General features: G+C 44.4%; 2 protein-coding genes across 8 annotated transcripts; one reads left to right on the top strand and one right to left on the bottom strand.

The window, feature by feature from the left end:
• The first annotated feature begins 29,974 nt into the window (after window positions 1–29,974).
• Window positions 29,975–40,124, top strand: ZNF114 (zinc finger protein 114). 4 transcript variants are annotated; one of them, XM_019752648.2, is made up of 4 exons: window positions 29,975–30,187; window positions 30,286–30,390; window positions 35,294–35,420; window positions 37,340–40,124. In XM_019752648.2, exons 1-4 carry the CDS (start codon window positions 29,996–29,998, stop codon window positions 38,488–38,490), a joined length of 1,575 nt encoding a protein of 524 aa, XP_019608207.2. In that variant the 5' UTR covers window positions 29,975–29,995; the 3' UTR covers window positions 38,491–40,124. The 4 variants fall into 4 exon arrangements, with proteins under 4 accessions (XP_019608207.2, XP_019608209.2, XP_074172268.1 ...); XM_019752650.2 differs by having other exon boundaries at window positions 30,307–30,390; window positions 37,340–39,809; XM_074316167.1 differs by adding an exon at window positions 31,063–31,195 and having other exon boundaries at window positions 29,975–30,390; window positions 37,340–39,809.
• Window positions 40,125–40,303: 179 nt separating this feature from the next.
• ODAD1 (outer dynein arm docking complex subunit 1) lies at window positions 40,304–71,290 on the bottom strand. Of its 4 annotated transcripts, none has more exons than XM_019752644.2 (15): window positions 70,920–71,285; window positions 70,486–70,577; window positions 69,175–69,274; window positions 68,827–69,016; window positions 56,849–56,971; window positions 56,388–56,501; window positions 53,106–53,173; window positions 49,893–50,080; window positions 49,471–49,605; window positions 48,675–48,757; window positions 48,403–48,574; window positions 46,294–46,457; window positions 46,096–46,199; window positions 45,734–45,812; window positions 40,304–45,651 (listed from the first exon to the last, which is right to left on the bottom strand). In XM_019752644.2, the coding sequence occupies exons 2-15, from the start codon at window positions 70,553–70,555 to the stop codon at window positions 45,112–45,114; spliced, it is 2,130 nt and encodes a 709-aa protein (XP_019608203.2). In that variant the 5' UTR covers window positions 70,556–70,577; window positions 70,920–71,285; the 3' UTR covers window positions 40,304–45,111. The 4 variants fall into 4 exon arrangements, with proteins under 4 accessions (XP_019608203.2, XP_019608205.2, XP_019608204.2 ...); XM_019752645.2 differs by having other exon boundaries at window positions 40,305–45,651; window positions 48,403–48,571; window positions 70,920–71,283; XM_074316166.1 differs by having other exon boundaries at window positions 45,364–45,812; window positions 70,920–71,290.
• Window positions 71,291–71,555: the final 265 nt, after the last annotated feature.

The following is a 71,555-nucleotide window of genomic DNA, read 5'->3' as shown; positions in this document are numbered from 1 at the left end:
TTTTCAGAGCATCCATCTTATAGGGACCCTGGTGGAATTTATGTTTAAAAACCATGATTTCCTCTCAAGTTCATTTTGAGCAAAATGAACTAATCTGATCAAAAGTAATTTAGAATATCAAAGGCCATTGTGGTGAATCTTTGAGGTCCCCAAACATACTTTTCTTAAAACTGAACTGGCGGGGCGGCTGGATGGCTCAGCTGGTTAGAGTACAAGCTCTCAACAAAGTTGCTGGTTCAATTCCCGCATGGGATGATGGGCTGTATCCCCTGCAACTAAAGGTTGAAAACTGCAACTGGACCTGGAGCTGAGCTGCGCCCTCAACAACAAGATTGAAGGACAATGACTTGGAGCTGATGGGCCCTGGAGAAACACACTGTTCCCCAATATTCTCCAATTTTTTTTTTTAATGCAATGGGCTGGTCCGTGGCTCAGGTGGTTGGAGTGCTGTGCTCCTAACGCCGAGGTCGCGGATTCAATTCCCACATGGGCCAGTGAGCTGCGCCCTCTACAGCTAAGATTGTGAACAATGGCTCTCCCTAGAGCTGGGCTGCCATGAGCAGCCATGGGCTACCATGTGCTGCCAGGTCCGACCGGTGGCCAGTGTGACTGGCTGGCAGCCAGCGTGTGCGGCAGGCAGCCAGCGAGAGCTGCTGTGACTGGCCAACTGACAACCTGCGACCGACTGCTTCAGCCAGGGGAGCACAAGGCTCATAATACCAGCAGGGGCCAGGGAGCTGTGTCCTACACAACTAGACTGAGAAACAACAGCTGGAACTGGAGTGTAGGGGGGAGGTGGAATGAAGGGGAGAAAAATGCAATGTAAAAATTATACCATTTAAATAGCATAAAATAGGTTGAATTTAGGAATTAATGTATGATATAAAATTTGTAAAACCTCTAAGAGGAAACAATGTTATAAATTAATCTACAGGTTAATTTAGGCATTTTTAATGAAATGATGCATGCTCATTTGAGATAAAGGGAATTATCTAGAAAAATAGAGTGATGCTGGGACAAACAAAAGTGAGCATAACAAAAGATTAGAAAAGGGGGTGATGAAATTAATCTGCAGGCAAATTATAAATAAATTTATATAAATAAAAGTCAAAATACAATGAAGAAATTGTGATATAGTTTTAAAATGAAACAAAACTGAAGACAATGGAAGAGTATTGCAGAGATGAAAGAGGTATTAAAGAATAAAATGCATGACAAAATGAAGAAAGTAAAAGCAACACATATGGAAGTAAAGAGAAAGGAGGGGCTGACTAGTGATAAAAGTGCACTAGCATCTGAAGATGCTTAACCACAAAGCTGGGAGGACTATGGTGAAGCTCGGCCCCTTGTTCTTGACTTCCTGTTGAACTTTGTGGTAACTTCCGGAGGAGGGATGCAAATAAAGAGGGAAGCCATGTTGGTCTCAGGACTTTTTCCACGTGGGTGGCCAGTTAGGATACTCCTTGGTGGCTTTGTTTCTTTTTTCCTTTTTAGAAATAAGCCGTTCTTTTGGTGGATTTTCTGGAGAATTATTTTTTTGCCAGTCAACACTAGACTTAGAGCAGTCTTCACAGATAACTGAGTATCAGAGAAGGATTTGAAGGAGTAGGATTTTGATATTCAAAACAAAATGATGACACCAGACCAAAAGGAAGAGAGGGGGAAAGAGATGTCATGATTGACAGGGCGTGGTGACCAGGATAAAGATTTGACTCAAAATGTGGGCTTGGAGCAGCTTCTGAAGGGTCTTGTAGACTGAGCTAAAGTTTCAATTTTATCCTTCAGACAACAGGTAGTAGATATGTCTTGCTCACGAGCCCTGTATATTAGGAAGTGCAGAGACCTTTTTGTTGGTTTTGTACAGTCATCACCCACAGAAAATTTCTTCAAATTTTGTTTGTGAAATCATCTTTACTTGATTCTTAACCAAGAGCTGTAGTTGAGTTTGAACCCAATTGCAACTCCAGGTGTAGGGCATGATTTTTTTAGCTAGCCTGCCTCTCTGGACTTCCAATAACACAAGGTGGGCAGGAAATGGTTTGTTAACATTTCAAGCCAACGTGACACACTGAGAGGCTTCTCTTCATTGGAAGGGATCCACGATGCTCTCTTTCTTCTCCTGGGTGGTCTGTTTTGAGATGTGAGGCTTGTCACTTTCACTGAGTGGAGACTGGCAGTTGAAGCCAACAGTATGGTCCCTTGAGGTAAACTTAAAGGTTTTCCTGAGTAGCCAGTAGAGTTTTATTTTGGCTAAGTTGTTCCATTTTATTTAGAAGGCACAACAGGAGGGACCAAAATGCTTATACATATAACTAACTAGAGTTCCCAAGAAAGGAATTTTAGAGGGTGAAGGTCCCAGGGTAAAAATAAATTCCCTTGAAAGCTTTCACAGCCAAACAAAAAGACAAAAGAAATGTTAAGGGTATCTTGGGATCATTTGATTTCTTACAGGCCTCTAAATACCAATTTGAAAAATGTTTACTCAGCTTGTTTAACATTTCTAAGATTCTCTAATAGTGATGGAAAGAGAACAGATTCTGGGTGGTGAACACACAATGTGATATATAGATGATGTATTACAGAATTGTACACCTGAAATCTATGTAACTTTGCTAACAATTGTCACCCCAATAAACTTTAATTTAAAAAAAATGAAAATACAACATCATATGATTTTTCACACACAAAAAAGTGCACATAAATATACTAATTTCAGAATCTCAAAAGATCCCCAGAGTGGCCACTGTAATTCCAGATTGTCTTTCATATCAGAGGTCCATCCAGACAAATATTTAGCAGGGGATGGACCATAAACCCAGCTGGCGCCCCACAATGGGATTGTCCTATAGCAGTTTTAGATAGAGGACACCCCATTACAAAAACTGGCATCAGAGGACCCAAGACTAAAAGCTCTTAATCACGACCAAGTGAGGGAGGTTTGGAACCAAGAGAACTTACCACTGGAATCCCAGAACTGCTGGTGAGACAACAGAGCACAAAATGCTCAAGCAGATACCTTGCTTGAATCCACCAGTGGATTCGATATCTGATCATTTGGGCTACTTGTTTGTCTTTTCTTCCCAATCTTTAAATTCCCACTTTTATGTCTTAAACTCACCAATAAAGAGTGAGCTCAAGTAACCCTAGGCCCCTATCCTCAACCCCAATAAAAGAATCCCAGGTATGTTCTCTCTCTCTCTCTCTCTCTCTCTCTCTCTCTCCCCCCCCCTCCCCTCTTTCTCCCCATGACCTTGCTGTGTGGCCCCAGGTGTGCTGTGTAATTTCCAGGTCTTTCAAGTACTAAACCTGTATCTTTACAGAGTTTCCTGATGGTTATTGCTGAAAGAGCATCATGCATTCATAACAAGAACCCCAAGGGCTGGTCCAGCCCCAATACTGGTGGTTAATAGGCTGAGACCAACATAAAACAATGTCTTCACAAGCATCTATAATACTGTGCTCTTTCACCCATACCAGCCAGGGTATATGGATTCATACACATGCCATAGAAATGGGAGCAGCCTCTTTCAATAATACACTTTTTATCCCATTTCAGGGATTTTTGCTTCTCATCTCCACCACCTTAGGCTTTAGCTGGTTTGTCGACTCACCACCACCACCACGACCACCCCCCACCATCAAGGGAAGAACACTTCTACCATGGAACACAGTAATGTTCCACTAAATTGGATGCTTACTGCCCCTTGCCATTTTGTGATCCTAATGCCACTAAAATGACAGAGAGAGATTACTGGTTAGCACAATGAATCCTGACTCCCAAGAGGAACTTGGCTAGCTGTTACCAGCGGGAGCACAGAGTATTATGTTGTTTGGGGGCTAGCAGTTCAATGGGGTACCCCTGTTATTTCTATACTCAATGATAATCAACAGTCATGTTATTGTTGGTGCTCTAGCTAAAGTGTCTACCTTTCAATGAGCAGCGGGGAAAACCCAAGAAATAAAATCACATTCCAGCTAAATCAGTCTTCTCTATAAGGAATATAGTATATATAGTATTTGCCATTTGTCATAATCTAATTACATTACCATCCCTCTTTAAGAAAGACTGGGAAAAGTCCGTTTTCTCAGCCTGGCATAGCGCTAAATACAACCACCTCCAAAATTTCAGGGTTCACTGAGTAAGGCCAAAGGAGAAAATAGATGTTGACTAAACAACCAACAGGCAGAATCTTTGTTTTCCTGAGGCAATCAATGATCCCATATTGCTTAGACGTCATCATTGCTTCAGCGTAATAGCTTGAAGCGCTATGGACAACAAGAATTAGTCATAGTTTGATTCGCCTATGTCACATGATGGGATGTGGCTGCAAGAATATTGATAGTAATTTCCTTCTTGCATAGATGACCAAGAGGAAACTAGGTATTGAAAACACAACTCAAAAACATTATCAATGAGAGTATATAAGTGACATGTCTGTGGAAGTACAAGTTCATAGCCCCGAGCAGAAAAATCAGTTTTCTCACACGAGGTGGTTTCAACATCTCAAAGCCACAACCTCATATCATTACTAATTACTTCATAAAGCTTACAGTTGTTCACAGCACAGGTTCTGTGACCTCAGGGTGACTGGGGTTTTCTGAGGCACAGCTTATTTCTGACTTAAGCATCTCATATGCACCCTCCACCACTACCTCAGAGCTCTCACCCCCAATTTCGCGGTTCGTGTTCAGAGACACAGGAATATTTTTTTGTTGAATCTAAAGTTTTTCCCAGATTCTAGGCTTTGATTTCAAACTGTAATACAAAATGATACCAGAAAGTAATTTTTAAAACACAGATTTAGACATATTTCTCTACAGTTTAAAGTCACCTGCACTTGACATAATAAACACCTTTATGTGGTTAATTGCCCAATATGATGTGGCCTCATATTTTGAATGGTACCCCCTTTCACATACAGAACCATTACTAATCACGTCATCATTTTAACAAGGATAATTTTTGTTCATTCTTTCAAACCAATTTTAGTGCTTGCTACTTTGTGAAACACTCATTTCCCTCTTGGAAATGATTGATATTTCTTTCACAGTATCGAAATATGTGTCTTGAAGAACACTGGTCAGATTTTCACTGCTATTATTATGTGTTCAACTATGTGCTTCTCCTATTCAACTACAAACTTGTGTATAGGTAAGATCTAATACAGTGCCTGGTAAATATTGGTAAAATGTAATTCGTGTCAGCAGGAAAAAAAGAAATATATATACATATATACATATATGTATATATGTATATATATACATATATATATGATGTATGTATTATATTTGTATCCATAATACATATTATAATAAATATTATATGTATATATTGTCTTATGTACATGTATATAAACAATTGTTTCTTTAACGGCAAAATAGAAATAGACTTACTCTTCCATCATATAGATTTACGATGTGGGCTAAAACCCATGCAATCCACCTGATTTTCTGTTTATAACAGAGGAAAGAGTTCCTATTACTCAAATAAAACTTAAAATGGAGGCATAAATTATTTAAATGTAAGAATCATTGTGTGTACTTAATATCTTTGACTCAAATGAACCAAAGAGAATTTGGCCTTTGAAACAAAAAAATTCTAGCTTGTGAAATGATTAATCATAAGTTGATTTACGATTATGGTGTTTAATCCAAGGTATCCAACGTTATTTTCCTGAATTCTCCAACCATAAATCTACTGAATGCACCAGTAAGAGCTGTCCTATTGACTATCAGGAGGTTTGGCTGGTAGACAATTAGAGCTAAAATGACTCCCTTGAGCATTAATTATAGAATTGTGCTACATGTGGCCTTTGCTATGCAATCACAAAAATGAAGACCAATGATGTGTTTTTAGGAAGAAAGAATAATGTTGTGTTTGGTCCTGAAAAATACTAATTGTGCCAAATAGAAAACAAAGGGTGCAGAAAGTTCCATAAATAGCTATAGTAAGACTTTCTTTCATATCTTTTATTTTCTTTACCAAAAAGTTTCCAAAGCTTAACATAGAAACTTGCCGGAGTGATGTCAAGATAACCTTATTTATATTAGATATGACCCAAAGGCACACTTTAGTGGACACACACTGGGCAATTAAGGCAGAAGTATAAAGACCAAATAGTTTAAAATAATATATATATAATTATATATAATTAATTTTTATATATAATTTATAGAATATATATATATATATATATATATATATATATATATATATAATTACAAGCAGGTAAGAACAAATATATATATATATATATTCCAAACTAAAGGAACACAGGTATGCTTTACTACATTCTTTATGTTGTTTTTCCAAATATTAAATGTTGAAGAGAACTGAAAACCATCATCATCCTTAAAATTGCATTTATTTATTTAGTTATTTAGTTAGTTAGTTTTATTGGGGAATATTGGGGAACAGTGTGCTTTTCCAGCTCCATGTCAAGTCGTTGTTTTTCAATCTAGTTGTGGGGTGGGCGCAGCTCACTGGTCCATGTGGGAATCAAAGCCGTGACCTTGGTGTTATGAGCACCACGCTCCAACCACTGGCTGCCCTAAAATTGCATTTATTAATTGGTGAGTGTTGTGTGGGGTGGCCTGCTGGGCCTCTGGTCCCGCTCCCCACATATGAACGCAGGAAATGGCTAGGCCAAAAAGGAACACCCACAGAACCATAGATAGGGGAGTCATACCACTATATTCTCTCTGGCGGCCTGGCAAGACACACACAGTAATAGCCACATAATCTGCAGTCCGCCATTCACTTCTCTGCCTGCCAACCAACCAACCAATCAACACAGCCCCACAGTTATATCAGTAGCCAATCGGTAACCCGTTATAGCTGATGGCCAACCAATCACAGTTGATGGTCATTCACTACCAGAGCCAGCACCTCCCCACGTGAGGCTGAGAGCCTGGAAACTGCTCTCTGGGACTCTGTCCCCACACTCCACCCCTCCAGTGTCTCGCCTCACAATTTACCTGACAAGCATCAACATAATGAAACAAAGCCACAGGGGACAAGTGATCCCACTGTGCCAAATCCTGGGCTACGAGCCCATGGCAGATAGTGGGGCTGTGCAAGTATCCTTGCGGAAGGACTTGAAAAGTCCACTGTTGCCCGTCCCAAGTAAAAGCAAACTGCTCTTGACACTCGGGTGCAATGTCAATGGAGAAAAAAGCATTGGCCAAGTCCACTACATAGTGATACGTTCCCAGGTGGACAGTCAGACGATCCATCAAATCGTGTACTAAAGGTACTGCCACGTGCAAAGGTGGCATCATCTTATTTAACTCCCTATAGTCCACAGTCATTCGCCAGGTCCCATCTGGCTTCTTGACAGGCCATACTGGGGAGTTAAAGGGACTGTGCATTGGCCTCACAATATGTGCCTTCTCCAATTCCAATATTGTACGACCAATCTCCTCCTGTCCTCCTGGCAGGCAGTACTGTAGCACTGTAACCACGTGCCAGGGCTGTGGGAACACTTGAGGAGTGTGGTGAGCATGCCCGCGGGTCACTGCTTTCACCACCCGGATCCGGAGATGGAACTCTCCTACCGACGTCTGTAAGCTGAGGCCATGTAGCACGTCCACCCCTAGAATATACTCTGGAACAGGGGAGACATACACCTTGTAGGTACGAGGGGGAAGCCTTCCTATACCCAGGGGTAAGGAAAGAGCTTTTACAGTCACAGTCTTTCACCCATAGCCATCAATGCAGACTGCTGGTCCAGGGAACAGTTCTGGGTTCCCATAAACAAGACTGCAGTCTGTGCCAGTGTCCACTAGGGCTAAAACCCTCTGCAGTTTAGAAGGGGACCAATGTATGGACAGTTCCACGTGGGGCCTCCGATCCCTGCTCGTCCCCTCTGACCAGATAGCGTGGCCCCACCCCTAACCAAGCTGAAAGGAGTCGGCCTCAAGTGGCCACATGAAGTCCTGCAGGGACACGGGTCGCGCTTTCCCAGACTTCTCCTTTAGGCTTCTCCGGAATTGTTGTTCCGGACACAACTGTTTCCAAAGTTCCAGCAGGAGTCCATTGGGTTGTTGGTCTATTTTTTCCCCCGATCGACCCCTGCTGCCACGAGATCACGCTACATCTGTGTGCGTGTTACTCTCTGAGGCCCGCGACCTCATCCCTTTACTTTTGATTTGGGCTTCCAGGTCTCAACTGCGTGGACCTCCTATCTTAACTTCCTTCGCCTCCAGCTTTCAACATCTCCTAGGGTGGCCATGGCAGTTGTAACTTCATGGATCCGCCGCCCCACATAGGGCATCGGAATGGCAACCAAGGGTCCAAAAGCACTCGCAGGTGCAGTATCCAAAACCAGATCTCTCACGCTGGCTGTAAAAAGCTCGTCATCCGGCCCCTGCATATTCGGGTTGAAAATAGCATGTCTCATACCCATTTCACAGATGATTTGAGCAAGTTCCATATATGACTGCCATTGACTCACAGTGTCTGGCAGCTCACCAGCCTGTCCCCATACTGTGCGTACCGCAGCAGTGAGCCACTCCATTAGAGAGTGGTTGCCCTGGTCTTGGGCCAACCTATGGCAGTTCTGTAACCTTTGTTGCAGGGATGGATGCACTGTCCCCAAAAGCTAGCTTTTCCATCTCGCCTGGGGAGCAGAGAATGTTGTCTGCTCCCTCATCCCATAAACGTAATAGCCAAGCCGAGACTGGCTCTCCAGGGCTCTGTCCATCTGCCTCCCCAGCTCCTGCAACTCAGTGGGAATGTAAGGGGTGTAGGCTGTGAACTCAGTCACAGCTGGGTTGCCAGCAGCAACGCCCCTGGGACTGAAATGTTGCTCACAGTTTACCCTTTGCTTCAAGATTGGCCGGGATTGGCCGGGCTTGGAGGTTGGGAGCTACATTGTCTCCACTTGCTGCCTCCGCCTCCGCCTCCGCCTCCGCCTCAGAGTCTCCACCTTCGGGTCCCTCTTCAAACAGACGGACCCGAGCTTCCAGTGCCTCCAACCAGGACACCTGGTCCAGCACCTGGGCTATTTCATTAGGCGCATTTTCCGTGTTGAGACTCAAGGCCATGAAGAACATCCAGCCCACGTGGCTGGCTGTAGCCTTCGCCTCCTCCGGCAACCGCTCAGCCAGAGCCTGCAGGGCCCTCTCCACACTGGCCGGAGAGCCATCCATGTCCTCCCACCCCTCCTTGGGGGTCCAACTCCTGAGAACAGTGGCAACCGGGCACCACCCACTGTGTGGGGGCCACACGTTCTTCTGCCCAGAGTCAGACTCCATTCCTACCTGGTCGGAATTTTGCTCGCCGTGCCAGGCATCTGATTGGGTGGAGGCCTCAGGGCAAGGTGTCCGCAACCCTCAGAGCCTACAGCAGCAGCACATTACTAAAAGGAAGGTGACGCTTTCTATGGCCAGGAGGGAGGTATGCCATCTGGAGGCTCGAGTCTCCCAGGCAGACCGCGCCTCCTATTCCCGGTGCAACTCCTCTTGAACCTTCTGAAACTGAACTTTTACATGCACAAACTGCTCCACCATGCTGCGGTAGGTTTTGGCCGGCACCATACCCTGCTTACTGCACCATTTGTTGTGCGGGGTGGGCTGCAGGGCCTCTGGTCCCGCTTCCCACATAAGAATGCAGGATATGGTGAAGCCATAAAGGAACACCCACGGAGCCATAGATAGGGGAGTCATACCACTATATTCTCGCTGGCGGAGACACACGAAGTAGGATCCACACGATCCGCAATCCGCCGTCCACTTCTCTGCCTGCCAACCAACCAACCAATCAACGCAGCCCAGCAGTTACATCAGTAGCCAATTGGCTAACCAGTTACAGCTGACGGCCAACCAATCACAGTTGATGGTCATTCACTACCCAAGCCAGCACCTCTCCACGCTAGGCCGAGAGCCTGGAAACTGCTCTCTGGGACTCTGTCCCCACAGTGAGCATTGTCTGCTTAAAGATACACTACCAAAACTTGACCCATTTCTAGAATGCCACTTTAAAGTTCACAGCTGCCAACCCAGAAACTGTGTACAAAGGTTCCCGTTTCTGCACATCCTCACCAATCCTTGTTATCTCTTGTCTATTTGATAATAGCCATCTGTCATGCGGGAGACCCTGCTCGCTGTGCCATTTGTTGTGCGCGGAGGCCTGCTCGCCACGCCATTTTTCAGGCGGGGCAGCCTGCGGGGTCTCTGCTCCCGCTCCCCACACAAGAACGCAGGATATGGTGAAGCCAAAAAGGAACACCCACGGAGCCATAGGTAGGGGAGCCATACCACCACGGTCTCACTGGAGGCTGGGCCCACTGTACGCGCGACCCACCATCGGCCTTTCCGCCAACTGACCGACCAACGACTCTCCTCCACTCTCTCGACTCTGTTCCTCTCCTCTCTTCCGCTCTCCTCGGCTCCTAGGCAATCCTCGGCAGTCCTCAGCTCTCCTCCGTAGCCGCAGCAGTTATACCAGCGGCCAATCGGCCAACCAGCCACAGCCTACGGCCAATCAGTCACAGCCGAGCCAGCACCTTTCCACATGAGGCCGAGAGCCTTTCAACTACTTTCTGGGGCTCTGTCCCCACACTATCCCAGGTGTGAGGTGATATCTTGTTGTGGTTTCGATTTGCATTTCCCTGATGATTAGTGATGTTGAGCACTTTTTCATGTACCATTTGTATGTCTCCTTTGGAGAAATATTTGTTCAGGTCCTTTGCCCATTTTTAAATTTGGTTATTTGTTTATTTGTAAGATTAATTACAAGCAGGTAAGAACACGTAATATGCCACATCAACACACAACTCCTATAAAAACAAGCCAATGACTGAGGTTCTCTTACCAACTAGCAATAAATTCACGGATGCTGAAGAAAAGTGAGGAATAACCTACATCAGGATGAAAGTTCTAATTTTGACGCTTGTATTAGTCATGACCTATATTGCCCCCAATTTGCTTGATTTGGGAGATGAAATGGATTTGGATGACGCAGTGTGGAATTTTAGTTCAGTACTGTTTAAGTATTTGTGATGCTGTGTGTGTGTGTGTGTGTGTGTGTGTGTGGTTCTGGGTATAGAATTCAGAGTTTTACTTTGACTTGCCTCTATGGCAAAAATCAAAGCACCAGGATTGTGAATGAGACCATCACAGTAAGTGGTGTCCAAGTTTAAATTCTAGGTCCTTAACCCACAAGTTTCAATCTTATGGAAATGTTGCTGAATTTCATGATTCTTGGTGTATTTTTAGTTTTGCCCCTGAGAAGGGCAATGACAATTTTTTTTCATAAATAAGCATGCACGGAGCAAAAGTTTCCCTGATATGACTCATAAGAATGTTCTTTTTAGTAGATCAAAAAAACGGAAAACCATTTACTTGGCGGCCAACAATGATAAAAAAGATAAGTGAAAATGGATTACTAAGAATTTACTTCGGTGTTATTGAAGAATTAAACAATGGTGACCTCAGGGGCCGGCCCTGTGGCTCAGGCGGTTAGAGGTCCATGCTCCTAACTCCGAACACTGCCGGTTCGATTCCCACATGGGCCAGTGGGCTCTCAACCACAAGGTTGCCAGTTCAATTCCTCGAGTCCCCCAAGGAATGGTGGGCAGCGTCCCCTGCAACTAAAATTGAACACAGCAAGGGATTTAGCTACCATCACCTGCATTTAGCAGAGATTCCAAGGCAGGCAGAGTGGGAAAGCTTTAGAGGGGAGGAGGAGGAGGAGGAGGAGGAGGAGGAGGAGGAGGAGGAGGAGGAGGAGGAGGAGGAGGAGTCGACGGCATCAAGTGTGCCCTGATTGGAGGCTGTTGGCATGGGGAACCTAGAACAGATAGGCAGGTTAACTAGAATAGAGCACCCTATGCTTAGGGATGCATATTTAGCTATCTCCAGTTGGTACTAAGTTGGAAGTGGGGGCAGAATCCAATGAATCTGGCAGTTATTAATCCAATCCTGGCAGTTTGGGGCCAATTGTTAGATGGGGTTTTATTTGCTTCCTGGATTGGTTACCAGGGAGAGTGGTCTGACTTCCTATAAGTCTGACTTGTAGAGATAGTAGGTTGGCTTCCTGGACTGTTTGCTGCAGATTTTGAATCAGACTTGTATCTTACATATGTATAGTCTGTCCACTGTCCTTGTGTGTGTTCATTCTCTCAACAATAAGGTATGAGATCACCCCAAAGTTCCTCTGCATGGCTGGAAGACAGAGTACGGACAGGGAAGATTTGGAAGCGTGGTTTCCCCTCCATATAAGATGCCAAGTGTCTGGACTTGCACCATGGCAGTGGTTGGAGAGACAAGAACAATTGTGAGATGTATTTAGAAAGAAGACTAGTCATGAAAAGAGACAAATGTGCTTTCGTGGAAATCACACTAGAATGATTATCTCATTCTAGTCTGTCATTGTCCTTGAGCTATTCAATAACTGTGAATTGGAGGTGGCTGATAGTGACGCGAAATAATTCTTGTCCAAAGACAGGTAAATTCCGTTCTGTCTTGCAGAGGTTCATTTGGCTTCTCCTCCTCCACTGTGGAAGAAGTTCGTTTTGCCTCCATTTGCCTATTCATGCCAACATTCCTTTATTCCACATACATTTGTGTGTTTTTTACTTCTCTTTGAACCAGTTGTACCATTAATCTGGTTCCCTCATTGATTCATGAATTAAGTAAAATCTCTAACATGTATTCATTTTTCCATCTGTATGAGAGAGATGATTTTGCCTTTTTATGAAAATTAATTCTTAACAGTTAAGACTAGAGGGATAGAGAGAATGAATATTCTAAATGTGCAGATGATTTTCACCAGAAAGCATTTGCTGAGGGTTTGGGCTTCATATGGGAGTCGACAGACTTAGACTGAAGACTTGGATGTGACAGAGTGAAATCTACTGTCATCTCAAGATGCTAAGGAGATGAAGTTCCACTAGAGCTTCCAAATAAAGCTGTGGAGATGGAAGGTAAACTCAGAGATCAGCTTAGAACCTTTGAAGGGGGAAAAGTGCATCTCCCAAAGTAATTCAACATTGAGGAGAGAGAACCCTGCCAACTTCCCCATCAAAAGCCAAGGCAGGTCAGGCCTAAGGGAAGCTGATAAATAAGAGGCATATTCAGATATTACTTAAACTGCAGCCCAGCCCTGACGCAGCTCATCCCACATTCTATCTGCTAATTGATGAAAGCAGAAATCTGTTCTGCAGCCAGATATCATCTGGTCCATCTATAGTTATTTTACCTACAATGCCTAATAAATATTAGGTTGGTGCAAAAGTAATTGCAGTTTGGGCAATTATTTTTAGCCTTTTAAACTGCAATTATTTTTGCACCAACCTAATAAAAACTTAATAGACAGAAAAGTGTGCTAAATAATCATTAAAAAACTGATGATGGTAAAGTACAGCATAGATAATATAGTCAATAATGTTGCAACAACTATGTATTCGGTACTGGACTAAATGGGGAGAATCACTGTGTAAATTATGTAAATGTCTAACCACTATACTGTACACCTGAAACTAACATAAAATATTGAATGACAACTATAACTGAAAAAAAAATATTTTTTTAAAAGCCTAATGATGGAAACAAATCAATACATTACCCAGATTGGAGCGAGCAGGCAACACTTCAAATTAACAATGGTTCATATGTTAAAGAAAATAAAGGACAAGATAAAAACAATAGATGAAATAATGACAAATTTCAACAGAGAACTGGAATCTGTAAGACAGAATCAAATCAAGATCTGGCAAATGCAAAATCTGAACTTAAACTTAATTGGATAGGTTTAACAGCATAGTAAGTCCAGAAGAAGATGGGATTAATAAACACAATGACACATTAATAGGAAATAACCAAATGGAAGCATAAAGAACAGATTATTTTTTTTTAATTAAAGTTTATTGGGGTGACAATTGTTAATAAAGTTACAAAGATTTCAGGTGTACAATCCTGTGATACATCATCTATAAATCACATTGTGTATTCACCACCCAGAGTCAGTTCTCTTTCCATCACCATATATTGGAAGAACAGATGAATTTTTAAAAAGAAAGAAGAAAAGAGAATAAAAGTTATAAGGAACACACTTAAGAAGCCATATGTACATATAACTGGAGTACTAAAATAAGAGCTAAAAGGACATTGAGGGAGAAGTAAAATCTGAAGTGATAGCGGCTAAGAATTTTCAAGAAACTCAGCAAAATCCAAACAGAAAATATACAAAAACAAAACAAAACAACAACAACAAAAAAAACCCATGCACACACACCTGGGCACATTAAAGTCAAACTACTGAAAATCAAAGCAAAGACTAAATTGCTGAAGAAGCCAGAGGACATTTATGTTGTTTCTATGTCTTCACTATTATAAATAATGCTACAGTGAACACGGAATGCAGATATCTCTTGAGGATCCTGATTTCATTTCCTTTGGATAAATATCCAGATGTGGGATTGCGGGATCATATGGTACTTCTATTTTTAATTTTTTGAGGAACTTCCACAGTGTTCTCCATTATGGCTGTACCAACTGACATTTCCACCAACAGTGCACAAGGGTTACCTTTTTTCTCCACATCTGGTTTTGATTTGCATTTCCCTGATAACTAGTTATGTTGACCATCTTTTCATATACCTGTTCACCATTTGTGTGTCTTCTTTGGGGGAAAAAAGTCTGTTCAGGTCCTTTGCCTATTTTTTAATCTGCTTTTTTTTCTGAGTTGTGTGAGTTCCTTATATATTTTGGAAATGAATATACATACAGAAAAATTAATCTGGCTATTCACATGGTCCACTTTAATGTATGTCTGCTACACCTCAGTCAAAATAAGAAAATAAAATAAACCTGTGCTAGCCCACTGCATGTAACCTTGGCCAATCTCTTCTTTGTTCTGAATGGTATTTTCTTCATAGACATTTTTCTCATAGATCAAAGACTTCTTAGGAAGTATAACAAAATAAGAGTTATACTCTTCCTGTCCTGGGAAGAGTACCAATTGTAAATGTTCATTAAGTATTTGTTTTAACTAATGAATTCAATTATTTTTCACTAATTTAAAATCATTTCATTTTCAAGGGTTAATTGTACATGGCAACACATACAACTGAGGATTGTACAGGGAAGGGAAAGGAAGGGAAGGGAACAAAAACTGAGGATATCTGTGACAAAAGCGAAATGGCACTTTAAGAAAACCAACCAGGGAGTTGGGAGCTCTATGGATGGAGCTGGGCTTCCTGTTACTCTCTAGTCCTGACTTCCTATTAAATTTTATGGTTCTAACTTCCTGTGGGAGGAGACATATAAAGGAGCAATCTTGGGAGATTCCTCTCTTTGGCATGTAGGCAGCTGGCCAGAAGGTGCATGTTCCCACACTACTGTGGTGGTTTTCTTTTTCTTTCCCCAAATAAACCCTCTTATTGATGAACTATCTATCTTATATTAATTTTTGCTCCAAAAGATGCATTAGAGCTGATTGTCCGGCTAGGTCTTATTTTGGGGGAAACATGGTAGTAACTGTTTGGGTCCCATGACCTCCCACACCCATCAATTATGGAGCCCTTGTGAGGCAGTCAGCTAGAAGCAGGAATTGGACCTCCGACATGTCCGGACATGCCAGGTAACCTTCCTGCACATTTGACATGGCCTATGGGGAGCAACCACCCAGATCTCCCCTTCACGTCCAAACCTTTCCCTATCTACCATAAACATCAACCACTATGAGGAAGATAAAGGACACCAAATACCTGACTAGATTATGCCGGTCACTTGCACCTGCGCAGTAAGGATTGCAACGACCTTCATTCCACTTTAGCCTCATTGTAATATCATACATATGCCTAGAAGTTCATTAATATTATTATAACAGACTGAATTCTGGGAAGGAACATGCACAGTCTGAAAAGATGACGTAATAGTCTCCTGTCAATTCTAAGTGCCCACACCCAGAGAGGAGTAGCCCATTCTAGAAGAGAAGGAAATGAAAACTCCAAGTCCTTGCCAATCGGGACCTCTTGGGCCACTCTGTTGCTTGGGCCCGTGCCTATCCCTTTGGGGTGTACTTTCACTTCTAATAAACTGCTCTTTCACCACGCCTTTTGGTGTCCTGCTTAATTCCACTCAATTCTTTGTTCGGGATACCAAGAACCTGGATACCATACTGAGGGGAGTCCACACTCCGGTGACACGTCCACTTCCTCTGAATACCTCAGGCTGGTATTGGCTGCCAGAGCTAGAGGATCTTGAAGACACATAGATATTTAACTTCTGGAGCTGACCTGGAGAAAGACCATCTGGAATGGAGAAAGAAATATGGGTAATAAGTCATTTCTGAATACCTCCTGGCCATCAATATTCAAATGAACAATTCCTAAAATGAGCCCTATCATGCAGGGTGGCATGAGGGGTCTCTGGTCCCGCTCCCCACGTAAGAACGCAGGACATGATGAGTCCAAAAAGGAACACCCACGGAGCCATAGATAGGGGAGTCATACCACTATATTCTTGCTGGCAGCATCTGCCTCTCTGTAATCTGCAATTCACAATCCTCCCTTGCTAGCCCCCATTTGCTGCTAGCGTAGCCACAGCAGTTATATTAGTGACCAATGGCTCGCTGGTTACAGTTCACAGCCAACCAGCCACAGCTGATGGCCATCCAATCACAGTTGATGGCCATTTACTACCTGAGTGAGCACCTTTCCATGTGAGGCCGAGAGCCTGGAAACTGCACTCCCGGCTCTGTCCCCACAGCCCTGACACAAAGTCTCATCAGAAAAGAATGTTCAAGCAGTTACCTTCCCCCGAGTTTGTGTAGAGAGAATTACCCACGATAATACTCAAATGCTTTTCCTCACATTCTTTTTGCCTTTAGCTACTCCTCCCTGTTCTCCTGTCTCTGTTGGTTTTTCCCTCTGTGAAGTCAGGTAAATGCTTTCTGCATTGGAAGATACACACGTCTAGATGCATTATGTACTTGATATATATTATTACCGGAGACCAGGTCCTTCTCAAAGCGATGTCCAGGCTTGGTTTCCACACCAGGGGTCGAACCCAGTGGTGTCCAAGCTAGAGTCCCAGACCAGGGGTTGAACCCGACCTTTCGAGCAAAACTGGGAATCTTAGCCACTCCAGCTGCCGGAGGATGGGCCCTCCTCGGTGCAGTGTCCAGCCTCTTGGCATCTTGAGCAAAGAATTGAACAAGACACAGAAATAAAGTGGTGAAAGAGGAGTTTATTAGAAGAAAAAGTACACTTTAAAGAGGTAGAAATGGGCCCGAGCAGAAGGCAATGGCTCAAGGGCCATTATTAGAAGAGAAAGTTGTGGGGACAGAGCAGTTTCCAGGCTCTCGACCTCGCGTGAAAAGGTGCTGGTTCGGTTATTAGATGGCCATCAGCTGTAATCAGATGGCCATCAGTTGTGGTTGGGTGACCATCAGCTGTTACCAGTTAGCCATTAGCCACTAATATAACTGCCTTGGTACGCTAGGGGGTTGGTTAGTTGGTTGGTTGGTTGGATGGTTGGTTGGTTGGTTGGTTGGTTGGTTGTTTGGTTGGTTGGTTGGCAGAGAAGCAAATGGCAGATTGCACATCGTGTGGAGCCTGCTTCCTGTGTCTCCAACCCAGCCGCCAGCGAGAATATAGTGGTATGACTCCCCTATCTATGGCTCCGTGGGTGTTCCTTTTTGGCCTCAGCATGTCCTGCATTCTTGTGCGGGGAGCAGGAGCTTAGACCCCGCATTACAATCACCAATAAACCCTGCTTGCATATTAATCAGCTTGCTGACCTTTGATTCTTCACTGCCGCAAGAAGACCCGAGACTGGGGGGGCCAGTTGGCTCAGTGGTTAGAGTGTGGTGCTCATAACGCCAAGGTCGCTGGTTAGAGTCCCATATGGGCCAGTGAGCTGTGCCCTCCACAACTAGATTGAAAAACAACGACTTGACATCCTGAAAAAGAACCGAGACTCCCATAACAATATTGACCCATTGGTGCCAGTAGGTGAGGCTGCAATATGCAGCAAGGCAGAAAACCCCCCAACCAGTAAAGGGCTCTGGTTGCAAGCTTGCTCTGGTTGCTTGTGGTTGGCAACATTGTTTCCCAGGAAGCGGAGTCTATCTCGTTTCGGCCTTTGGGTGGTCTGAAGGCCACATCTGGTTTCTGGTGTTAGCTCACTGGCCAATTGTCTGATGGTTAACGGACCATGTATATGGAGTACGATGACATCGCATCCAAATCTGGCACCTAGCTAGGGCTAGTTTATCTGGTGTTCGGATCCGAATCTGGTTTTTCTGGTTTTTATCTGTGTTGAAAGTAAACTGACACCTTGGGATGCTTAACCATGGAGATGGGAGGACTGTGGGTGGAGTTGGGCCCCTTGCTGACTCTCTGGTTTTGACTTCCTGTTGAACTCTGTGGTAACCGCCCCGGGGAGGGAGGTCAATATAGGAGCAAGCCATGTTGGGCTCAGCCCTCTTTTTTTTCCTGGCCACAGAGGGCTGCCCTCCGTGTGTGCAGGCGTGCATGCCCTCTCTTGGCGGTTCAGTTTTCTTTTTTTTCCCCAATAAACTCTTTTTCTTTTGGTGGATTATCTGGAGAATTATTTTGGCAGACAACATTTGTCTGATACAGGGAATACTTGGTTCTGTCTGTGTGTTTAAGTCTGTGTTAAATGTGGCCACATTTGTTCCAGCTCAATAATGGGATCTAAGTTTTCGATCCTGGCTGGGAACCTGTTGGGCAAAATATTAGGCCACTGGCAAAACTATGGCTACGAGCCATTTCCATGGCAATGAGACACATAAACCTTAGCCCGGCAGATGTAGGAGGTCTCTCTTCCGCTAGCGATTACATTAGAAATCCACACGCCGTCTGTGGGGTGGCCTTTTCTTACTCTCTGCTAAATAAATGTACTTTCACTTTAAACTTTGTGTGGGCTGGCATTTAAATTCTCTCCTACTTGAAGCCAAGTGCCTTCTTGGCCCAGGACTTGAGACCCCACTTTGGAGGATTCGTCTCTCCAATATCAGTAATGTGTTAAGTTATAAGCGCCTAATTTTTAAAAATAATACTCAGCCATTATGCATAAAGTAATATCAGTTAATTTAACTATAAAAAGAGCAAAAGCTTTGGAATATCAGCCTGAAGGAGGAAATACTAAACTGCCATGGGGAACTTGCTTCTTTTATTTTGTGTTTTTTTTCCACTTTTTTTTATTATTATTAATTTCAGGTGCACAAAACAAAGTAAAACTTAGACGTTTCTCATATTTTGTGTTTTAAAGTGGATCAGGTTCAAATCAAGGAATAGGACAATGTGATAATACAGTTATTTTCCATTTCTTAAACAACACTCAGTCATTACATAACAGAATTACAGAATTTGTTCTGTTTATGATTTCTTGCACCATTTCCCACGTTGAAGAGGAAAAAACTTTTTCTCTGCCTCTTAGGTTCAGTGTCTGAACAAAAGTCAGATTAACAGGAGAAAGGCATACAATTTTTATTAATAGTTATGTTACCGTGCAAAAGGTCCGGCGGCTTGCCGCACGAAAGCCACAACTCGAGAGGCGAGGTTGGTGGAAAGAAAAGTAGATTTTATTCCAAAATGCCAGCATTAAGGGAAGACAAGGGACTCCCTGTCACAAAGACTGCCTTCCTGTCTCAATATTGTCAAAAGGTTTTTTATGAAAGGAGGGGCGAAACAAAGGAAGGAGAAGTTGGCCAGGCAACTTCAGGAACAGGCACTTCCTAGAGGCTGGTCTGCCCCAGGCTCAGGAGTGAATCTGGTACAGAGGCAAAAAAACCCTCCCAAATTACCAGGTCAGATGGGCACACTCATCCAGAGTAAACAGAGCCATTGCAACTGGTATGCATGGTAAATGCCCAGTAAACAGTCATCAAGGTTTGTGAGAGGAAGGAAGCAAAGAAAGGAAAAAAATATTTTCAAAAAGTCCCAAGCCAAACCACTGTCAAATTGAATTACATCAGAGGTTTAAATTTCAAAAATATAAGATACAGGGTCACCATTACAGTTACATGCTGGGGAGTTCACAGAAAAGAAGTAAAACTCAAACAAGCAGACATGGGGGGCTTATAAACCCTTTTAACAAAGGAAAGAGGGTTTGGGCTTCAAGGAGCAATAAACAGTGAGGGAGGAGACTAGGAAATATATGGGGGAAATGAGTGAAAGATGCAGACTAGTTTAGTAAGGTCTGAACATGCAAATTCTTGGTTGTTGTGGTTGTTCGTGGGTTGTGAAAGAATTCATGAGGCACACAGAAATACAGAAGGTTTATTAAAGTAAAATAGGAGGGAGAGTTGGCTGGGCAGAATCTAGAGTAGAAAGCTGCGGTGGGTTTCTGTTTAGCTGGGGATTTATATTTTTCTATGCAGGATGTAGGGTGCTTGTCAGCTTGCAGGGGGTTGCCATTACAATTGGCTTCTCTTGAGAACCATTCTGTTCCCACAGCTAGCAGGGGGATTCAGAGCCCAACGGTTAATTTTTAAGCTCATTCCTGTTAACTCCTGTCTCATCATTGGTGTCAACTCCCCATCTTCAGTAATAAGAGTTACTTTTCCTTCCCAGGTACAAGGTTAGGGAAGGGCACCTTTTTCGTAGAGAAATATATGCCCTGATTTCTGGCAGATAAGTTGAGGCCAGCAAACTTCCTGTGTCTCAGTTCTCAATTGCCTTCAGCGCAAAATAATCCTTATGCAAAGTGGTATATTTGGGGATGGCATATACTTTTTTCTCCCCAGCTTTGAGATATTATTGGCGTATAACATATGTAAGTTTAGGGTGTACAATGTGATCATTTGATACACATATATATTGCAAAATTATTTATGGGGTGGCATTATTCTGATCTACTTTATCCACTAGCCAGCCGACGTTAGGTCTTACTGTAGATGAGAGATAGGACTAGCTCTAATTTCAACCCATACCAGCAATCACTAATGGCATAGGTCTTACCTTGAGAGAGAGAAATAATGGAGCTTTGTCATAATGGAGGCACAATATGAATACTGTTTGCCCAAAGATCTCTAAAACCGGGACAAACAGGTGCGTATTGGGACAGAAGAGTCTTCATTCCATTGATTACTGATGGAGCCAGGAAAGTACCCAGGTTCTGTGGACATTAAATCTAAATTGGTCGCTGTCTCACTGCATTGTTTTGTGGAACAGAGGTTGGGGTGTTAAGCAAAAATGCCACCTCAGTATGGAGCCTGCAGAACAATGCAGTTCCTGGAGATCTGCCTCCTGGGACACAGACCAAGGGCCAGAAAGTCAGAGAGTAAAATTAGAAGGCTGAGTGGAGACTACAGAGAAGACACATGTAATGCTCTCCTTAGCATTAGCTTGTTCTTTGTCCAGATGAAAAATTCTTGCCCTGAATGCAGGGGATAAAACCCTATCAGTAAAGTTTTCTCATGGGGCAATGACAATTTAGTCATTTTAGCATCAGTGTTTGTAATCGTTTCCTAGGGCTGCTGTAACAAATGACCACAAACTTGGTGGCTTAAAATAAGCGAAATGGATTCTCTCACAGTTCTGAAGACCAGAAACCCAAAACCAGTTTCTAGGGGTTGAGTACTCTCCTCCAGAACTCCTCATCACTACCCTTCTTAACTTGCTTTTACCAAGACTTTGCCCAGCTGCAAAACTCTTTAGGAACTGTCCACATATCAATATAGGTCTTTGACTTCAGGCACTTTTCTTTCCACAAAGTATGGAAAATCCACCCCCTGAGAGAATTTCCCTTCAACATCTTCTCTTGGGGTCATGCTTGATCAGGGTTATAATGCAATGACCAAAAACTTCTAATTCTGGCATGCTATACAGACCCTCGCTTTTTCCATCTCTGTTAACAGTGACAGGGAACTCCCCATGAGGCCATAGATGTGGATTTAGTGGGTCACAGCAAAGCAGGAGAAATAGGTAACATGGAGATAAATCACCTGTCAATGCAACTGACTCAGGTCAAGATATATACAAGTTCCAGTTATCCTCGAAATCTTTGACTTCTGCCCAATTGTATAACATGATGATTTTTCTAACATAATAAGCATTTAGGTCACCCACCACTAGAGGCCGCAAGAGGAATATTCTTCAATGCTCTTGAGCGCAGGCCTGAACCCAGGCTCGTGCTTCCCTGCCTAACACCCCTGAGCTCTACTGTCTTAATTTGGGATCCCCAAAAAGGAAAGCCTGAGACAAGGGCTTGTATGCAGGTAGTTTATTTGGGGAAGAAGTCAGAGGGAACAGATATGGGGGTACTGAGAAGAATAAAATAGGGGAAAAGGGGGAGTCAATCCAAGACTGGAATATTAAGCTGGTTCCCACTTTAACAGCTGTGCAACAATAATTTTGGGGTTCTTTTGAGGAACCGCCTAGAATATACTCAGAACTGTCCCAACAGAGGATGGGAAGCTGGGGCTTTTACTCACTGGCTCTAATCATAACTCAGTCAACGGCTGCTGGGAAAGTTTAATTCCTTCTCACTTTCAGATTTGCATATACACCAGAATAAATGGCCACATGGGTGCCCACGGGTATCATACCTTCATGCCACAGCAGAAGTCTGGGGGGAAGCATAAGATTAAAAGCATTTTTAGGATTAATTTGTTATTAATTTGTATGAATAACCTCAGGTTATACACAGCTGAAGTAAATAACAAAGAACTAGAAGGTCAATAGGGAAAAGATCCAAAATGGTACATGGAATAAAAAAAGAATGGAATATAAAATATAACAGAATAAGAAATATAGAAGGCAGAGTGAAAATGTCTAACTTCTGGGAGAATAGAAAGAGAGTGGGGCAGAAGCAATAGGATAAAAATAATGGTCGAAAACCAGTGAAAGTTATTCAAGAAGTTCTCAGAATGACAGCAGGATAAAGGCTTAGAAAACTATATGTAGGTCCACCATAATAAAACTGTTGAAAATGAAAGACAATTTTTAAAAATCTTAACAGCATTTGGAGTGGGAGGGGAATACATATTACCTTTGAAGGAACAAAAATTACAATAACAGCTGAATTCTCAATAGAAACACTGGACTACCACCAAGAAAATATTGAATGATGTTTTCAAAGTGTTGGGGGAAAATGCCAATCTAGAATTCTATACCCAGTAAAAATGCCCTTTAAAAATAAAAGTGAGGACCACACAAAAAAAGAAAACTACAGACCAGTATCTCTGATGAATACAGATGCAAAAATCCTAAACTAAATTCTAGCAAATCAAATACAACAATGCATTAAAAAGATTATTCATCATGACCAAGTGGGGTTCATCCCCGAGGCACAAGGATGGTTCAACATCTGCAAATCCATCAATGTGATACATCACACAAACAAAATAAAGGACAAAAATCATATGATTATATCAACTGATGCAGAAAAAGCATTTGACAAGATACAACATCCATTTATGATTAAAACACTTAAAATAGGTATAGAAGGAAAATACCTTAACATAATAAAGGCCATATATGAGAAACCCTCAGCTAATCTCATAATTAATGGTGAAAAACTGAGCCCTTTGCTCTATGTTCAGGAACACGACAGGGCTGTCCCCTGTCACCTCTGCTTTTCAACATAGTGTTGGAAGTCCTTGCCAGAGCAATTAGGCAAGAAAAAGAAATAAAAGGCATCCAAATTGGGAATGAAGAAGTTAAATTGTCACTCTTTGCTGATGACATGATGCTATATATAGAAAACCCTAAAGACTCCACCAAAAAGCTATTAGAAACAATCAACGAATATAGTAAAGTTGCCAGCTACAAGATCAACATACAAAGTCCATTGCATTCCTATATACTAACAATGAAATCTCAGAAAAAGAAATACAAAAAACAATTCCTTTTGCAATTGCAGCAAAAAGAATAAAATACCTAGGAATAAACTTAACCAAGGATGTGAAGGACCTATATGCTGAAAACTATAAGACATTTTTGAAAGAAATTGAAGAAGACACAAAGAAATGGAAAGACATTCCGTGCTCATGGATTGGAAGAATCAACATAGTTAAAATGGCGATATTACCCAAAGCAATATACAGATTTAATGCAATCCCCATCAAAATCCCAATGGCATTTTTTAAAGAAATAGAACAAAAAATCATCAGATTTGTTTGGAACCACAAAAGACCCCGAATAGCCAAAGCAATCTTAAGAAAAAAGAAGAATACTGGAGGTATCACACTCCCTGACTTTAGCTTGTACTACAGGGCTACAATAATCAAAACAGCATGGTATTGGCAGAAAAACAGACACATAGATCAATGGAATAGAATTGAGAATGCAGAAATAAAACCACATAAATATGGACAGATAATTTTTGACAAAGAAGCTAAAAACATACAGTGGAGGAAAGACAGCCTCTTCAATAAATGGTGCTGGGAGAATTGGATAGTCACATGCAAAAGAATGAAACTGGACTGCTATCTGTCACCATGTACCAAAATTAATTCAAAATGGATCAAAGACTTAAGCATAAGACCTGACACAATAAACTGCATAGAAGAAAACATAGGTGCTAAACTTATGGACCTTGGGTTCAAAGAGCACTTTATGAATTTGACTCCAAAGGCAAGGGAAGTAAAAGCTAAAATAAACGAATGGGACTATATGAAACTTAAAAGCTTCTGCACAGCAAAAGAAACCATCGACAAAATAAAGAGGCAACCAATTGAATGGGAGAAGATTTTTGCAAATAGTGCCTCCGATAAGGGGCTAATATCCAAAATATACAAGGAACTCATGCAACTCAACAACAAAAAAACAAACAACCCAACTGAAAAATGGGCAGAGGACTTGAAGAGACATTTCTCCAAAGAGGACATACAAATGGCAAATAGACATATGAAAAAATGCTCAACATCACTAATCATCAGAGAAATGCAAATAAAAACCACAATGAGATATCACCTCACCCCAGTCAGAATGGCTATCATCAACAAGACAAATAGTAACAAGTGTTGGAGAGGCTGTGGAGAAAAAGGAACCCTCATACACTGTTGGTGGGAATGCAGACTGGTGCAGCCATTATGGAAGGCAGTGTGGAGGTTCCCGGAAAAATTACGAATAGAATTACCATATGACCCAGCAATCCCTCTCCTGGGTATCTACCCAAAAAATCTGAAAACATTTATACATAAAGACATGTGTGCTCCAATGTTCATTGCAGCTTTGTTTACGGTGGCCAAGACATGGAAACAACCAAAATGTCCTTCGATAGATGAATGGATAAAGAAGTTGTGGTATATATATACACAATGGAATACTATTTGGTGGTAAGAAAAGATGATATAGGAACACTTGTGACAACATGGATGGATCTTGAGAGTATCATGCTAAGCGAAATAAGTCAGACAGAAAAAGCAGAGAACCATGTGATTTCACTGATATGTGGTATATAAACCAAAAACAACAAAAGAACAAGACAAACAAATGAGAAACAAAAACTCATAGACACAGGGGCCGGCCTTAGAGCTCCATGCTCCTAACTTTGAAGGCTGCCGGTTCGATTCCCACATGGGTCAGTGGGCTGTCAACCACAAAGTTGCCGGTTCAACTCCTCGAGACCCCCAGGGATGGTGGGCTCCGCCCCCTGCAACTAAGATTGAACACTGCACCTTGAGCTGGGCTGCCGCTGGGCTGCCGCTGGGCTGCCGCTGGGCTGCCGCTGGGCTGCCGCTGGGCTCCCAGATGGTTCAGTTGACTAGAGTGCGGGCTCTCAACCACAAGGTTGCCAGTTCAAGTCCTTGAGTCCCACAAGGGATGGTGGGCAGCAGCCCCTGCAACTAAAATTGAACACGGCACCTTGAGCTGAGCTGCCGCTGAGCTCCCGGATGGCTCAGTTGGTTGGAATGTGTCCTCTCAACCACAAGGTTGCTGGTTCGACTCCCGCAAGGGATGGTGGGCTGTGCCCCCTGCAACTAGAAAACGGCAACTGGACCTGGAACTGAGCTGCGCCCTCCACAACTAAGATTGAAAGGACAATAACTTGACTTGGAAAAAAGTCCGGGAAGTACACACTGTTCCCCAATAAAGTCCTGTTCCCCTTTCCCAATCTTTAAAAAAAAAGCAAAAAAAACCTCATAGACACAGACAATAGTTTAGTGGTTACCAGAGGGTAAAGGGGGAGGGAGGTGGGAGATGAGGGTAAGGTGAAAGATGAGGGTAAGGGGGATCAAATATATGGTGATGGAAAGAGAACTGACTCTGGGTGGTGAACACACAATGGGATTTATAGATGATGTAATACAGAATTGTACACCTGAAATCTATGTAATTTTACTAACAATTGTCACCCCAATAAATTTTTTAAAAAAATAAATAAAAGTGAAATAAATCATTGTAAGACAAAAAATTGAGAGAACGTACTGCCAGCTGCCTTACACTAAAGGAAAAAGAAAAATAATAACAGATGAGAGCAGAAATACGGAAAGGACACAATTAGCAATGGGAAGAATAAATATAGGAGTAAATCTAAATATTGTCTGTATAAAACAGCAATGATAACATCTTATTGAATTTACATTATGTACTGTTTCAAAACACATAACACCAATAGGTCATAATGATACTTAAATTATCTTCAATGTAGTAAAACTACAATTTTATACTAGATTTTTAAGTTAAGGATGCATTTTGAGATCTCTAGGGCAACTTCTGAAAGTAAAATTTTAAAGACTGAATAATTTAGAGAAGGATTATGGAATAATCCAAAAGTAGTCAAGGAAGTAGAAATAAAGGAACACTGAACAATATGGAAAAATATAAAACAAATAGCAAAGTGGTAGATTTTGTGAAAATTAATAAAGGGAAACTTCACTAAAATTTGGGAGACCAGAAGGGGGAGCTCTCACACAGTACAGCTCCATGTTAATTACAGGAAGAATTGTCAATTACAGACTCCAACAGAATTGTCAACAGGAAAGAATTATCATTTATAGGCCCCTTCAGGAAAAGACTACATTGCATCTCCTACAAGAAATCAACTCCCCCAGCAGCTCAGTCAATGAGCAACAGTCATCTCCCTAAATGCTCACCTTTCTCTAATGAACTTTTGTTCAAAACAGCCCCTCCCAACTTTTTCCTTTTTCTCCATAAAAAAATGTTCCTCTTCTTTCTTGGACTTGTCTATGGCTTTGCTTGCTTGTCCCGAATTGCAATTCTTTATTATTTCTGAGTAAACCCATTTTGCTGGGAAAATAACTTTTTTTTTTTAAGGTCAACAATTTAAATCCAATTATAACACTAATTACCTTAAATATAAATGGATCAACTCCAATTCAAAGACAAAGTTTGTCAGATGGGATTTTTGAAATTCAATTATAGTGATTACTAGAGATTAGACTCAAATAAAATGATACCAAAATGTTGAAGGCAAAAACCTCAAAATAAATCATACCATAAAAATACTAACTTAAAAAAAAACCTGGTGCATTTGTATACCAATGTTCATAGTGGCATAATTCACAAAAGCCAAAAGGTGAAATAACCCAAACACCTGTAGATGGATGAATGGGTAAACAAAATGTAGTATATCCATACAATGAAATATTGTTTAGCCACCAACAAAAAGGAATGGAGTACTGATACATGCTACAATATAGATGAATCTTGAAAACACGTTAAATGTGTTGACCTCAAGAGCAAGCCCTGTTAAGAAGAGCTACTGGTGGCTAACTGGGCTCAAATTTATAAACAGCCTAGCAGACTGTTGCTAAATATGAGCCTCTCACACAAGCCACCCTTCAGAGAGAAACCTGCACTAAACTGGGCTCCCTGCCTTGAACTATCTGCCTGCTCTATGTTCCTGAGCCAACCCTTATAAAGGAGTTCCTGGAATCGTAAATAACCAATAGGACTAAGGCTTTTCTGTCCAATCAGATCTGTGCACCTATAACCTCATTAGCATCTCCGCTGACCAATCAGAGCAGCTCTATTCCAACCAGAGCAGCTCTGTTCCAACCAATCAGGACAGTACTTTTTGGACCAATCAAACTGTGAGGCTATGGAGTCATTTGCATTAGAGCAGACCAATCAGGGCCTTCAGTCAGCTTCCCCCCCCCCCCCCCAATAGTGAACTTCCACTTTCCAGCAAGACAGGGGACTGTGTTTCCCAGGAAGACAGGAAGAGGTCTTGCATGTGTGGAGCAGAGCTGGAGAGGGGTCTCAACTAAGGGCTACTTCCAAGCCATGGTGTTCCACAACGGTGCTGCTTCATAATCCAGCTGTTTGCACTGCACCCCAAGTTGGGGATTCTTGTTGACATTGAATTGGTGCCAATGACCATCTAGTGCCAACAACCATCGGTTGAGAAATGAAATAAGCCAGGCACAAAAGTACAAATATTATATGATTCCACTTCTATGAGGTATGAAGAATAGTTAAATTCATAGCAATGGAAAGTAGAATAGAGGTTTCCAGGGGCTGGGGGGAAAGGACATGAGGAGGTAGAGTTTAATGAATACAGAATATTAGTTTGGAAAGATGAAAAAGTTCTGGATCTGGAGAGCGATGATGGTTGCACAACAGTGTGGATGTACTTAATGTCACTGAATTTACACTTAAAAATGGTTAAAGTGGAAATTTTTATTATGCGTATTTTATCACAATTTTAAAAATGTTTTAGAACTAGTATAGGTGGGATGGAGGGGGAGATAGAACTAGGCAGAGCACAGGAATTTTAGGACAGTGAAAACACTCTGTATGCTATTATAATGGTGGATATTTCATTATATATTCATCTAAACCCATGGAAAGCTCAACACCAAAAGTGAGCCTAAAGGTAAACTATGGACTCTGGGTGGTTATGACATGTCACTGTAGGTTTATCGCTGGTTAAAAATGTAGCATTCTGGGGCCGGCACAGCGGCTCAGGCAGTTAGAGCTCCATGCTCCTAACTCCAAAGGCTGCCGGTTCAGTGGGCTCTCAACCACAAGGTTGCCAGTTCAACTCCTCGACTCCCGCAAGGGATGGTGGGCTGTGCCCACTGCAACTAGCAACGACAACTGGACCTGGAGCTGAGCTGCGCCCTCCACAACTAAGATTGAAAGGACAACAACTTGACTTGGAAAAAAAAAAGGCCTGGAAGTACACACACTGTTCCCCAATAAAGTCCTGTTCCCTGTCCCCAATAAAATCTTAAAAAAAAAAAAAAAAATGTAGCATCCTGGTGAGTGATGTAGGTAAGGGCAGGGGGTCTAGCTATGCACGTGTAGGGGTAGGGAGTATATGGGAAATCTCTATACCTCCCTCTCAATTTTGTTGTAAACCTAAAACCGCTCTAAACAAATAGTCTTTGTACTTGGTTGACTTTAGTTTTTTAATAAGGGGGGGGGGGGTAGGTGTTTTTTTTTTACTGGGGAATATTGGGGAACAGTGTATTTCTCCAGGGCCCATCAGCTCCAAGTAAAGTTGTTGTCCTTCAGTCTTAGTTGTGGAGGGTGCAGCTCAGCTCCAAATCCAGTTGCCATTTCAATCTTTAGTTGCAGGGGGCACAGCTCACCATCCCATACCGGAATTGAACCAGCAACGTTGTTGTTGAACCAGCAACGTTGTTGTTGAGAGGTCGCACTCTAACTGAGCCATCCGGCTGCCCCCAGCAAGGTGTGTATTACTATTAGACAAGTAGGATTTAGGGTAGAGTTGCACTACTGGAAGTGAAGGAGCATTTCATTAAAACGATTGTGCATTGGTTTGATATAGTTTCAAATCCACTTGTTTATGACAAAAATGAAGATGTTTTTAAGAGTAAAATTGTTTTGATATCAGAGCGAAGTAGGTGTATTATCAGGATGTCATCTCATCTGTTGTCCCTGATAAAGTCTGAGTAGCTCAGCTGCTGAGGGACTCCGCTGGGGACTAATCAAACAAAACCTGTGGAGAAGGCATTTAGACTATAGGGAAAGCCTGTGAGGAGAGCTATTCCAGAGTGTTCTTCCGGGCAAGGTTCCAAGCCCGAGAACGCGGAGGGGACAGTGAAAGCCAAAGAGTAGGAGGCAGGACCTATGCTGGAATGTCTTCTGCGTCCAAGGATCAGGAATGTCTGGTGAGAAAGTTCAGCAGGAAATGCAAATCTGCTGGGGGTGGAGTCAGACCGTGGGCTCCTGCGGGAGGGCTAGGGTGTGGGTCTCCGGAGCCCCTTCCTGCTTGGCTCCTCCCTTTACCCTCTGAACCCGTCCATTTTGAGGAGGGGTTCTGGAAGCAGGTACAGAATGCCTGGGCAGGACGCATCTTTGTTCTCGATCGTTGGCGGTGGGGCAGGGGGAGTAGTTTTATTGGTTTATTTGATTATTATTTGTCCAGTTCCATCCCTCTTGCCTGCAGCTCTACAACCCTTCAATATCTGGAATGAGCTCTTGGGCTGCGCCAGCCATGGATACGCGTCCCGAAGCTGGTGTTGGTGAAATGGTAAGTGTAGCTGCCGGATTGTCACACAAGTGCACACCGCGGGCGTGCCGAGTCGGGTGGGCCGGGTCGGTTCCGAAGAGTTGGGAGTAGCTGTGTGCAAAAGCCTATTCTCCGCCGGGAGAAGGGGAGCCCCTAGCGGCCCATGTGTTGCGCCCAGAAGGCGCCCTTCACCTTGCGAGGGATCTGGGGGGGGGGGGGGCTCTCCCCGCGCTGCAACCTTGCAAAACGCCGCTTACCTTGGGGGAGAGTGAAGACACTGCTGCGGGAGCTGTTTTACTTGAATCGGTGAAAGTGTTGGAGTTGGTTGTGATTAGGGTGAGCTGGAAAATTCCAGGCAGTCAGAGAGGCCGTCCGTTGGGTTCTTCTAGAGAATGTGCTTCGCGGTTTGAGTTTGGTCCGATGGGCACGTGCTTCCTTTTGAACTGAGACCGCGGTAGAAGTTTATAAAAGGCCAAGTTTAAGGGAGAGGCAGGGTTGTTGTCAGGAGCAAACCCCAGGGTCTGAACAAGTTGCGTAATTGTCCTTCGTGTACTCCGGGGAGGTCTGGTTCGCGGGAAGCCCCGGGCACAGGTGGGGAGGTGTTTCATCTGCCAGATGTGTATGGTTTCCTTCTGCCTGCTGACCTGAGCTGCCGCAGAATTACGCCTTTTCTTTGTTCCCGGTTGTCCCAAGCTAATGCACCTGAGATCACCACGGACGAAACCGGCGCCCCAGTTGTATTGGTTTGTGGCGAGAAGAGAGATTGCACCCCAGAGGAACCGGCCAGATAGCGGAAGGTTTGAGGTCATCAGATTGAGGAGAAAGGGTAAACTTAAATTTGCTTAGATAAGCTCAGGCTGAGCTGTGTGCAGAAGGTTTATCGTCGGGCCTGGTTGTTTCCTTGGAAACCGCAAACTCGATAAGCTGTGGAATGCCGCGTCCGGATCCGAAACTCTGCAAATTGCAGACTGAAGCTGTTTGCTTCTCTGTCAGAGTGACTTAGTTGCCCCAGCCAAAAATGGGAAGTTCTTTTCTTACTGATCTGATATCTAACAGTCTCGTTTTGAGTAGGCTATGATTTTTAGAGAACAAGGTTTCTCAGTAGGTAAGAAAACAGTATACAGAAGAAGAAAAACTTTTTGCGACCGGTGTCATCGGGATCTGATTATCTCCACCTAATGGATAGCAGGGTAGATTTACACATCGTTTCACAATTTGTGAGCTGCTTATAATATCTAGTTTTGCCCAAGCATTTCATAACTTTGTAATTATTTGAGTCAAATTTCTTTTTATTTTGTAAAAACCTGAGTTAATGAGTGCTCTGGAGTAGTGAATACCAGGGGATCTTAGGACCCAGCATGGATATTTGAATTTTTTGATACCACGCTGTTATAGTTGCATATTTCTTAAGAAATGGAATAAGTATATTTTTTAAGGAGATGAGGGGATACCATTCCGGCTGGAAGAACACCGGTTGTTTTGTGCCCCTAGAGAATTTCGAAATGAAATCTTTCAAATAGGAGTTCCTATTTTAGCTGTGTTTAAAAAAAAAAAAGAAATTCAACCAAGTATATTTAAAGATCTAATATGCTTTAATTAAACGATTCATGAATCAGGCAGCACCCCATCTAGCAACTAGAAGGGAGCTCTAAGAGGTTGTACAAAATGGGAGGTTTTTATAGGAAGCAGGGTTGGGTGGGACAAAGCAGCTATTGACAAAAGGAAAGAAAGGATTCTTCGGAGGCTGGTCATTTTTTCTTTGGGGGAAGAGAATGGCAAGGGATTTATAAAGCAGAATACCTCTTCTTTCAAAGAGGGATGGAGAGGACCCATGTGACAGATTACCTTTCTGGTGCTTGTTCAGAAAATTCCAGACTGGTTGATCAAAATTACGTTTCTGGGAGAGGTTAAAACTGCAGTTAGATCTGATGTGAAATCTAGGTTTAGGATCATGGGCTTTTTAGTAAGAGTGACGCCATTTGGGGCCTGTAGTTTTTCTCTTTAACAGCTGGAAAGTGTGACTTCAAAGTAAAAAATCAAACTCGTAAATTGAGTTGCAAATTCATTATTTAATTGAAAACTCAATTCTGTTTGGTAATTTATTTTTTAAATATGTAATGATCACTGTGTTTAAAAAATTAAAATCATTAGGGCAAACCTTGAAATCTTTCCTCTTTCCTCTTTCTTCCTGGTCTGTTCTCAATTCCTGGCCACCCAGAAGTAACCACTTTTATAGATCCTTGCATATCTTTTCAGGGCCCCTTATTTTCCCTTTATCTCATGAAAATGAGCTTGTTGTACACTCTTCTGCAGCAAATATAAGGGGTTGCTGTCATAGATTTAAAAAGACTTAAGTGACCAAATACACATGTGGGTCTTGTTTTGGAAACGGACTAAATATTTGATTCTATAAAAACAGGCTGCTAGCATTTCTCAGTGTGATGATGTCATGATCACGTTTTAAAAGATTCCTCATGCTTTCTGAATACTATATACCGGCAGTATTTAATGATGAAGTGCCAGAATATCTGGAGTTTTGTTTACAATCATTCAATTAGAGACGGGAAATGAAGGGAGGTGGGAAAAGGGTGGGAGACTGAGTGGGGAAGCTGCGTGAAAGGTGGACCAGGCCTTGGTTTTATTTCATTCTCACTATATTGTGTGTGTTTGACACTTTCCATAATTTAACATCACTGTTTAGAAAGCTTTTTAAGTTTCAATCCAAGTTTGCTTAGTATGTGAGTTTATGAAAAAAATTCATAAAGACAAGAGTATATAAAACTTACAAGTCGAATTTGTGAATAGTGTAGTAAACATGCAGGCTCACAGATAAAGGAATTAGCCACTTGTGTGGGTTAGGAAAGAAAAAAAAAACCTCATAACCCCCTTGGTCAGAGTTTGAATTTCACCAGTTTCCACCAAAAATATCTTTTAGAGTTAGATTTCTTTTAAGCAGGGTGCAAACACATTGCATAGATAGTGTTTCTCTTTCAGGTCTCATAGTCTAACTGGAACTTGCCTTCCTTTTGTTCATGACCTTGACCTGTTGATGTCGCTGAGTTAATGCAGTAGAAGGTCCCAGGTGCGGATCTGTATGACTGCTCCCCTGTTAGACCTAAGGGTGTGATTAGATTTGGGTAGACATTTTTTGCAATGGTGCATCTCAGGTGATATGTCCTTCATAATATATCACATCCCATAAGACATCCATATGAATATAAAAGCTCTTGCCATTATATAAGACACCTCCATGTCTTAACATCCATTAATGTTTGTTTCTTAAATCAGTTGTTTCATTTGGGTTGCAAAATGATAGCTTTTCAATGCAATCATTTCTTCCAAGTTTTTAGCCGGAATTCTGTAGTTTCCTGTCGTCAGCAAGGGCTATTTAGTTACTCCCAAATAACGTGTCTACTAGAAAGGCAGACTGAAGGCTTAATTGTGCCTCTTTATTAACGAAGTTTCAGAATAAGGACTAAAGCCACCTCCTCTGGTGAGAAATGCTCTTTTATTCCCCATTTGACACTCCCTTTTTGAGTATCATTGTGAGTTTGTGTGTTTTTAGTATTCAGTGTGTTTCAGTGAATTGCAATTTTGTGGTTCAGAATATTCTAAATTGGGCCATTGGAAGACTCTTGCAGCTGACCTCTGTATCCTCTTAACAGAGTCTAGGACGGTTTCTCTGCCTTCTGGCACCACAAGATAGCTTGACTCCCATTCTGTATTTCCTGTTCCTGGCTCATTTGTTTCTTTTGCTTCCTGCTTATTAATTCTAACCATTTTCTTAGCATAGACTGGTCAAGGGATCATGCTGATACTTGATTGTAAAGCTGGCTTTTTAAAAACGTTTTTATTTTATATTTGAATCTTTCTTCTCAGACTAAAGATCTTGCATCCTAGCATTAACGTAATCCCTCTCTTCCTGATCCTACAGTGGGTATAACATTTTTGTAAGAAGCAATGACCATGTTACTTTATGCAGTAAAGCCACCTGGTGAGACGTCTGGTTCCCTTTCTTTTTGTATGATGGTCTCTAAGGTTGTGGAGTCCCTTTAATCCACCTTTTACCTCCGGTGGTAAACCTGCTGGCTTGATACATGCTTTGTTTCCGTTTTTCCATTTTAGGGTGTTTTTTTTTTCTTATTTTTGAATATGTCAACACTACATGGTTCCCAATTAAAATCTATATAACAAGGTTATATTTAGACAAGTCTTCCTTCTATCCCTTCTCCTCCACTCTGTTTCTTACTGAGAAGTCTGGTTTGCAGCATATATCCTGGGCCCTTTTTTTTCTTTTTACTGAAAATATAAATTATAACCTGGATACCACATGACACCACTTTGTATCCATAGTAGAAGAGATTTTACTCATTCTTATCCATGGCTCTGTGGTTCTTTGTTATGTGGATGCAGCACAGATTTTAAGCAATCCCTATTGTTGAATATTTGGGGTAATTTCCAGTCTTTTGCTGTTATAAATCACCTTCAACACAGAATTATACGTATATGTCATTTGGCTTTTTGGCCAGGGTATTTTTATAATCCCATGAGTGCAAATACTAGAGCGAAGGGTAAGTGCATATAAAATTTTGGTAAATTATGCCTCATTTGCCTTCAAATTAGAGGTGGGACAATTTTATACACAACTTGCGACGGCCTCTCCTTGGCGTTCCCTGGCCTGTGGACACATCACTCCAGTCTCTACTTCCATTGTCCTGTGACCTTCTTTCCTCTGTTTGTCCAAATTTCCTTTCTCAAGAGGCTATCAGTCATTGGATTAGGGCCCACCTTCTCCAGTATGACCCTGTCTTACCTTCTTTGCGTCTTCAAAGATCCTGCTTGCAAATCAGGTCACATTCAAGGTCCTGGGTGTTAGGGTTTCAGCATATCTTTGGGAGGGAACAAAATGGGTATGTGCTTTTAGGACCTGGTGACCTTCAAGGATGTGGCATTGAACTTCACCAAGGAGGAGTGGGCCCTGCTGGACCCTGAGCAGAGGACTCTCTACCGAAATGTGATGCTGGAGAACTACAGGAACCTGGCCTCCATAGGTAAGGATGCCCCTTCCTGCACCCCATCATGGCATGTGACAAAGCCAAGTCAGGCACCTCCTATGTGCTGCTGAGAAATGGGACCCCACTTGTTAAGTTCCAGAGATACAGCTGCTGCTGTGGTAGGCGTAGGGTTCCCACCATGGAACTGGAAATGTGTCCGCTGCATTATGTTTCTGTTCACTTCGTGGTTAATAGCCTCTGGCAGGTCCTTAAGTGAGTGGATATGGAGTACAGAGTTTTAGTACATTCATGGGGAAAGTGGAGAGTCAGTGCATTCATGAGGAATTCACTTCCTCAGCTTCAGAACCCCTGCAAACCAAAGCATTCACTGTTTCATGCAAAGTCCTGGCACCGTTCCCTTACGTCACGTACTCTCCCATTTCCCAGTGACCAGAACCTCAATCAGGTGAACCCCACATGCTCTCCATTTGGAGCATGAAGCAGGTCAGGGAACAGTGCAGGGGAATCTTCCCCTGCACTTGGGCACCTGAGTGCCAGGCAGATCTGAGTCCTTATGAGGAAGGGTTTTACAAATGATGTAGAAATGTTGATTAAGAATCCATTTCATCTACTGGAAAACAGCGGGGCAGTTCCTCAAAAAGGTAAATATGAATTACCAAAGGACGCAGCAATTCCACACATTGGTATATACCCAAAGGAATTGAAAACAGGTGTGCAGACAGAGAGCAGCACTATTCACAGTAGCCAGAAGGTGAAAACAAACCATGGCATGTTAGTCATCCATAAAAAGGAATGGCGTTCTGATACATGTGACAGCGTGAACGAACCTCAGGCATTACGTTAAGCGAAAGAAGCCAGGCACGAGAGGGCACATATTATACGATTACATTTACCTGAAATGTCCAGAACAGGTAAATCCATGGAGACAAACATTAGTGGTTGCCAGGCGCTGAACATGGAGGGACTGCTGAATGAACACAGTTTCCTTTTGGGGTGATGACAATGTCCTGGAACTTGATGGAGATGGTTGTACAACATGGTGAATGTCTTTAATGCCATTGAATTATGCACTTGAAAATGGTTACTTTTATGTTGTGTGAATTTCATCTCAATTTAATTTAAAAACCCATTTCATCTGCAAGGAAAGCTGAGGCCCATCTATGTGTGTACTTTGTCAGGTACCTAGATTTTTTTTTTTTTTTTTTTTTTTTTTATCCATCCTCAGTTTTTTTTCCTCAGCTAAAGACTTGTCCCCCTTCAACTTTAAAATTACACATGGACTCTGTCTTTGTTCGGATTGGTACGATAAAATGCCACAAATCAGGTGGCAATACACATTTATTTCTCACATTCTGGAGTCTGGGAAGTCCCAAGATCAAAGTGTTGGCAGGTTTGGTTCCTGGTGAGGGCCCTCTTCCTGGTTTGCAGACGGCCACCTTCTCATCACGCCCTCACATGACAGAGAGAAAGAGAGCTTGTTCTCTACCTCTGAGGACACCGATCCCATCAGGGACTGTACCCTGGTGGCTTCATCCAACCCCGATTACCTCCAGAAGGCCCCACCTGCAAATGCCATAACATTGCGGGTTAGAGCTTCAACATATGACTTTGGGGAAGGAAACAAATTCAGTCCATAACAAACTTTTGTCCAGTTCTCTCCCACTTGGCTTTCCCACTCACACCCTCGATCTCCACAAAAGCATTTCTTAGCAACTTGCCATCCATACTGAATTACTGTCCTTACCATAGTTACCCTGTGATACAGTCCAGATACCCTAGTCTCTCTCTCTCTCTCTCTCAGCTTGCTTACTCCTGCTTTCTGCCCTTTCATATTTGCCTCTCATATGTCAAATGAACATTTGTAAAGAAACCACATGGGCCTTTACCTATTTTATCTTCTCGAGCCTACCTTTACTTGCAACAAAGAACTTAACTTTTGTGCCACTTTATTTCAGATGGTCAACATAACACCGAAAAACCCGTCCCTCAGCAGGACGTTCCTGCTGAAAAGACATTTCATGCAGCCAGCAGAGTGTGTCTCATTAGCAACAGTTCCCAGCCCTCCACGTTAGAAGACTTGGAATGCCACAAAACAGAGGAGCCACACAAACAGAGGAGGCAAAAAGTGAAGCAAGTTGCAGTTGTCCGAGAGAAAAAATCTCTGGGTAGAGTCTGTGGATGTCACAAAAAGAGGGAAAACCCTAAACCAAACTCAAAGCTGGTGCCTGCACAGGGCATATACCCAAAAGAATTGAAAACAGGTGTACCAACAGATATAGGTACTCTTGATTCCACAAGAAAATATGTCCCCAAAAATATTTTGAAACAAAATCGTATCGTAATGAGTAATCAAAAAATCTGTAAAAACAGCAAATATGGTAGAGGACTGTGGCAGAACATTCCTTTGGTTCCAAGTATGAGAACTCCAACAGAGCTGAAATCAAAAGTGTGGCTTGATAATCAGAACCATGGGCTTCATAAATATGATCAAATTTATATGGAGGTGAACGTTCATGAATGTGGTCCATTTGGGAAAGTCTTCACTGAAGACTGTGTCCTTAGGGCACGCAGGACTCGGGTTAAAGAAAAAATGTCTGAGTCTAATGAATATGAAAACACCTTCCGAAATAAGCGGGGCTGTGCTGTGCGGGTGCAGTCCTGTATGGCGGAGACAGATAATGAGAATAATCAACATGGGAAAACCTTTGCCCATGTTTCAAATTCTGATTCACATAAGAGCACTAGGATTGGAGAGAAAACCTATAAATGTCAAGATTGTAGGAAATCCTTTATTTATCATTCATTCCTTATGAGACACATGAAAATTCACACTGGAGAGAAGCCCTATGAATGTAAGAAATGTGGGAAAGCCTTTCGATATTCCTTACACCTTAATAAACACTTAATAAAGCACACTGTGGAGAAGTCCCATAAATGTAAGGAATGTGGGAAAGCCTTTCATAAACCCTCAAAACTTACCGAACATACAAGGGTTCACACAGGAGAGAAACCCTATAAGTGTCAGGAATGTGGAAGAGCCTACGTTAATAATTCAGGGCTTAAAAACCATCTAAAGAATCACAGCTGTAAGAGGCCCTGTGAATGAAAGGAATGTGGGAAAATCTTCATTTTTCTCATAATACTGAACACAGGACATATTGAAAGGGAGCTCAGTAAGTTAACATAGAGGGGAAAGTCTTAATCTTCATTCATTAGTAGATATTTATTCTCACACTAAAGAGAAACCCTGTGAATCTAAGGGATATTTAAAAGCCTTCAATGTTGTCTCAAATTCATAGTCCCTCTAAGAACTCTCACCGCAGAGACACGTTGTAAGACGTAAGCAGTGTGGGGAAAACCTCTTTAAACATTCAGTTCTTAAGTTACACATGAGACCACACCTGGAGAAAGACTGATCGTAATAGCTATGAGAAAGCCTTCAGTTCCCAGCTTTTCACTTACAGGGCACAAGTGAGTACCTAGTAGGAAAGAAACACAGAAAATGTTAGGATTGCTGCCTTTATTGTCTCATCCTTCAATGGAAATTGAAGTTCATTATTTTCCAGTTTTTTTCTAATAAAATCCTATAAGATGATTATCCCCCTATGTACCCTTCCAGCTCTGCCACATGAACTATGACATGAAGCGGCTTCCTTAGTTCACTTAGCGTACGTCTGAGCTCACCAATATGTAGCCCTGTCGGAGCTGCGTTTGATTTAGATTTGGGTTGAATATGCTCTATGATGCTGTTTTTGTCAGTTGTTGTTTTGGGCCCAGATTTGACTGCATTACAGTCAGAGTATGTAGTCTTTATATGACACTGATACGGGGTGTTTGTTCTGACTTACACTGCAGTCTCATGTGGCTGATTCTGTCAGTTACCTGGCCACATCCATTCTTCTCATCTTTACAAAGGGTACATAGATTTTTTTTTCAGAGTTAACACTGTTTAATGTTTTTAAATGCATTTCCCAGTTTTCCTCATAACTAATGGTGGGCAGAGCAGATAGCCCTGGCCAATGAAGGAGCAAGTCACTGGTGTGGATTCCTAAACAGCTGTCAGAAAGGACAATGTTCATCACACTTTTTCTCTTAACTAAGTTCCCTTTGCTCTTTCCCTGTTGCTCTCTTGGAAACGGGTGAAATTCCCTTAGTGAGCACAGGGAACTTTAGGGTCACAGTCCCAACACAACACTCAGAATACAAGATTTTTCACTCCCCAGTGGCATGTTTTTGGGTGTCCTATGCAATAGTCTATTTCTAGACTTCTTACATGAAGCAAACCCCTAGTTGGGTTAAAAGGCATTTTAGGGGAAAGTTTTATAACTCAGAGTGAATGCCAAATGATAAACCTAGTATGTGGCCAGTTTTTAAAAAAATGGATTCTTGTGTGTTTCAAAATACTGTGTACTTCTTTGGTGTTGGGTGGGCTCGGTTTATTCAGTACATGTTTGAAGGTCAACCTTGAGTGTTCAACAATCTCTTATTAACAAAATGTTTGACTGTTCTATCTTTTACTGAGCAAGTTTATAATAAATATCCCACTCTAGAAGTGGATTATCAAAATCTTTTGTTTGGTCGATTCTTGCTTACTGTATTTCGAGACAATGTTGTTAGATGCATAGGAGTTTTGGCATTTTCTTTATTACAGGAGTTTTCTTTCTAGTCTATGTTGAAATTATCTTCTCTACCAACAATGATTTTTTTGTTCATGCTCATAATTAGGGTTAAAGTTTATATGCCATTTACCATGAGTAAGTCTTTACATATATCACCTCATTTTGTTGCCAGAGGTTCATGGGGATGTCCAAGAGAGGACTCAACCTGGAGAGCAGTGACTGGGGGGGGGGGGGGGGGGTTCTTGTCTCCATGCAAGAATTCAAGAGTGAGACAGATGCGGGAAGGTGAAAGTGATTTATTGAAAATGAAAATACACACTTGACAGCAAAATTCCAGTGAACTCAGAATGAGTTGCCCAGAGGAAGTCATGATCAGGGTTTTTTATCCCTCCTGGGGCAGGAATTGGTGACATCCCATTGATGTGATTTATTCATCTCCTCCCTGTGGGGGCTCGGGGGAGGGACCCTCCATTTCCTGCTTTTTCTTCCTTATTTGGTTTCTCCAGAGCTGTCATGGTGTCAGATGAGTGATGGGGGTCATAGTAACGTCAATGTAAATGACATTATAATTAGCTAAAGGTCAGGTCCTGGTCATAGGGATCTAGGCTAGCTGGATGAAACTGGTTCTTGTTTTTCTCCCACTGGAGGTACTGGATACAGTCACTTGTTACTTGTGTAACCAGTAAACTCACCTTGTACTAGGGGGTTGTCAATATCCTAGGCTATGTATCCTGCCTCTATTATTCAGCACCACTGCAAGGATAAACACTTTTAGCATCTCCTTTTTTCACATATCATGAGATGATCATTTGATTATATTTTTCCAACCATTAAAAAATGTAAAACCATTCTTAGCTCATAGGCCTGATTTGGCCCACAGGCCTGGTCTAAAGGAAAGAACGAAACAGGCTTTTTCTTTGCTTTCTTGTGCAGAAGACATATAAAGGCAGGGCTCTCTGTATCTTGATTTTTTATTTTCAATTTTTTTAAAATGGAGAAATGTAGCTACCCAAGAGTGTATGGAAATGTACACAGAGTTAAAAGTCAGTAAAGTGATTACCACACACCCACCATATCTTCCCATAAACAGTTCATCATGGAAAGCCTGGCAATCATGTCTGCATCAGGTGGCATCCCCCAGACCCCAAGAGAAAGCCACTGTCTCACGTCTTCGGTAATTCATTCCTGTGCTCATCTTTATGCTCACCACCTGTGCATATATCCCCAAATAGCATATTTTCTGCTGTGGCTGATTTTTATACTACATACTCATATCACATTGAATATTTCTTTGTGCCTTACTTCCATTCAGAGAAAGATTAACCCAGGTGGATTGCAGGTGTCATTGTTTTTCATTGTAATTGCCCTGTAGGTTATTTTTTAGTTAAGTTCATTTATACATGAGATAGTAAGAACCTTGTTGTGTATCTCATGTAGACCTTGCAGAGATTGCTGCTGAAACCTCTTGCAGAGGTCTCCGATGGATATCTGTAAAAGCCACTCTCGACATAGAATTGCTGAGTTGTACAATCCGCATAAGTTCAACAGAAAAGTCTTTTAGACAGAATAAGATTGTATGACTCCATTTATATGGAATTTACAGAAAAAGCAAATCTATGGTTACCTGTGGTTGGAGGTGGGACAGGAAATTGACTGCCAGCTGGCAAGAGAGAACTTTCGGGATCATGGAAATGATCTAAAACGACTGGTGATTGCATAACTGTGTACAATTTATGAAAAGTCATTGAGTTGTACACTGACAATGGGTGGGCTTTGCAGTCTGCAAATTATACTTTAAGGAACCTATGAAGGAAGAAAAGGAGAGAAAAAGAAAGGACACAGGTCCTGGTGGGTGCCCACAGCTGCGTGGTGCCCAAAAGCTCGGCTAAGTTCAGCTTTTGGTGTTTGGGGAAGACCTGGGACAAGGTACCCCCCACTCCCGTGGATGAGAGGACTCTCCAGGTTGGCCCTGTCTCCTTCACCCCCACCGCCTTATTTTCCCCAAATCATTGATTTATCCTGGAATCTGGGTGCATCTGGGCCCCTCCCCATCAGCTCCGGACTGTGCAAAGGGAGCTGGGCCCAGGGAACGGTAGGTTGTGGAAGAGGACCCTGCCTAGAATCCCTGGGCTCAACTCCAAGAGGGGCAGGGAAATGCGGCTTTGAGGATCCCCTCTCCCCACCCCCATGCCTTTGGTCCTCAGTTCCTACAGCTGTAAAATGAGAAATTTTAACAATTGTTTTAACAAACATATGCCAGGCCCCTTCGAAGTGCTTTACAAATATTAATTAATGCTCACGACAACCCTATGAAGTAGGTGCTATCATTCCCATTTTATAGCAGAGGAAACCGAGGCACAGAGGCTTAGCAGGCTGCCCAAGGTTGCACAGCCGGCTGGGGGCTGGGCGGGATTTCACCCGGGCTGTCCCGCACCCGTCGGGGCGGGAAGGCCTCCCTGTACTGGCAGGGTCCTGAATTTGGCATCTTGTCCTCCCCACCCGGATGTGAGCTCTGGGAGCGGGAGGCATTTAATGAGCCTCGTGGAATGAAGAAGGGATGAATGGATCTCAGGATGGCCACATCCCCTTGACCCGAGCCCTCCTGCCGCGCTCTGCTTGGGGGCTGTATTCATGATCCGGCCTCTATTGCCAGAGAACTGGATCCTCCCCGCGAGGAGGGACCAGAAGGGAATCGTCGCGTCGGACCCTTAAGTGGAGGACGCAGGACCCGCTCCGGAGCGGCACGGGCGCCACCTGGCGGCGGCGTCCTGAAGTGCCAGCGCAAGACCCGAAATACTCGTTTTGGAGAAAGTGGAACCGGCGTCGAAAAGGGTGTTGCAATCCGGTATGTTAATGGTCAGTGGTCTGCAAATCAGTGTACGAAGCTGGGGGGTGTCTACCAGTGGCTTCCAAACTTCTCTGATCGTGACGCACGGTAAGAAGTCATTTCACATTAGCATAGTTTCGTAAAATACCATCCTGACGTGCATAATGCTTTTTATTCCACTCTATTCCTGTCTTTAAATGCTGGTTAGATCCTCATAAATTGATTTCCTGACTCTCTGAGTCTCCACTGAGAAAGTAGGATAGTGTTTCCCACTGTCCTAGATTATCCCTTTTTTTTTTCAGCTGACAAAGAGTATGATGGAGAAAGGGTTGGCACCCAGACCACACCCCCCAGTGATATTTCTCCACAACGTTGTGCCGCCCCCAGGGATTCACTGCCAGTTCTGATTTCAAGAGAAACTGGGCTCAGAACAGTGAAAACACTTGACCAAGGCCACACAACTGTGTGCAGCAGTGCGTTTCTGCCTCGCTCCTGGAGAAATCAGTAAATGCTCCAAATTTCACAGCTATTGAGTATAATTTAATTCAGTGTTTTCTCCATTTTCGCCAGTAAGATTGAGCTCCGTGGATCAACTGGTTTTTTTATCCTGCATGTGTAAATTAATGACACTCCACAGCTCAGGTTTAAAAATGCAAGTCTTCATATGGAACAAAATGAATCTGAGATGGCAATATTTACACCACAGAAATGGGTACACTACAACTCAGGATTTTTTTCTTTTCCTGAAGAGCCACTTGCTATGCATTTACCAGCAGAGCACTGGGTGGGCCTCACCAGATGATAGGGTCAGGTGAGGGGAGAGCAAGACTGGATTATCCAAACGGGTGAGAAAAGACTGTATTAATTTTCACGTTGTCATACTCATAATCACAGACATTTTTGAGCATTTACTACGTACCAGATAGTGTTCTAAGGCTTTGCATGTACCAATTCATTTTATTCTCACACGAAAACAACCTCTCTGAGGTATGAACTATTGTCAGCCCATTTTAGGGGAAGGAGACCCACAGTATGACCTTCCTGGATTAGGAAGGTGGATGATGGATTATCTGTCTGGATTTGGTTGCATTACATTTTGACAGGGCACCTAGCATGACTCAAAGACAAGAAAGAGTTATCCATGGCATTTGAATCCCTTTTGCTCCCCAAACCACCCCACAGCAGGAAAGGGACAGAGTCCGCTTCATGTCTGTGACCCTGTGGCAGGCATTAGAGCCATGCACAAATATTCCTTTTCTTCTCTCACAGATATACAGAAAGATTGCACTTCCCACCCGCCTCTGAAGTTAGACATGGTCATATGACCTATTTCAGTCAATGAATATGAGCGGAAGTGATGTATTGTATCCAGGTAAGAGCTTTAAGAGTCATGCAACTTTGCCGTTTTCTCTTTCCCAGTGCCAGAGATTGGCAACACTCCCATAGATGCTCTTCCATCTGCCTGGGACACAAGGATAAGGAGGCGGGGGGCAGAGCCCTTAGCTGACCCACAATAGACCAATAACACTGGCGAGTAATAAACCTTTGTTGCATTAGGCCACTGAAATCCTGGAGTTGTTACTGCAGCATAACCCAGCCTATCCTGACTGATACAGTGCCCAAGTTCTCAGCAGAGCCTGAAATGTGGAGGTCTCAATAAAATGAATGAACAGGGCCATACATTTTCCTCCGGGCCAGAGGTAGAGGAAACAGCCATATCTCTAGATTGCTTTCTCATATACACTTGTAACCAGGCTGCGGTAAAAAAGTCAGACTCTGACCTTTATTTCCTATGGTCACAGGTCATGCTGACCCTGACCTCTCTGCCCCACTGATCAGTACTGGGGGCTTTTGGGGAGGGCAAGGAATGAGGAGCTACAGAGACAGGGACATGAGATGCAGGGAGAGCTTGGAAGATGGAGACGAGGAGCGAGAATTAGAAATGGGAGCAGAAACAGGAGGTGGGGGGAGAACCAGAGAGGTCAGAGAGATGGGAGACAGATGTGGAGACCAGACAGATACACTGAATGGGAAACCAAGGTAATGGGAGACTGGGAGGCAGAATGGGGAGGGTGGGAAACAGAGAGAAAGAAACCAGGAGACAGATGAGATGATGAAGAGCTGAGGCAAACAAATACAGGGACAATGATGGAGAGGTGAAAATGTGGGGCAGAGGTCCAGAACTGGGAGAGAAAGATAGAGGGTCCCGGGGAAAACTGAGATGCAGATACACGGAGAAGGCCCTCCAAGGAGCCAGAGACAGGGTGGGGACTAAGTGCCCCTAGTTGAAGTTCTGGGAGTCTTTGCTAGTGGTGGAGCCTGGAGCGGTGCTGGAGGCTGGGCCAGCACTCGAGGCTTGGCCTCTGCTGGACCACAGGCCTCTACTCGATTCTGACTCGGTGCCTCTGCTGTGCAAACCTCCTAGGCTTCCAAGGCCTCCACTGGACCCCAAGTACCCAGTGGACCCCAGGTAGCTGCTAGAGCTGAGGGATCTGAAGGTCACACGGCCCCCAGCTGAGCCCTGGCTGGCACTGACAGAGCTCTGGGTCCTATGACCTGCACTGGAGGTGGGGTCACCAAAGGTGATATGGCCAACACTGGAGCTGGTGGCATGACCTCCGCCAGACATCAGGATGCCACTAGTCCTGTTGCTCAGGATAGACCCGGGAACATTAGTAGGGCTCCTGGCAACCGCCAGAGGTGTGCCTGAGCTGGTCTTCTGGGTACCGGAGATGTTTATGTTTGAGCTGCTGTCGACCTTCCTCACAACCTCGACCAGCTCCTTCAGATGCTGCTCCCGATTTTGCTCCCGAGCTTCTAGCTGCAGGGGAAGGCGGCTTAGGGCCCCAGAGGAGGGCTAACATCCTTCCCCAACCCCACAGGCTGCCTTTCCCAATTCTCACCGCCTTCATCACTTGGCTCAGCAGCTCCTCCTTACTCAGAGGATAGTCGTCCTTGGCCTCAAAGCCGAGGTGGTCCTCCCTAACATGGGGGTAAGACAAGGGGGCTATATTCTTGGCCCACTAAAGGCTGATGGCTCTTCATTGCTGTCCCCAGAGACCCTTAGCCATGCTCTGGCCAGCCATGAACACCCTTTCCCCTCTGATCTACTCAGGGTCCATTGTCCTAGAGAGACCCTACTCCTCTGGTTCCCCCACTTCATCTTCTACTCCCCCTGAGACACACCTGCCCTCAGGTCTCCAAGAAACCCCAACACCTCCGTCCCATTTGTCCCCTCCCTCCTCCCTCTTGCCCTGTGCCTCACAGATTGTCAGGGAGCTGAGGTGGGGCCATCTTCTTAGGAAGATCCTTGGGGCTCTGGCCCAGCACCAGGAGGGCAGCGTTGGCCAAGCTGGAGGAGGTGTAGCTCTGGAAGGGGATAAGCCAGGGGTCAGCTCAGGCCCATCCCCGTGGCCTGGCCGCCAAGGCTCGGGCTCCTTCCCTCTACTCCCCGCATCCCCACCTGGACGGTTAGGAAGGCCTGCACGGTTAGGAGCTCCACCAGCCGCTTCTCAATGAGGCCCAGAAAGAGGCCGATGTCTCTGTCCCGCATGCAGGTCTTGACCCCCAGGAGGTCATTGATGATGGTGCTGTCACACTGGGCCCTGGTGAAGAGCTGCTGGATCTCTGGGTGGGGGAAGGGGTGCCACAAGCTGTCATGGATCCAGTGCCCTCCGGGTGCCAGCCATCTCCTTCCCTCAAGTCCCCACTGCCCCATTTTATGGAGACAGCAAGCAAGGCTCCAAGATGGAGAGGGACTTGTGCCAGCGCAGACAGCCAGGCAGTGGGCAGGCATTGCTGTACACCTGGCACGGGGCTCAGAACAGCGGAAAGCAAACGGTGAGGGCGTCGAAGGAAAACCTAAAGGCACCTCCCCGCAAAGACTTCTTCACACAGCTCAGTAAGAAGCACCTGACTTCCATCCGAGTCCACAGCTCAGCATCTCAGAGAAACACGCGAGCTCCATGGGAGAGGGCGAACATTCATGGAAGCAACGAGGCTGCTTTCTTTTTGTTGTTGTTGTTGTGTTGTTTTGTTTTTAATACCGGACCCCAGGTACACACGGCTAGATTAATCACTGTCTTTGGTTGAGCCACAGGTCATTGTCATGACCCACTCTCACACCTGGCTGGCTTGTATTTCGTTAGTTAACTGCTTGTTGTTAATGAAATGAGGCACCCATGATCCTGATGAAAACCTGCACCCAACAGCACGGCAGTCCCCCCGGCCATCCTACGCCTCCTCCACCCGCACTCCAGACTCCTGTATATACAACTTCCTCCCGGTGTCCCTCCCTGAACGTCCCCCAGACCGCTCACTCTCATCCCCCAAACCCACTCCTCCCAGGTTCCCCATCTCCTCCTCAGGGAGGGGCCTTACCCTCACCAGGCCACATGTGGGTAACCCTTGTTCCTCCTGGTCCCACGCCCGTGCTCCAGCCTTCCTCTCCATCCTCCTCCCCCTAATGTCCCCATCCACCACCATGCCCTGCTCACAACCCTCCCGAGGCTCCCCAGCACCTCCGGGAAAAGGCCCCACCCAGTGACTGCACCTGGCATCTGGGATCTGGCCCTCTTCACCTCCCACCCTTAGCCTTGCATCCCCCCCTCTGCACAAGAAACCCCCAGTCCATGAATGTACCTCCAGGCCTTGGCCCCACCCACAGGAACATCCCCCCTCCCAGTTTTTCACTTCAATAGTCATCCTTCAAAAGCAGCATCAAGTATCACTGCTCCCAGGAAGCCTTTCCGATTACTCCAGCAGAGCCAGTGGCCGGTGTGCCACCTGTGCAGTGGTACAGGGCCCGGTGCTCAGGAGGGCCCTGCATTTGGTTTGATGCTCTGCTGTTGCCACTTTGAAATTGACAATTTTTTTCTTTTTAACAAGGGGCCCCAGGTTTTTATCCTGCACTGGGCCCTATGAATTCTGGTCACACACTCCACAATGAGTTAGGGCCCCTCCTGCATGGTGGCGCCCTGGGGTTGCAAGTCCCCAATGTCCATATCAGTCTCCTCCCAGCCCTCATCCCACCAGGTCCTGATCACCTAGCACAGCGGCCACAAACGACAGATGGAAGGTGAATCTGCCGATATTTGAGCTCCTACTGTGCTCCATGAGGTGGCTCTCCTGCTTCCTCCCCACCCCCACAGCCACCTTCCTTTCTCTCTTCACCTTTAGCTTTCCATTCGTCATCCCATTTAATTCTCATGACCACCCTACCAAGTATGCACTGCCATCCCGTTTCCAGGAAACCACACGCCAAGGTTCACAAATGGTGGAGCTGGGATTCAAACCCAGGGCAGCCTGACTCTTGGGCTCTGCACTGGAAGGATGATGGATGCAGGATGGATGGATGCAGGATGGGTGATGGATATGGGACGGTTGGATTAATGGATGGTGGGTGGATGATGGGTGGATGGATGGATGGATGGGTGGATGGATGATGGTTATGGGAAGGACCGATAAGCAAGTACACAAAGTCATCAGTGAAATGCCTCCAAGTGCCTGGTCTGTGTCTGGGCCCTCTGCGTGCTCATTGCATCCTCCCAGGTGAAGTGGGTCTGGCGCTCACCGGCCTTGAGCTTCTCCAGCTGCCCCTGTAATTCCTGGGAGAGGGTCTCGAGGTTGTCCGCCTCTGTGCGCACCTCATCCATGCGTTGCTGCAACACCTCCCGCTGCTGCTTTTGCAGCGACCGCCGGGTAGCCTCGCTGCTGCGCGTGCTCTCTATGGCCTCCTGCATCTGCTGGGCAGGGGCGGAAGGCTGGGCCCAGCTCCCGCAGAGGAGATGGGTGCGGAGGGAGGAGCGCGGGCAGGGCTGGGAGGACGGGGTGGGTCTCACTCACCTCTTTGATCTCCTCCTGCAGATGCTCCAGCTCCGAGTTCTGCTCATTGATGAAGTTAAACTCGGCGAAGTTGCGCTCCTCCACTGGGGAAGAGCAGGGAAAGGTGGGGTCCAGGTTAATGCAGACAGAAAAACACAGAGAGGCACACAGAAGGACAGAGCAAGAGGTGTTTCAAAAGACAACACAGAGACAAAGGCAGAGAGACACGGACAGAGAGACATAGGCAGAGAAAGGGGCACAGAAACAGAGCGAGTCAAGGTGAAAGAGATAGCGATGAAGTCACAGAGACCCAGACAGACCGAGAGAGACCGAAAAGCAGAGAAGTGAGGGAGAGAAAACGGTGGAGGTGGGCAAAGACAAAACCAGAGACAGAAGGCAATGCGGACGCGGAGAGACAAACAAAGCGGAGGGAAGATTTGAAGAGGGACCCTCAGGCCCAGGAATGAGACGGGGAAAGAGCAAAGGGGAAAGGGAGATGGGGAAGGCAGGAGACAGATGAGCCCAGCGAAATCGGACAGGAACAAAAAGACGCAGATCCAGACATTCCGGAGAGGACCAAGAGATGCGGAGTGTGGAGGGAGACAAACAGAAGGAAGGGGGCAGGAGGCGGAGACAGGGGTGGGAGCGGGATGGGGAATGGCGCGAAAGGGGGCAGAGGAGAGCCCGGCAGTAAGAGGTGTGTGGAGCGAGCCCGATTCCCTGTTCCTCCCGCGCAGGTGGACCGCGATGGAGCAGTGTGCACTGATTCGGGTGGTGGGGGCCGCGCCCCGGTTTTCTCCCCCGTGCAGGCACTCACTCTCCAGGTACTTGTCCACCAGCAGGTCCGGGTCGCTCTCCCCGGTCAGCTGGGACAGTTTATTCAGGGTGTCCTCGTAGAGCAGCACCAGCTTCTCCTGGGAGGTCTTCCGGAGGCCCTCGACCACCTCCCGGGCTGGGGGGAGAGGGTGCGGTGAGCGCGGCGTCCAGGGTGGCCACTAACACAGTAGGGACTCGGGGGTGAGGGGCGGTGCCGGGATGAGCCAAGGCTGCTGCGCCCTCCAACCGCGAGGGTCGGCTGCACTAGGGCGGTGCCGGCGCGCCAAGCGGTGCAGACCCCGCGCTCTCCAGCGCCCCCTGCAGGCCGGCCCCGGACCGGGTGCTGTGAGACCTGGAGCCAGGCGCTGCGCCTCCTCCTGGGCCCTGGCCTGTAGGATGTGAAGGTGGCGACGCAGGCCTCACCCCATTTCTCGCGCTTCTGCACGATGGCCGGATCCGGCTGCCGATCATCATTCTTGAGCTTGAGGAAGCGGTGCAGGTTCTCCAGATGCGCTATCTGCCGCTGCAGAGTCTGCGCCTCCGTCTCGTTCTGGGCCACCTCCTTGTCCGCTCTCTCCCGCAGCATTACCATCTTGGTCTTCGCCTCCTCCCTGGTCAGGGAGATCGGAGGTTGGATTGGGGTCCGCCTGAGGTGTCAGGGCTGCGTGGGGTCAGTCTAGGGTTGGGGTGTGGATGGGGCAGTCAGCCTGGGTCCCAGGGATGGGGCAGAATCAGGCTGCAGTTACCCTGAGGGCACAAAAGGCAGAAAAATTTCTGTGTTTCTAGAGGTGTGTGAAGATGGGGTTGCGGGGCAGAGTCAGGACCTGAGGGCGCTGGGCCATGTAAGGGGCTGACAGCCTTGCCCACAGAGGAGTCACTGCTGCAGTGCACGCTGATAATAGAAACAATCACACGGAATAAGCATTGATAAGGCAGTGACTGAAACCCCAGGTGGGCAGCTACAGGGAAGTGGGGCCTGTGCCCCTCTCCCGCCTCAGTTCTCAGGGCTGCTATCAATTGCTAAACCCATTGCTAAACTAAGCTTAAGGCAGAGCCGTAAACAGCCTGGAGCCATAAATAATGGAACAATAGCTGCTGCACGGATTATATGGACTTGATCTCCTTGTGGTTTTCGCCCCCTTCGTTTGCATATTGGAACTAACCCAGCCATCTTTCTTGTGCATGAAAGAATTATACTTTGTGGGTTTTGCTTATAAACCTGCCTTTCTTTGTTCTCTGCGAAGCCCAGTTCCCATTGCTGCCTGTATCTGTGTCTCCAGATTGCAATCCTTTTGCTCAAATAAAAGAACGTCTTCTTTGGTTAACCGTGCACAGGACAGCCGGGAGGCTGGGGCATTATTATATGGCCCATGGAACAGGCAGCAAGATGGCGATGAACACAGTTACAGATTGTACTCAGACTCTGAGGGGGAGACCCAGATGCTAAGGTAACTGTGCTGGAGTTTGGGGATCGTGTGGTTAGAAATATAAGAGGCTTGAACCACAGAGCCTCGTTGCAGAGGTAGGTGACATCACCAGCTCTTGAGCACACACCCTGTTAGGACATTGGAGACACCCAAGAAGCCTCATTCACAACCCATTCCCGGCCTGCTTATCTGAAAATGTAGCTTCTAAGCTTTTAATCATAGTGCAGCCAACTGTAAATTCGTCGTGCCCCAAGCCTCCTTCAAAGGCCACAGGATCCAACGTCAGAGTGTCATTAGGCTGGGGGAACAGCAGGCCAGGCTCCTCGGGTGCCTGCCTATAGACCATTCTAGTTCCCACTTCCACACCTTTGCCAGCCTTGGTTGTCTCCACCAGTTTCCTGCGCTATTCAAAGTCCTTGAAGGCTTGCTCAGGTCAACCCTCCTGGGTGGGAAGCCTCCCCTGACACCAGTGACCAGCCCCAGCCCCAGTGACCCCACTAGGCTCTGGTGGCAGCCCATCAGGGATTAGGACTCACAGTTCTGTCTGAGCTTTGGGCTCCGTGCCAGCGTAGGGGCAGGGAAGATGGAACCCGACTTCCTGAGAGCTGCTCCCTGCAGGGGGTGCTCTACATCAGTGTCCCCATGACATAGGTATCATTATCATTATTGCCATGTCACAGTGGAGGTTCCAAGAGGGGATGTGACTTGCCCCAGGTCATCCAACAAGGAAGGGTGGGAGACACTGGCTGATGTGACAGGAAGTGTCAGCGATGACACCTGCCCCCACCCTCTATCTGAAACCACCCTGTCCTTGACCCAGCCAGGCTGCTCATTGTCATCAAGTGGAGGCGTGCTGGTGGAGGCTAGGTCTGGATGATGCAAGACAGGCCAGCAGAACATCACTGTGGGACCAGGGGAGAAGATGGGCCTGGCCAACCAGATTCTCTCCCTCAGGACCTGAACTGGGAAATGCTTAGCATGGGACAGCAGGAAGCTGACACTAGAAGCGTGTATAGTGAGAAGCTACAAAAGGTCATGTTATGAAGAAGCCAAAGCTATGTGTGAGCAGAAGCCACGAGGTACAGTCAGGGCTCTGAAGGGGTCATGGCGGACCACAGGTAAGTAATGACAGAATTGGCCATAAAAAGGAAGTACTGACACTCATTGCTACGTGAATGAGCCTCTAAAGCATTACACTAAGTGAAAGAAGCCAGACAGAAAATGTTACATATTGTGCGATTGCATTTACATGAAATGTCTGGAGTAGGTGAATCCACAGAGACAGGGAGTGAGCTAGTAGTTTCCAGGGGATTGGGGAAGAGGGGAAGAGAGAGTGACTGCTTACTGGGGAAAGGTTCCTTTAGGGATGAGGAAAGTGTTTTCGATCTAGACAGAAGTGATGACTGTACCACATTACAAATGTACTAAATGCCACTGAGTTGTATGCTTTCAAGTGATGAGTTTTGTTTTGTGCATCCTGACAAATCACCAAAACCATACGGTGGATTTGGGCTAGGATTGATGTCATGAGGGATCATGAGCCGTGAGTAAGCAGAAGCCAGGAGATGGAAACAAGAGACTGAATAGAATAGGGAACCATTTGGAGCAAGACAACAGGGCTGACGCGCAGAAAGAAGCGGGAATGGTGTAAGAGGGAGCATGGAGCCCATGAGCCCCCAGAGACAGAGACAGAAGAGGGAGCATGGAGCCCATGAGCCCCCAGAGACAGAGACAGAAGAGGGAGCATGGAGCCCATGAGCCCCCAGAGACAGAGACAGAAGCCAATAAGCAAAGCAGCATGGATTCTTGATTCCACATATGTCTCTTTATCTGAAGATGGCCTGAGAGACTCTGTCCCTGTCAACCAACACTGATAAATAACAATCTAATTACTCTCATTCACTGATGCTCTGCCGGTCCCAGGCCCCCGGTCATGTGCACCGTCTTACTTAATTCTTTCTCCATCCCTACGTGCTAAGTGCCAGGAACAGACTGGGGCCCAAGAGGTTGATTCATACACCCAAGGAGCAGGACCTTGCCAAGGAGCTGGAAAATTGGTGCAGGAGAGAAGGGGGCACCTTATGGGGGGAAAAAAATAGGTTCTGCTGATCAATTTCTTGAGTTTGGAACCCTTCCTCGACTGCCTTAGGAAAAGATGTGTACTAAGCGATCCGGGCCTCCACCCCAGGACAACTCGGCCGGGCCCTACCTGATGGCGTAAGCCGAGGTGGAAGAGACTATGAGGGCTTTGATGGTGTCCCGCAGGAGCTGGATCTTCTGCAGAGAGAACAAAGCAGACGCCACTTCTTACCACCTCATGGCTATGGGGCTTTCCTTCAGGCTCCGTGTTCCCGAGTGAGAAGTGGGGCTCATGTATAACATGGACTTTCCTAATTAGCAGCAGCTGGTAAAAGGAATTTTCAAAAGGTAGGAAGTAAACAGAAGCCAAACCTGACTCAGAGGGCTTGTCCTGGAGAAACCCTCAAGCCAGAATATTCCTAAGAGCACCGACCCAACTTTCTGGTCAGGCTCAGAAATTTGTGTGAATTTCATTATTGTGATCACATTCATCTGTTTCTAGTTCCACGGAAATGTCTTTGCAGTTTATGGGTAAACAGGGTTCTTTCAGGAGAAAGAAGGGAGGAAATTATATACATATGTTTATATACATATATAACGTATATATATATATACACTAATGTATATATAATATACCTATGCACACATATATATACAAATGCATACACATATATAATGTGTGTTGATACACATACATACATACATATACGTATATGCACATATCCACAATACATACATATACATATGCATTATGTAGGCATACACACATACACACGAACACACACATATACACGCACACACACATTTACTTTTGCAAAAACAAACCCAGATGGATAGCCAGAAACTACAGGGGCTAGGTGGGAACAAAGTGGAAGAGATGGTGAGGAAATGGTTTTTCTCTGGGATACCTGTTGGAATAGTTTTGATCGGGGAACACTGTTAATTGTTTACATATTCATAAAGTAAATTAAACCAATGATAGAGGAGAGAACTAAAACTAGATACAAACAGAAGCAAATGAACCTAATTGTATTTCAAACAAAGAACATAACCACATAGAAGACCAAAATAAATAAAAAAAGAATTAATCCAAGTGACTTCCAAATACAATCATTTGAATAGAAAGTCCATCACCATACCCTTAAGTTTGAGGGGTGGTGTACAGCTGTAGCAATTCTGAACCTCTTTTGTGTGCACTGTAGGACTAAGCAAATGAGTAGGTATAAGAGAGGTAGAAAGAAGAAATGGGGAACATTCTGGAATCTACAGTGATATTGGAGTTACAGGTGTCAACATGAACTCATGAATTTTAAAATTTAAAATGTGTGTGTTTCCTAGCTCTCTCCAGAGAAAGGGCTTCAGAGCAAAGACACCCCCATAGCAATGAGGACTCTTAGTGTCTGTATTTTGGCTTCTCAACACCTTCTCCCCACTAGAAAGAACCAGAACTCCCTGGAGAAACAGCTAACTCAATAGAACAAATATAAGAAAACCTGGAATATCTTCCTGGGCCAGAAAGTAAGGAAACCCTCAAAAAGATGGTAGGCTTGTAGAAAGGACACAGAAGTCAACTTTGAGGGGTTCTCGCTGGCCAAATCTGGGACAATTTGAACATCATAATGAATAATTACCACTACGGATTATGACCCATAAAATAAAGTACGAATACATGAATGCTTACTGATAACCCATAAATCTACAGGGGAGATGAGAAGGTCTTCCTTAAGTAAACTGCCATCTGATGAATGCAAGAGAAATGATAGAGCTGGAAAATCACCATGTGGCAGCCATTACAGTAATAATTATTCAGGCAAGAATCATTTACAGATGTTGAAACAATCGAGTGACAGTGTGTCAGGAATAGGATTTACATAGTCTCCAAGAATCTCCCCAGACCACTTATTCATTACAGACAGGAAAACTCTACTACCGGAGAAGCCTGGCTAACCAAGTGACCAAAGCCTATGTCACTGGTTATGGGACACACTGACATCACGTGCCTCCCGCTACAGTGCACACAAAGGACACAATACCACTTCTGCGATATTCCACCAGAAATACACAACCTGCCTGAAATCATGAAGAAAGACCAGATAAACCTATATTAAGGGATCTCGTACAACACAACTGGCCTGGGTGCTTCCAAAATGTCAAAGTCATAAAGACAAAGAACGGCCGAGGGACGGTTCCAGATTAGCGGAGCCAGGACAACCAAAAGCAACGTGGGGTCTTGACCTAGAGCCGAAATTCAAATTAGCTATAAAGGGCATCATTGGGACAATTATGAACTCTAAATATAGACTGTTTAGAATTGTAACAATGTTAAAGCCCCTGACTTGGATAATGGCACTGTGTTTATGTAAAAAAATGGTCTTGTTCTTAGGAAATACAGGCTGAAGTTCTGAGGGACATATTGCCTGCAGTGTACTCTCAAATAGTTCAGCAAACATGATAAATGATTTTTGATTAAAATAAGAATTACATACACACAGAATAAATGTGGCAAATAATTAATCTTGGTGAAGGATACATAACCGTATTTTGCCGTGTATAATGCGCACCCATGGTTTTTTGGCTCAAACTTTCAGGGGGAAAAAATCTTTTGTTTTAATTTTTTAATTCAAATTTTTATTTGTTTACATTTAGGTACTTGTTTTTAGTGTTATGAAGGAATTTTAGCATTTATTTTTTAACGTATTATGGTACAAAAAATTTTATGTAACAAATAATTACAAGACACAAGAACAGATACAAGGTACAAGAAATTTTTTGTGCCCTTAACAAATTTACGATATTTACACATCATAGAAGGCCAAGAACTCTTTGTTGTTGCAAGTTTGTCATAAGTTCAACAAAACTGATGATCCTATTCCAGGGTATTATTTTGCATATAGATATTGATTTCTAGAGTTACACTTTTACTCATAAGCAGAAATAAAAGAATTAAAAACACTTATATAGATACGGAATTAGTACTGCTCATCATGTATAATGTACATCCTTATTTTTCCCTCACAAATTTGGGCCAAAAGGTGCACATTATACAGGGCAAAATACGGTAGTTCTTTGTTCTATTCTTGCAGAGAAAGGAAGGTGGGGGCTGGAAGGGAGCACTCTTCAAAGGACTTCAAAGATTATTGAAAAACCCACGGAATGTAAATTGTCTGGCTTGCTCAGTGGTTGTCCTGGGTGATAATAGTCAAAATGACATCTGTGCTTTCGCAAATCTAAATGAGGTTGCTTCTTTGTCGGAGGCATCCTGGGACACTGTTACGGGTCTCCATTCCCTCTGAACTCAAGTAAACCTGTCGATTCTGTATTTGAGGCCCAAGTGTTGGAAAAGGCAGAGTGACTCCTGTCCTCCCCTCCACCTCAGCTGGGCCGAGGAGTCCTGGGTTTCAGGGCCACTGACCTTCTGCAGCTTGCGGTCCACGTTCAGATATCGGGTCCTCTCGACCCGCAGGAGATCCAGCTCCTCCCGCAGGGCTGCGTTCCGCACCAGCTGGATATCAAAGCGACAGGTGACCTGGGAGGTGGGAGAGAGGATGCAAGAGTCTGTCTGAAGCCTGGCCAGCCACCCCCCTCCACACGCAGCTGAGGAGGGAGCACCTGTCCGATATGGGGCCCATTCCCAATTTGGAAATCCTGAGAGCATCCCCTGGCTACCTGTAAGGGCCTCGGCATCGGTCTCCTTTCCTTGGGGACCGTCTACCTCTCCAGGATCCTGTCTCCTGACCCCATCAAGGACCCCAGTGTTTCAGGCCCTCCCACATCTGGGAATCTGGTCCACTGCTTCCAGGACTTGACACCATGCGCCATCTTCCCCGAACCCCTGAGTTCAGGCCTGGAAAGAGCCAAGAGGCTGACCCTCACCCTGTCCAACTGGTCTTCCAGGATGTTGATCCTTCTCTGGATCTTGGCCTTCTGGTCCACAGTGACTCCCGGGGCCCTAGCAGCCTTACTATGGGCAAAGATCCGGGTCTCCCACTCCTGGATCTGGAGGAAAGAAAATGGCACCTGTTTGTTGGCTGAACGCCAGAGAAATTGAAAAACTGAGGGAGGGGATGAGTGGGAGGGTGAGTGGCTGAATGTGACTGACAGCTGCCACCCTGGTGGCCCCATCCATCTGCTCTACCCTTCTGCTGACAGTACCCAACCTTCCATGTGTTTCTGGCTTCCAACCACAGGCCACCCTCCCAGCCACATGACGCAGGTCTAGACAATCACAGTGACTGGCCTAGAGATGGACATGTGACCCAGGCTAAGCCAACCTCAATCCTTTCCTAGTATTTGGGGGGAAATGCGTGAGCTGGATGGATGGGACTCCAAGATTCCCACTGTCATAGTCCCCACCACAGAGAGTATCCTGGGAGAAAGAGGCCAGTAGACAAAGTGGTGACCAGAGGCAAGAGACAATGAGAATGAACCGTGATGCCATTAGGGTCCCCAAGTCTGTTGTGCCTGAAACCAGTTCCTACCTGTTCTCATGTCCACATTCATCTTTACTGATTTGGGGTATGCAGTCTCCCCAACTAAACTGTAAGTTCCATGAGGGCGGATTTTTGTCTTTTGTGCCTGACAGAGTAGGTGCTCAATAAAATGTTCAGACTAAATGAATAATGAATTGCTTAAGACTGTGTTTCCCAACTTGTATGCTGTTAAGGGTTGGATTGTGTCCCACAAAATTCACAGTTGACGTTGTGAAGTGCTAACTCCCAGGACCTCAGAACGTGACCATATTTGGAGACAGGGTCTTTACAGAAGCAATCATTGAGGGAGGGGGAGGCTTCATCCAGTATGACTGGTGTCTTTATAAAAAGGGGAAATTTGCACACACAGACATGCACACGGGGGAAACGCCATATGAAGATGAAGGCAGAGATCGAGGTGATGTTTCTACAAGCTAAAAAGTGCCAAAGCTCGCTAACAAACCACCAGAGGCTGGGCGAGGGGCATGAAACTAACTCTCCCTCACAGCCCTCAGAAGGAACCAACCTTGCTGACACCTTGATCTTGGACTTCCAGCCTCCAGAACTGTGAGACAATAAATTTCTGTCATATAAGCAATCCAGTCTGTGACAGCCGTTCCCAGAAAATGAATGCATGCACCACAACACCCCAGAGCATTGCAACAAACTCACAGGGGACACCACGGGGCTGTTTTAAATTTTTGAGGGAGACACATTGACATTGGTCAGACACCACATGAACACAAGCTCAAGTTCGTCCCTGGGTTCCACAAGAGATGGTGCTGTATTCCTTTCAATGATGTCACGTTTGTGACTGAGGTTTTAGCAGTTGCTGTGATAAAAATCAAATACCCAAAAATGTTCCCACTGGGGGAAATTGGATAAAATGCACAAAGAATCTCTGTAGTATTTCTTCCAACTTCATATGAATCTACTATTATCCCAGTAAGATTTCAAATTTTTTTAAAAAGGCAAGTACCGCACAGAAATCAATGTGGAACAAGAGTGGTCATGTCCAATCTGACGTCAAGATCTGAAAAGCAGGGCAGTGCCCAACAGGCACAAACAGCCCATGGTAATTGTGGTTTTGAAGGATGAAATACAGATTTTTTTCAATGTATGTATATTATTTTTTCAAATGGTTTCTAGGTTGTGAGGATGAAAACACTTACTGGGTTGTTTCGTCCAAACTACTTAAGAAATGGAACTGTTCTCTCCAGGACAGTTCTTGAGAGCCGGTTGTTACATTTTCAGGAATTTCATGAGTTAAATTGTTGGTAGCTTCACATTAACCGTTATATTAGTTTTCTATTTCTGCATGACAAATTGCCACAAATTTAGTGGCTTAAAACAACACTCATTTATTATCTCGAAGTTTCCATGAGTCAGGAATCCACACAGCTCAGCTGGATCCTCTGCTCAGGGTGTCACAAGCTGTCATCAAGGTGTCCACCAGGGCTGCAGTCTCAGCTGAGACTCATCATGTGGTTGGCGACAGAATTCAGTTCTTTGCAGCTATAGACTGAGGTCCTCAGCTTCCAGGAGCCCCTGGATGGTCCCTGCCATGTGGCCCTCACCAAGGCCAGCAGAAGAGTGTCTCTCTTCAGTCTGCTGAGGTGCAGTCTTATATAACATAACCTAATCAAGAGAGTGACATCCCATCACCTGTGCCATATTCTATTGGCTAGAACCAAGTCACAGGTTCTGCCTGAACTGAAGAGGAGGGGATTATACACGTGTATGGCTCACTGGGGGTCACCGTCGGATATGTCCACCACAGTCAAGATGAGAGCATTTATGTTTGAAAATCAGCAAATACTATAAATCGGGGCACTTTTACCCAAAAACTGGTTTCCCGGCACACCTCTGACAGAGGTTTCTCTAGGGGCTAAAATATTACCAAGAAATTATGGATTCCAGGAACAAAGAAAGTTTAGGAGTTGCTCGTTAAGAAATTCTTCCCAAGATTAGAAAACACTCTCCTCCAATTTTTAAAAGTATTCAAATTCTGCTTTTCACATTTAGGTGTCTAATCCCACTAGAATTTATGTTTTTATATGGTGTGAGGTAGGAAATTTTTTGGTCAGCTTTGCTGAGGGACAAATGACATACACTAAAACTGCATATATGTCAAGTATATAATTTGATAAGTCTGACACAAAAGTTTAATTGTGCCCCTTTATCATTCCCCCCACTTCCTTCCTACAGCCCCCTCCCCAGGCAGTCACCCATGTGTTTTCTTTTTATTATTATTATTAGTTTCAGGTGTACAAAGCAACATAATAGACATTTAAACCCCTCATAAAGTGATAACCCACCCCCCAAGCTGTTACCCCTCTGACATCTTATATAGCTGTTACAATACCATCGACTATCTTCCCTATGTTGTACTCCACATCCCATGAATATATACACCTATATATTTAGGTATAGTTGACATTCAGTATTATTCTACTTCAGCTTCAGGTGTATAGCACATTGGACAGTCTATGACGTGATCCCCCTGATAAGTCCAGTGCCCATCCGGCACCTTACATGATTTTTTCAACATTGTTGATTATATTCCCCATACTGTTATTAACTAGCAATTTACATTTCTTAATCCCTTCACCTTTTTCACCCTGCCCCCCATTCCCATCTATTACTCTGGTAGATCTAGTACCTATCTGGCACCATACATAGTTATTACAATATTATTGATTATATTCCTTATGCTGTACCCTACATCCCCATGACTACTGTATAACAACCAATTTATACCTCTTAATCCCTTTCCCTTTCACCCATCCTTTACCCCCTCCCATCTTAAAGTCCCTCTAAGATTCCTTGTAATAATGGTTTGGTGGTGATGAACTCCTTCAGCTTTTTCTTGTCTGGGAAGCTCCTTATCTGTCCTTCAATTCTAAATGACAGACTTGCTGGGTAGAGCAATCTTGGTTGTATGTCACTGCTTTTCATCACTTGTAATATTTCCTGCCACTCCCTTCTTGCCTGCAAAGTTTCTATTGCAAAATCAGCTGACAGTCGTATGGGGCTCCCTTGTATGTAATTAACTGCTTTTCTCTTGCTGCTAAGATTCTCTCTTTGTATTTAACCTTCGGCATTTTAATTATGATGTGTCTTGGTGTTGGCCTCTTTGGGTCCATCTTGTTTGGGACTCTCTGTGCTTCCTGGGCTTGAACGTCTATTTCCTTCATCAGGCTAGGGAAGTTTTCCGTCATTATTTCTTCAAATAGGTTTTCAATTCCTTGCTTTCTCTCTTCTCCTTCTGGTACCCCTATAATGTGAATGTTGGTGTGCTTGATATTGTCCCAGAGGTCCCTTAAACCTGCCTCAATTTTTTGGATTCTTTTTTATTTTTCTGTTCTAGTTGGGTGTTTTCTACTACCTTATCTTCTACATTGCTGGTTGGATCCTCTGCTTCATCTAATCTACTGTTGATTCCCTGTAATATATGCTTCGTTTCCATTATTGTATCCTTTATTTCTGACTTGTTCTTTTGTGTGGTTTTCATCTCAATTTTTATGCTTCCTATCTCTCTGTTGAAATTCTCCCTGAGATCATCGAGCATTCTTATAACCAGTTTTTGGAACTTTGCATCTGACAGATTGTTTATTTCCATTTCACTTAGTTCTTTCTCTGGAGCTTTGTTCTGTTCTCTTATTTGGGACATGTTTCTTTGTCTCCCCATTTTGGCTGCCTCCTTATGTTTATTGCTATGTACTAGGTAGAGCTGCTATGTCTCCCGGTCTTAACAGAATGGCCTTATGTAGTAGATGTGCTGAGGGGTTCAGTGATGCAGTCTTTCTGGTCACCTGAACCACACGCTCCAGGTATGTCCCTTGTGTGGGTTGTGTGTGCCCTCCTCTTGTAGTTGAGCCTTGGTTGATGATTGCACATCAACGTGAAGGACTGACCCTTGGGCTCACTGGTTGCGAGGACTGGCCTTGACTACAGTGGAAGAGTTGTGCAGGGGCTGACCCTATGGAGCAGGATCTGCCTCAGTAGGACTCTAGTTGCCTGCCCAATCCACTCCTTGGATGTGTCGTACTTGGAGGTGGCTGGGTGATCCTCCAGCTCCTTTTGAAGCTGGCCACTAGGAATGCCAGCCCCAGGACCACCTTGGAGGGGATCTGCTGTAGGTCAAGTTCAGCCACAGCCCATGCCCCACCTGGGGCCACCCAGCAGGAGCCAGAAAGAAATCCACAGATGGCTGCCACCCGTGCTGTGCTTGGAAGTGCCTTCAGAGGCCAAGCCATGAACCAAGGCCAGGCTGGGATCTCTCACCCTCCTAAGGGATGGGGAGGGACCCCCACAGCCAAAATGCCCTCCCAATCTTTAATGGTCACATGTGGGTGTGGGACCAGCCTGTTCTGTGTCTCTGATCTTCCTACCAGTCTGGAGGTGGCTTCTTCTGCATGTCCTTAGTTGAAAGGCTTCAGTTCAGCTTGATTTTAGGCGATTCTCAATAATGGTTGTTTTGTAGATTCATTATAATTTTGATGTAGTTGTGAGAGAAGGTAAACACAATGTTTACCTACTGCGCCATCTTGGTTGTTCCCTCCACCCATGTGTTTTCTATCACTACAGATTACTTTGCATTTTCTAGTTTTATATTAGATGGAATCACATAATGTATACTCTTTCTTTGAGGGGAAGGTTCTGGCTTCTTTCACTCAGAACAATTAATTTGAGATTCATCCATGTTGTTGGGTGTATCAATAGCCCATTCCTTTTCATTGGTGAGTAGTATTCCATTGAATGGATGTACCACAATTTGTTTATCCATTCACTGGTTGGTGGATATTTGGGTTGTTTCCATTTTGAATTTTACTAGCACAAATAAAATTTTTATGATCATTCACATACAATTAATTGTATGAACATGTGCTTTCTTTTCTCATGGGTAAACACCTAGGAGTGGAATGTCTGAATCATATCAGTTGTACATTTAGATTTTAGTGATTGTACCATTTACATTCCCACCAGCAGGGTACAGGAATTCCAGTTGCTCCACACCCTCACCAACACTTGATATGGTCAGTCTTTTTTATTTTAGCCATTCTAATAGATGTATAGAAGTAGCTTATGATTTTATTTTGCATTCCTCCAATGACTAATACAGTTGAGCATTTTTCAGGGGTTTATCACTGTCTTATATATTTGGTGAAGTGTCTGTTCCAGTCTTTTGCCCACTTTTCTCATTGGTCATTTGTTTTCTTATTGAGTTTGAGAGTTCTTAATCTATTATGGACATAAGTTCTTTATCAGATATATGCTTTGCAAATATTTCTTCCCAATGTGGGGCTTGCCTTTTCATTCTCTGAACAATATCTTTTGAAGAGTTTTACATTTTTAGGCAGTGTGATAGATCAGTATGTCCTTTTATGGATCATGTTTTTGGTGTTTTATCTAAGAAATTGTTGCCCAAGCTCACAAAGATTTCCTCTTATGTTTCTTTCTAGAAGTTTTATAGTTCTAGATTTTACATTTAGGTCTATGATAGTTAAGAGTTAACATTTTTTTCCTTTAAAAAAAATGTTATTGTACATAGAAAATGCATAGATTGTGTATGTACATATTTTTGAGTGAACATGCTTGAAACACCACCCAGATCAAGAACTAGAGTACTGACCACACTGTAGATGTCCCCTTCTCATCACTACCATCTTTTTTTCCATAGAGAACCATTATCCTGCCTGTGTTAGTTCCTATTGCATCTGTAACAAAGCAACACAAATTTACTGCTGTAAAACAAATTATTCTCTTACAGTTCTGGAGGTCAGAAGTCTGAAATCAGTTTCACTGGGTTAAAAAATAAGCTGTCAGCTGGTCTGCATTCCTTCTGGAGATTCTAGGGGAGAATTCATTCCTTGCCTCTTCCAGCTTCTAGGGGCTGGATTCTTTGGCTTGTGGCTACTCCAACCTCTGCTTCTGATGTTATACCTCCTCTCTCCATCATCACATCATCTTCTCTGACACTTTCTCTCTCTCTCTGTCTGTCTCTCTGTCTGTCTCTCTCTCTCTGTCTCTCTCTCTCTCTCTCTCTCTCTCTGTCTCTCTCTCTCTTCCCCTTGTGATTACATTGGGTCCACCCAGATAATCTCAACATCCTTCATCACATCTGCAGAGTCTCTTTTGCCATGTAAAGGAACATAATGACAGGTTCTGGAGATTGGGGGGGAGGTCATTATTCCGTTTAGTATACTTTCTTAAGTGACATTCATTTCTACTTTTCTTTACTGTTTTATAACCTGTGTATATACTCCCTGAACAAGTTTGGTTTGGCCTGATTTTGAATTTTATGTAAGTGAAATAATGCCACCTGTATATTTTATGTCTTGCTTCCTTCAAATGTAAGATTCATCCTTATTGCTCTGTGTAGTTGTGAGCCATTCACTTTTCATTGTTGTATACTATTCCATTATACAGATACACCACAGGATATTTATTCATTCAATAAAGATGGACATTTTCGTTGTTTTCAGTTTGGAGCTAGCTAATATGAGTAACACATCTCTCAACATTCTTTCCCATGAATCCTAGTTCCAGGGTCTATATCCAGAAGTGTAACTGCTGGGTGGGAGAAAGAGTTAACAACAGATCTAAACTTGTTTTCTGTTGGAAGATGACTTTGGTTTACTTTCTTCCAACACTGTTCCTGTGGTAACATACTGGGTTAAGGTAAATATGGAATGCCAGCTGTGTTCCCAGGCAACAATGTTTATGATAAAAAATCACCCTTGAAAGGATTGTGAGTGGGTTCATAGACCCCAAGGGCCTACAGGACCAAGACTGAATAGAAACCTGGTCTCTCTGGGGTGGCGGAGCTTACAAGCTACCCTCATGAGCTGCGACAAGAGGTGGCTTCTCTTGTGTATGAAGCTTCACTATGCCAGGGTGGGCAGCACCCATCCGTGCATGTGGTATCACCCAACTGGAGATGATGAGAAGCAGACCCTGGACCCTCCAGAAAGATGCATTTGATGCTGTCATGCCAAGATGCTGTTCTTTTCTGTCCTCTAACCTTCTACAAAGTTAAGTGAACCTGGTGCCAAGTTATAGCCTATAGGATCCCATGAGTGTGAATGTCAAATGGAACCCAAGACTGCTTCTGGTGACCATGCTGAGTGGATGTGATGCTGTATCATGCTGTAAGGTGTGTCTATTTCAAATATAATAGATAATAGGGAAAAAACTTTTCAGAATACATACAACAATTTATACCCCCACCAATAGTTCATAAGAGTTCCCACTGCTCCTCCTGCCCCCAACACTTGGTATTTTTGGACACCAACTTTTGAAAATCAGGTTAGTGTGTAATAGTATCTCATTGTGATTTTCATTTGCCCATTTGCCTTTGTCTGATTACTAATGAGTGATGAGTAATCCCTACATTTATTTGGACATCTGAATTTCTTATTTTATTCATTGTCAGCTCAAATCCTTTGATTATTTTTTAAGTTGGGTTGACTCTTTAATGATTTGTAGCAGTTCCTTATATGTTCTTGATACTAGTCCTTTGTCAGCTATATGTGTTGCAAATAACCTTCTATTCTGTAACTTACTTTGTACACTCTTTCTGGTTCTTTTGACAGATGCATTATTAACTTTAAAATCATGGGATATATCAATCTTTTCTTTTAGAAGTAGAGATTTCTGTACCTTATTTAAGAAATCCTTCTTAATTTAGAACTTTAATCCATCTGGAATTAGTTTCAGGGTTACAATAAGAGTTAAGGGTCTGATTTCACCTCACGTTATCAATATCTGATTTTCACAGCACCATTACTAGAGTCCTCCTTTTCTCATTTCTTGAAGTCATATATCAAGTGTCCACATACGCGTAAGTCTCTTTCAGGGCTCTCTGTTCTGTCCTGTTGATCCATTTGACTAGCCCTACATCAATTACAACAATTTTATAATAAATCTTGATAATTGGTAGAGCAAATCCTTCCACATTGTTCTTTTAAGCCAATCTTAGTCATCTTGTTCATTGCACTTCCATATGAAGATTAGAATATGCTGGTCAATTCCATCCATTTAAAAAAAAGAGCTTTTAGTATTTTGATTGGGATTACATTGAATCTATAAATCAACTTGGAGGGCTGATATTTTACAACCCTAACTCTTCCAACCCGTGAATATAGCATATTTCTAAATTTATTAAGTTTTTCTTTAATATCCTTCAATAAAATTTATAATTTACTCCATAGAGCTCTTGCACACTTTTGTTAGACTTCTTTCTAGGTATTTCTTTTGGGTATTATAAATGTGTCTTGTCTTCTTTTATTTTCTAATAGTTATCGCAAATATGGGGAAATAGCATTAACTTTGCATGTTAATTTTGTATCCAGCCATACTATTAAAATACTTTGTTAACTATAATTTAGCATCAGTTTCTTTTGGACCTTCTATGCATTCAAGTATACCATCTACAGATAATGACAATTTCATTTCTCCCTCTCCAATCTTTTTTTTATTATTTTTCAATATTATTTTATATTAGTTTCAGGTGTAGAACATAATGGTTAGACATCTATATTATTTATGAAGTGATTCCCCAGATAAGTCTAGTACCCACCTGACACCATACATAGTTAACACAATATTATTGACTACATTCCCTATGCTGTACTTTATATTCCCATGACTATTTTGTAACTACTAATTGTACTTCTTACTCCCTTCACATTTTTCACCCTCCAATCTTTAAATTCTTTTCCTTGCTGTAGGGCACTGGGTAGGATCGCCAGTACAATGTTAAATAGAAGTGGTGCCAGCTGACATCCTTATACTGTTACTGATCTCAAAGAGATTTTTTTTCATGTTTTGCTATCAATTGTGATGTTTGCTGTAGATGTTTCATAGTTGCCCTTTATAAAATTTCCTTTTATTCCTGGCTTTCTCAGAGTTTTTAACATGAATGGATGCTGAATTTTATCAAGTACTTTTTTGTATCTACATAAACTGGTGCTATGAACTGGGGCAAGTCCAAGGACTGTCTGTCATCAGTCTTTGATGTGATTGGTTCAAAAAATGAGAGTAAGCATTTAGAAACAGTTTTTTGGGGGTGCTATTGAATTCACAGGTCAAGTCACACAAGACACAAGCCTTTTGAGAAACACCACGTCTAAGTCCACATTTTCCTTTGCCAGAAAATGTCTATTCTGCTCTCTCATTTGTGAGTGGTAGTTTCACTGGGTATGGAATTCTAAGTTGACAGCTTTCCCTCTTTGAACAATGAAGTTATAATCTCATTCACTATCTTGTGACTTCCAATGTTTCTTTTGAGAAATCCACTATTAGTTTAACTATGGCTCCTTTGAAAGTAATATGTTTTTTTTATTTTCTGGATGCTTTTATATTCTGAAATTTCCCTATAAATTTCCTTATAAATTTCTATGTAAGTGTGGATTTTTCATTCATCCTATTTTGGATTCTAAGGCATCCCTGAATCTGTGGATTTGTTCTTTCATTAGTTCTGGAATATTCTCAGATATTATCTTGTCACACATTACCTCTGTCTCATTCCCTTTCTGTTCTTCTGAAACTCCTATTAGACATATATTTAATCTCACTATATCTGCAATGACTCTTAACCACCCTTCCATATTTCCCACCTTTTTGTCTCTCTGTGCTGGATTCTGGATGATTTCTTCTAAACAAATTATTTCTTCAGCTTTCACTTGGCTTATTATCTGTCTCTCCAGTAGAATGTAAACTACATGAAGGCAGGGTCCTTGTCTGTGTTGTTCACTTCTGAGTCCTCAACACCTAGGACAGGGCCTGGCACTTAGTAGGCACTCAATAAATTTTTGTTGAGTGAATGTCACCAGATAACTACATCCCTTCTTGACCTCATGGGGAACTTTACCGAGCTCTCTTCCAGGGACCCTATCCTCCACCTGACCTATAATTCTCCATTTGTTAGGGCAAAGGAATCCATGGGGTCAAGATAATAAAATCATCCTGTTTGGGCCAGACTCTGGTGAGTTTCCATGAAAGACCAAGGAAAACCAATTCAAGCAGCCAGCATTCACTAAGCCACTGTACTACCATGAAACAGCCAAAAGTTTGGCGTGTGTGAATCAGAATTCAGCTTCCAAAAAGCAGCTCAGGGTCACACTGAGAGCTCAACAAAGTGATTGATTAGAAGTCAAATGTAAAATAAAACAGACTATAGATCATGTAATAGACAAAATACTGCCCTGCCCACCAAAGATGTCCACTTCCTAATCCCTGGAACCTGTGAATATGTGATGTAAAAAGCAAAAAGGACTTTGCAGATGTGATAAAGTTAAGGATATTGAGAGATGGGAAGGTGATCCTGGATTATCTGAGTGGGTCCAATGTAACCACAAAGGTCCTTATAAGGACAGGCGAGTCAGAATCAGAGAAGGGGAGGAGATGACAAAAGCAGAGACCACAGTGATGCTGCATAAGAAACACTCAAGTGTTCATGGTGGCTTAAAAGATAAAGAAAGGAGCTATGAGCTAAGGAATGCAGGCAGCATTTAGAAGCAGGAAAAGACCAAGAAACAGATTCTCCCCTGAAGCATCCAGAAGCTTCACCTTGCTGATACCCTGATTTTACCCAAGTGAAACCCATTTTGGACTTCTGTCCTCCAGCACTGTAAGATAATTCATGTGTATTATCTTAAGCCATCAAGTTGGTGATAATTTGTTACAGCAACAATAGGAAACTGATACAGACAAGTAACTTTCAAACTCCTGTTTGTGATCCCATAGTGTGCAAGAAATCATTTGCTCTAGAAAAGCAACCTTTTAAAATGAAGAATAGAAGAGAAAATAACAGAAAGAATTGCACATAGAAAAAAAGTATGATTTGGTGAAGGTTTTGTTTCAGATAAATGTATTTGTGCACATGTGTTTATATCCATCTGCATCTATGTGTGTATGAACTACGTCACCAGTCATGGTCATAAAAATTTGAAAGAACACTGGCATAGAAAAGTTACATTGTTTCCATGGTCACATAGCAAGATCTTGAGGCAGGTAGGATTAGACACCTGTCTAGACTCTGCTCCATTACCAACATCCTCCTTTTGCAGATTAAGGAACTGGGGCCCAGAGAAGTGAAGACTTGCCGGTGGTCACACAGCTCTGATGTGGCAGGACCAGGATTCTAACGCAGGTTTCACCGACTCCAGAAGGTGAACCTTTCCCCTTAACTGCACCAGCCCCCCTTTTGAATGTGTGGGATTGTGCTCAGCACTAAACATCCACATTCTGAAGCCTGGGCACCCAATGCCAGGCGATGCTTTTGATAACCCCATTTTTCATATGAGGAAGCTAAGTCTCAAAGCAGTTATGACACTTGCCCCTAAGTAGGATCCAGAGTCTGGTCTCAGAACCCACCTGCCTGTCCAGGGTCCTGGCCTGCTCCTGCAGCTCCTTGACCTCGGCCTGCACCTGGGCCTGGCACTTCAGCAAGTGGCCCATGTTCTCCAGTCTCTCATTGTCCCGCAGCCGCTTGACCTGGCTCTGGGCAACGCTGATCTGCACCTGAAGTTTGTCCCGCACCTCCTCTAGGCGGTGGATCTCCTCACTGACCAGGCAGGGAGGTGGAGGGGAGGCCAGCAAGGGGCAAAGGTCAGCATCACTAAAGGCCAGTTACACTGGGCCTGCCCCGGCTTCAGACCCGAGTCCGACCCCCAACCCTTCAACAGCCCCCTTCCAGCTCTGAGACCCAGGCACTCGGCTCACAGTTGCTTATTGATGCGCTGGTGGACTTCCTTGCTGTAGGCCCGCCTTTCACCCTCCATCACTTTGCACTGCCGCTGCAGTCTGCTCAGCTCCCAGTCCACTGAGGGACAAACCAGGCAAGGGACTCAATAGGAATCCAGGTCCAGCCACTTCCTCGCTAGGACCTAGGTAGGAATCCTAGCTCCCTTAGGGTCTCACAAGCTGCAACTGAGCTGCAGACCCAGTCCCCAACACCCCTATAGGACTGCCTCAAACTTCCTCATCCCTTCATACTCCTCTGTACCCCAAGTTAACCTTGAGATTTCCCCCCTAAAACCCACTCCTTCTCCGGTTTGGGCATACATCTGTTTCCCCACTAGAGGGCGCTCCTGGAGGGCCTCATGGTCCTCAAGGATCCACTGCACAGGACCTGGAACTTGGGAAAGCTGAAGACAGGTGACCAAAGCAGCAGTCTTGCTCCCTCCTTCCCCCTCACCCCCCGCTGCCGAGCCACCCTCAGTCCCACCCTCCTGCTCCTCACTCTCAGGCCCTCTCCTAGGCTCAGGCTTCATCCACTCCTGCCTGGACTATCACTCCAGCCTTCTCTCCAACCTCCCAGCCTCCCCTCACAGCCCCAGGGGCTCCTTCTACACTCAGAGCGGACTCTGGCCCTCCCCTGCTCCTAGGCCTTCCCTGGTGCCCCAGGGCCCCCAGGACAGTCTCAACTCCTCAGCCTGGTGTTCAATGCCCCATAGGACCTGACTATCCACTTCTCCAAGTCTCCACCAGCTCCCCACCTCCCACAGCCCAATGGTTCTCAACCTGGAGCTATTCTATCCCCCATGAGCATTTGGCATAGTCTGGAGGCATTTTTGATTGTCACAATAAGGGGCAGGTAGGGGAGGTGCAGAGGATGCTATTGGCATGTAGTGAGTAGAGGCCAGGGATGCTGTTAGATGTCCTACAAGGTACAGAACAGGTCCCATAACAAAGGATTACCTGACCCTCACATGTCAACAGTGCGGAGACTGACAAACCCTGCTCTAGCCACGTGCTGTCCTCTCTGTTGAAACACTCTCCCCTTTCTTTTCCCCTTGGTGATTCCAGGGAGGAGTTCTGGGCCCCACTCAAACTTCTCCTGCAGCAAGTCTTGGCCCACCCATATGCCTCCCTCCACGTCCATTCCCACACTAGTGCTCCCCACTAGAAGGCTTTCCTAGAAGACCACCCTGTTCCCATGGCTCTGAAGCACAGGACCTGGAATTGGGAACCCTGAGAAAAAGAATGAGATTAAGAAAAAGAACAGGTGAAATAAAAGATCATATGAATTACCCATTCCCTCTAGGTAGGCCTCACTTCCATTCTCTGAGCGGTTGCTCCCAGCAGAGAATCCGAAAGGCATTTTCCCAAAGAGGGTGGGACTCCTGTAGGGGTAACACAGGACCCCTTCAGACAGCAAGCAGGAGAGGGCGGGGAGGAGGTGGGCAACGCACAGTGAGGGATTAGGAATTGGAAGATGACCCCAAAATCAGCTCTGGCCTCTCTCTGAATCTCAATTCCCCCAATGGGTTGGAGGGCGGACACTTCTCTGGCCTCTCCCCACACTCCTTCCAACCTCCCACCTCTCACATTCTCTGTCTTGCATCTTGGCTCTGACTCTGGCGCGGAGGACAAGTCCCTTAGGCTCTCAGTATCTCTGAAGGGGGCGGTTTGGGGAAGGGATCACCGAGGAAGGACCGCTGTAGGGAACGAGGCCCCTTCCCTACCTGCTGGAGTGCTTGCCCTGTCCTTGGTGCTCCTAGCTCACTGTTGTGGTCTGGTTACTGGGGAGATAAGGGGAGGGATCGAGGCCGCGAAGAGAGGCTGTGGGAGGGGAGGCTGGGGAGGAGTGGTGGAGGCGGCGGCGAGAAGACCTGCTGGGATCTCCCGGGCTTTAAATAGAACTTTTGGGGAGCCCTGTGAGGGCTGGGGCTGTGGGCCTATAAGGGGCGGGACTAGAAGAGCCCGCTATAATCCGGGCTTCGAGGTTTGCGAGGGGAGGGCTCGGAGATCTGTAAAGGGCGGAGCCGGAAGGGTCTGTGAAGTTTGGGGCTGGGGAAATCACCGGTACCTGTGAAGGGCCGGACTGCGGGGACTCTCGAGGGGAGGAGCACGGGTACCTGAGGAGGGCGGGGTTTCTTGGGCCAAGGAGGGGCGTGGCTGGAAGAACGCGTGAGGAGTCCGCAGGGAGGGCGCTGGAAGGACCGTGGTTCCCAAGACTTGTGGGGGCGGGGCTAACCGGGAGGCACTCGAGCTGGAAAGGCCTGCGGGAGGTCGGGAAGGGCTGCAAGGGGAACACGGGCCTGCGAGGATCGGGCTGTGTTTCCGGGAATTGGAGGCAAGGTTGAGAGCAAAACGTCTGG

The sequence above is a fragment of the Rhinolophus sinicus genome, linkage group LG11 (assembly GCF_036562045.2).
Source record: "Rhinolophus sinicus isolate RSC01 linkage group LG11, ASM3656204v1, whole genome shotgun sequence".
Classification (NCBI taxonomy): domain Eukaryota; kingdom Metazoa; phylum Chordata; class Mammalia; order Chiroptera; family Rhinolophidae; genus Rhinolophus; species Rhinolophus sinicus.
Note: the sequence above shows the minus strand (reverse complement) of the source record. Positions and strands in the feature narration are given on the sequence as shown.

What these genes read in the sequence shown, in the direction of transcription:
- ZNF114 (XM_019752648.2), top strand. Translation starts at nt 29,996, where the DNA reads ATGTCTTCTGCGTCCAAGGATCAGGAATGTCTGGTGAGAAAGTTCAGC. An exon ending in AGGAGGGGTTCTGGAAGCAG is followed by an intron (nt 30,188 to 30,285) that starts GTACAGAATGCC and finishes TTATTTGTCCAG; the next exon opens with TTCCATCCCTCTTGCCTGCA. An exon ending in AAGCTGGTGTTGGTGAAATG is followed by an intron (nt 30,391 to 35,293) that starts GTAAGTGTAGCT and finishes ATGTGCTTTTAG; the next exon opens with GACCTGGTGACCTTCAAGGA.
- ODAD1 (XM_019752644.2), bottom strand. Translation starts at nt 70,555, where the DNA reads ATGCCTTTCGGATTCTCTGCTGGGAGCAACCGCTCAGAGAATGGAAGT. An exon ending in AGGCCTTCCTAACCGTCCAG is followed by an intron (nt 46,200 to 46,293) that starts GTGGGGATGCGG and finishes ATCCCCTTCCAG; the next exon opens with AGCTACACCTCCTCCAGCTT. An exon ending in TGAGCCAAGTGATGAAGGCG is followed by an intron (nt 45,652 to 45,733) that starts GTGAGAATTGGG and finishes CTTCCCCTGCAG; the next exon opens with CTAGAAGCTCGGGAGCAAAA.